General features: G+C 35.3%; 5 protein-coding genes and 1 long non-coding RNA gene across 41 annotated transcripts; 4 read left to right on the top strand and 2 right to left on the bottom strand.

The window, feature by feature from the left end:
• The first annotated feature begins 2,086 nt into the window (after positions 1 to 2,086).
• Positions 2,087 to 6,979, top strand: LOC113732978 (uncharacterized). 5 transcript variants are annotated; one of them, XM_072080968.1, is made up of 10 exons: positions 2,087 to 2,234; positions 2,507 to 2,678; positions 3,962 to 4,489; positions 4,620 to 4,685; positions 4,876 to 5,045; positions 5,146 to 5,302; positions 5,395 to 5,494; positions 5,583 to 5,986; positions 6,187 to 6,291; positions 6,398 to 6,979. In XM_072080968.1, the coding sequence occupies exons 2-10, from the start codon at positions 2,547 to 2,549 to the stop codon at positions 6,677 to 6,679; spliced, it is 1,944 nt and encodes a 647-aa protein (XP_071937069.1). In that variant the 5' UTR covers positions 2,087 to 2,234; positions 2,507 to 2,546; the 3' UTR covers positions 6,680 to 6,979. The 5 variants fall into 5 exon arrangements, with proteins under 5 accessions (XP_071937069.1, XP_027114857.1, XP_027114858.1 ...); XM_027259056.2 differs by lacking the exon at positions 2,087 to 2,234 and having other exon boundaries at positions 2,272 to 2,678; XM_027259057.2 differs by lacking the exon at positions 2,087 to 2,234 and having other exon boundaries at positions 2,273 to 2,678; positions 5,398 to 5,494.
• A 5,773-nt stretch (positions 6,980 to 12,752) lies between these two features.
• On the top strand, positions 12,753 to 18,565 carry LOC113732977 (uncharacterized). Its single transcript, XM_027259055.2, has 8 exons — positions 12,753 to 13,159; positions 13,369 to 13,436; positions 15,963 to 16,029; positions 16,216 to 16,370; positions 16,466 to 16,536; positions 17,070 to 17,138; positions 17,507 to 17,607; positions 18,124 to 18,565. Exons 1-8 carry the CDS (start codon positions 12,782 to 12,784, stop codon positions 18,415 to 18,417), a joined length of 1,203 nt encoding a protein of 400 aa, XP_027114856.1. The 5' UTR covers positions 12,753 to 12,781; the 3' UTR covers positions 18,418 to 18,565.
• A 7,895-nt stretch (positions 18,566 to 26,460) lies between these two features.
• LOC113729460 (F-box/kelch-repeat protein At3g06240-like) lies at positions 26,461 to 27,672 on the top strand. Its single transcript, XM_027253755.1, has 2 exons — positions 26,461 to 26,612; positions 26,769 to 27,672. The coding sequence occupies exons 1-2, from the start codon at positions 26,461 to 26,463 to the stop codon at positions 27,670 to 27,672; spliced, it is 1,056 nt and encodes a 351-aa protein (XP_027109556.1).
• Positions 27,673 to 33,347: 5,675 nt separating this feature from the next.
• On the top strand, positions 33,348 to 42,317 carry LOC113732976 (uncharacterized). 31 transcript variants are annotated; one of them, XR_011840981.1, is made up of 5 exons: positions 33,348 to 33,475; positions 33,673 to 36,164; positions 36,289 to 36,359; positions 36,455 to 39,139; positions 39,845 to 42,317. It is a non-coding gene; the product is annotated as an uncharacterized lncRNA (long non-coding RNA). The 31 variants fall into 31 exon arrangements; XR_011840980.1 differs by having other exon boundaries at positions 33,673 to 35,561; positions 35,655 to 35,704; positions 35,824 to 42,317; XR_011840976.1 differs by lacking the exon at positions 36,289 to 36,359 and having other exon boundaries at positions 33,673 to 35,561; positions 35,655 to 36,288; positions 36,455 to 42,317.
• A 9,493-nt stretch (positions 42,318 to 51,810) lies between these two features.
• LOC113732975 (pentatricopeptide repeat-containing protein At4g01990, mitochondrial) lies at positions 51,811 to 54,443 on the bottom strand. Its single transcript, XM_027259053.2, has 2 exons — positions 54,025 to 54,443; positions 51,811 to 53,151 (listed from the first exon to the last, which is right to left on the bottom strand). Exons 1-2 carry the CDS (start codon positions 54,337 to 54,339, stop codon positions 52,021 to 52,023), a joined length of 1,446 nt encoding a protein of 481 aa, XP_027114854.1. The 5' UTR covers positions 54,340 to 54,443; the 3' UTR covers positions 51,811 to 52,020.
• A 3,011-nt stretch (positions 54,444 to 57,454) lies between these two features.
• Positions 57,455 to 60,932, bottom strand: LOC113732974 (putative F-box protein At3g10430). Of its 2 annotated transcripts, none has more exons than XM_027259052.2 (2): positions 59,485 to 60,932; positions 57,455 to 57,716 (listed from the first exon to the last, which is right to left on the bottom strand). In XM_027259052.2, the coding sequence occupies exon 1, from the start codon at positions 60,746 to 60,748 to the stop codon at positions 59,510 to 59,512; it is 1,239 nt and encodes a 412-aa protein (XP_027114853.1). In that variant the 5' UTR covers positions 60,749 to 60,932; the 3' UTR covers positions 57,455 to 57,716; positions 59,485 to 59,509. The 2 variants fall into 2 exon arrangements, with proteins under 2 accessions (XP_027114853.1, XP_071937067.1); XM_072080966.1 differs by having other exon boundaries at positions 59,489 to 60,926.
• Positions 60,933 to 61,360: the final 428 nt, after the last annotated feature.

Here is a 61,360-nt window from a genome sequence, read left to right as displayed (position 1 = left end):
ACATATTTCAGGAATACGTTATTTATCAATAATAGTTAAGCAGTCCAAACACAACACTTGCCACAAATATCAAATAAAATATTTCAAGTGATAAAGTGCGTACTATTTCTATTGAGGGGGCAAAGTGTCTTTACCCCTATTCTCAGGGGAGCAACGTGTTATTAACCCCCCCGCTCTAAACATTTCCATGGCTTGGTTCTTCACCAACGAACATAGAAAAGGAAGATGGTCGAGGAAAACCTCGTCACCCAGCAAAGATGCAAGGATTCGTGGAGGAAAACTTCCAAGCTTTTTGAAGAAAGCGGCAGTTCATTTTAAAAAAGAAGCTGAAACAGTAGTAGTATTTGAGTTCCCAAAACTCGAATGAATTTTGATTATTGCACAAAGCACATAGTCCCACCAAAGACCTTGAGAATAGACATATTTCGAAATGCACATCTCTAGACCACCTAGAAATTTGAGTTGGATGGATGCATAAACTTCCATCCATCAATCCCTAGATTACCTCACATTGAAAGGAGAAATGAAGAAGTGGTTTGGATTGCCGATTTCCGTCAAAAAATTACATCGTTTTTCGTGATCACATTTCCCTATTACCTTTTTTCCCTCACATACATCAAATAACTACAGTAATTTTTCCATGAAAAATCACGGAAAATGCAATCCAAACACAACCTAAAATCTTGTAACTAAGAATCATAAGTACCATGGAGTGAAGGCAATTTATTTTCCCCTAGTTTCTGTTCCGTATGGAAGGTGATTTGTAATTCTTTTTTGGAATATAAATGTTGACTAAGTCCGTTTAAATTGCTATTTTTTTAAAATTTTTATATAAAAAAATAATATTGTAATTTGATGTACTTGAGATAAAATGATGATCAAGAAATAGATTTACAGAAAACATAAAATTTTTTTGGGAACCCAATTATGAAAAAATTGTCAAAAGAAAAGTTCTTGAAGTTAGGTTTGTTTGGACAGTTTATTTCATGAAAAAAAAGTTTTCAATTCTTTTTTGAATATAAATGTTGACTAGGCCGTTTGGATTGCTATTTTCTAAAATTTTTATAAAAAATATAATATAATAATTTGATGTATGTGAAATAAAAATCCTGTTTGGAAAATGAGTTTTTTGGATGTTTGTTTAAAACTTTACTGTAACTTACCGTAGAAGTTTTTAAAAAAATTTTTGAAGTGTATTTTTTTTTTTAATATTTTGAAATGTATAGTTTAAAAACTTTGAAAAGTTTTTTGAGATTATTGTAATTAAAGTTTTTAAAAAACTTGTAGCAGACAAACTTGGCAAAAAACTTGGCTTCCAATGATCAAGAAATGAGTTTATGGAAACATAAAATTTTTTTTAGGAAAACATGACAATCGAAACATATTGGCCTACCCAATTATGAAAAAATTGTTAAAAATTTGTCAAAAGAAAAATTCTTGAAGTTATTAGGTTTGCTTGGACAGTCTATTTCTTGAAATTAAAAAAACTAGCATTATAGATATGTTTTGTAATTACCTTTCATATTCTCAAGCACTTTGATATTGCATACATATTATATCACAAAAAGTGTTTATATATATACATTATGTATTTATTTATTTATTTCAAATAATTTTCTATCCAAAAACACATGCTTTACGACTATTAAAAAGCAATAGTTTGAAAACAAAGAAAGATAAAATCGGAAAAGTCTATGACTCCATTATACTATACTATTACTAAACTATAACCATGCACTTGCAGATTCTAAAACTTCTTTATCTGAACCTTAATAAAGTGCATCTGATGGAGGTTATGCAATTGTAATCACGAGTGGTCTGGAGACTAAGTCTGTGTATAGAATATAGACACCTACATGTTTGTCATGTGTGTTCGAGTGGTAGACCGATGGTGGCAAAAAACTCAAACATAACTGGTAAGGGATAATACCTTCCCGTCATTTCCCACAACCCAATGCTCCCAAACTTTCATCATTTTCAGTTAGACAAAGTTGGTAAAGTAGAGATATTAATAAACAAACAATAGACTTGACAAACTAGCTACAAAGCAAAAGATAAGGATCATCAGCCCATCACATTTACTCTCTCTTTTACTCCCTCGGAACACTTGCTTTACTTTATCAGCATTGTTTTGAAACTGATTCCAATAGTAGTAGTACATGCATTCATTCGCCTATTGATTACTACTCAATCAACAGTAAGAAAGAAAAGAAGATTGATGTAATTCTGAGCAGGTGATGATAAGAGAAAGTGTAAATGCATGTGTCCTGGTCACCCGAGGTCCTTGTGTTTTTTATTGGTGCCACAGTGATTTGGACTTGAAAGCGCCCATCTTTTCATGTCTATTGACACTGATAGTTGATATGTCACTTGGCTTGTTCATGTCCTCTTTTGACTCTTTATTAGTGGCATTTTATTTCTCTTTTTCTTTTTTTGTTTCTAGTTCTTACTACTTATTTGTATCTTCATCTTGTCAACCCAACCCATGTGCTGTTCTGGCTTTCAGTTTTCTTGAACTAATCTGATCAAAGTGAGGAAAAGAGAATATGGGGTCTCTAGGAGGTGAAATTGCAAGGAAGAAGGCAATGTGGTTATCTCCAAAGGTTATTGGTGTCAGTCCTTCTGAAAGATGGGGGCATTCTGCTTGCTATTCCAATGGTTTAGTCTACATCTTTGGGGTACGTATGATGTTTACTACTAGCAAACCACATTACTTTCTGATTTCTCTGTGATGGTTATGCTATATTTGGTGCTCATTTCTTTGTTCATGTATGCTTGGCTCTGTGATTTCTGGTAGAAATATGTACTTGGTTTGCTTTTTATGCTTCTTGAATCATTCTGACAATGTTTGCCATGCTAAATTAAGCAGTGTTTTCTATTTGTTGTTTGTTTCAAGGTTTTTTTCTTTTTTCCTGGTTCAAGTTTGTTCTAGCTGTCCCTTTTCTCTTTTGGGACTTGGGTTTTCTTGGGGTAAGCAGTGGATGCACTTTCTCCAACGGTTTTATACTTTCCTCTTTTATCATCTTTGTTTGGTATACTGTAGTCTGCATTTGGTGGAGCTTCAAATTCAGCTCCTTGTATGACTTGAAAGCTGAAAGTAACGTGTTAGGCTCTCTTCAAGTTGAACTATCGTTTATGGCATGTGTTCCTTTTGCTCTTGCATTTTAATTTCGTTTTTTCTTCGAAATTAGTCCAGCCATCCTGAGGCAATCTCTTCAATTTGAATTCTCATGATTGGTTTTGTGCCTACATTCTCTTCAATCTGAGGCAATACGAATTCAGTTCAACTAATCTGGTCTTCTATCAATGTGCGGTTTTGTTGTATCCACGTAATACGTGCCTATTTATTTATTGTATTTATTTATTGTTAACGTAGCATTCAACGATCGCTACTTTCTTTCCAGCTTTGACTCAATAACATCTTCAACCCTGATTAGGAGGAGTTATGCTGATTTCTTTTGCTCTATTTCTAGCTTTTTCTTTCCTCCTTTATAATTATCTTCTTGATCATTTGTTATCTTCAACGATCGTATGTTCTTTACCTCTTTTTTTATCATAAATCTGGTATTCGTTTATCCTTGTTACTTTGTGGCGTTCTCACCCAATGCACAATTATGCTTCTGAAAGAATGACCATTTCTTTCTTCCACACTTCAAAAGAATTATGTTCTTTTGGAATAAAGAAAGTTAGATCAGGATGCCTACTTTCATTTTCTTGTAAGGTGGTGTTATTTTACTAATTATGCTGTCAGCAAAAAGGGATTTGAAAGTCAAACTAGTAACCATAGTTGGCCTATGGGATTAGTCCATTTCTTAAGTAGTTTGCTGTACTTGCTAAGTCCAGCTAATTGAGACATGTTATCTTCAAATTAGTCTAGGGACTGTTCTATTTCAAAGGATGCATGAGCAAACATCTTCCTGATTGTGCTGCATTCTAAATATTCTAATTTCCCTCATCTCAGGGATGTTGTGGCGGGATGCATTTTAGTGATGTTCTTGTACTAAATCTGGAGACAATGGATTGGAGCACTCTGGTGACCAAGGGACAGGGCCCGGGACCAAGAGACAGCCACAGTGCTGTAATAGTTGGGTACAAGATGATTGTCTTTGGGGGTACAAATGGTTCAAAAAAAGTTAATGATCTGTATGTACTAGATCTCAGGTCTAAAGAGTGGACATATCCTGAATGCAAAGGAACTCCGCCTTCCCCACGTGAAAGCCATACAGCTACACTTGTTGGTGATGAAAAATTGCTGATATTTGGGGGAAGTGGAGAGGGGGAAGCAAACTATTTGAATGACTTGCATGTTCTAGATCTTAAAACTATGAGGTGGGCTTCCCCAGAGGTAAAGGGAAATGTTCCTGTCCCTAGGGATAGTCACAGTGCTGTTGCCATCAGTAACAGGCTTATCTTGTATGGTGGAGACTCTGGTGATCGATACCAAGGTGATGTCGATGTGCTTGATATGGATACATTAACTTGGTCAAGGGTACAGATTCTATCCTTCTTCATTTTACTTGCTCTATTGTTAGCTTGAAGTCAAGCTGAACGCTAATGAAATTGAAAAGCTTGCATCACATTTGAATATAAGCTAATGGTTTTGTTCGTGGCTATACCAGATGGATACTCAGGGGTCTTCACCTGGTGCTCGAGCAGGTCATTCTTCTGTAAATATAGAAACAAAGGCAAGTCCTTTAATTGATCTTGAAATAAATAGTGGTATCTGAAGAGGAAAACAATTCATTATCCGATGGTTTACTAGTAAATGTTGTTGTTTCTATGGAAACTGGAATGCAGTGCAAGCATTTTTTCTTTAAGCTAGCTGAATCACCATTCCAAACAAAAAACTGGTGGTGATCGTCTTCTGCTTTTCAGGTGTATGTGATTGGCGGGGTAGCGCACAAGCAGTACTACAATGATGTCTGGATTCTTGATATAGTTTCCTGCTCATGGAGTCAACTGGACATATGTGGCCAAAAACCACGAGGAAGATTTTCCCATACAGCTGTTGTGACCAATTTGGACACAGTAACAGTTTTTGGAGGGTGATGCTATAGATTTAAAAAAAAAATCATGTGCAAGTCCTTCTCCCAATTGTGAATGCTTATAATGTGTTACTGATATGCATTTGATTCAATCCTGCAGTTGTGGTGAGGATGAGCATCCGCTCAATGAGCTACTCATCCTGCAGCTTGGAGTAGACTATGCTAATGGACTGTATAAGATGCCGTTCTATAAAACTTCTGGCAACCAATGTAATCAAGAACGTAAGAGGTTTCTCAGAGAAGCAGAGAATGGTTTGGTAGGGGACAGCTACAAAATCAATACTTTTTACTCCATTTCCAATTTTCTTATGTAATCGCTGCTGAATAATAGATTTCTATTATTTGTCAGCAGAAAAGAACAGTGCTGATGGCCACCAGTGAAACTTTGTTCATAAAGGATGCCGAAGAATTGAAACCATTGCCAAAGAAGTCTTTCTGCATGGATACAGGTTGGCTTGTTGTGGGAATATTATTTAGCTCAACATGCGAGGATATTGTAAAAGCATGCCTAACAGAAACTTTTATCCTTTGTTTAAGATGCTTTTCAAATGAAAAAAAGGAGGACAAACAACTTAAAGATGTATGGTATCGCGTCAGATGCTGAAGAGCATTCACTTTCACTCTCCCAAAGTTCATCTCCTTCTCAATCTGATCAGGAACAGACTCCTATCAAGAAATGCACAGAAGTCAGTCCTCAGGTGCTTCCGATATTTAAGCAGTACCGTGCAACTCCAGCGAGTTTGCAGTCAAATCATGTTCCTCTGAACCAGCCAAACCCCAGAATCATCACCCCACGGACTAGACAAGAGTTGCATGTTTTTGGAGAGCATCCAGATCAGTCGAAACTGCACAATCTACAAGCTGTTAATTTTCGTAAACATGAGTTGCATTTTTCAGCAGATGGGCAGAGATCCCTGGAGCCAGGACAGTTTCAAAACTTGGTATGTTGAGGTTATGATCTCCAATAGTTGGAGTATCATTATACTGATTAATCTCTACATGGGTTCTTATTTCATATTTCCTTCCATACTCTCAGTTGAGTTAAGTGCATTGTAATCTGCTTTTAGAAAAACTAGTCTAGGTACTGTTTGAATACCTTTTAGTTCATGAACTTATGCACTGGCAAAATAATGCCCTCTAGATTGGAGCTGAAGTTCGTGGCAATGTTGATGGTGAATTTGATTCTGGTTATCTGATGACTGCCACGGTTAATGGTAGGACTTTCAGAGGCGTCCTGTTTGCCCCGGTAAGTTTCCGGAGTTTAATTCTTCGGTAACTCTCTCTCTCTCTCTCTTTCGGTTCTTGTTCATAAGTGTCTGAACCTTAAGGTGATCCTGCATTTCATGGTAAAGGGACCTTATCTTGTGCCAAGAGGGGTAAATCTTGGTCAGAGGCCTTCATCACTCAGAAACCAAGTAAATTCTAGTGCAAGTCATTCAAGTCTTGGTGCATTAAGGCAATCTCAGCAGCCGACAAAGCAATATGCTCCAGAATTTCAACTAGCCGAAGTTAGAAGGCCAATTTCGGCCGTTAGATCGCATCCATCCTCCAATACAGAGCCAAACCTCAAGAGTGAACTTCATGGGGTTGTTCTATCACTGGGAGGTCCAGGAAGTGGCAATGGCAAATTGTAGATTCACTGTAAGGGAGGAGAGTGGGGAAATGGTGCTGACAGGAATGACGGAATTTTTCTTGCCAATTTCCGCTCGCGTCTGATGTCTTTGTACGTTCAAAGTAGTTTATCTGCAACCCTTTTCTCTTTCTTGTTTATAGGTTCTGAGAGCTGTGTAGGTGGTTAGTTTTTCACCTAGTTAGACTTAGAGCTAGTCTTTCATCATCTGTGCTTTTGTTCATCGCATCACAAACTCCTTGTTTTGAGAAGACATGGCTCAGTCTAACTATTATAGTTTTATGTTCCTTCGTTTGGGAAGACATGTAACTGAGCCTTCGTTTCGACTTCTGTGACCCTGGATATAATATGCTGCAAAAGCCAAAAAAAAAAAAAAGAAACTTTGTTCTTGTGGTTGGTTTTGTTTGTATGATCAAAAATTCAACTGGTGCACCCCTAAAACGGAAGTTATTCATATCATGCTTAATATCATGCATGAATTGTGCTTGCAAATTCATGTTAGTGGGCAACCTCACGCGAGAAAAGGCATAATATCAGCTGAACTGTGTTCATTGTTTTCTTCGCATGCATAGAGCTACTAGGTTGTATCACTTTGGATTGTAGTTTTCTATCAAAAGATTTTTTCGTTTTTCCGAGTATATTTTTAGCTAACTTTTTACCTTATAGATATTAAATCGCTGCAATATATTTTCATATAAAAACTCTAGAAAATAGCAATCCAAACGAGAGCTTTGCTATAGACAGGAATACACTGCTAATTTGTTGCTTGTTCTTGTATTGTTCCCCATGATTCTGTGAATCACCTTATTTGCCTTACCTTGCAGTGCGGTAAATCTGCAATCGACGCAATAACATTTGTCTGTTGGAATCGGATATGGTTGCAGTATGAAATTTTTTCTCATGTCATAAGTTCACATTTCACATGATTCTGTTAGTGCTAATAACAAGTAAGCAGAAGCACAATTCATGCATACTATGAACCACACTGATCATTTTATTATGCATGATAACTAAGAGTCAAATGTCCATACGAATTCATGCACATACTTCTCTGTATCATGTTCCAAACTTTCGAAATCAATCCCAGGTCTAGCAATTACAAGAAGTTAAAATTTGACTTAATGAATGCAATTAAAATTCAAGAATGAAGTTTAAAAAAAAAATGTCCCTTGAGTTGGTCGAAATGGTAGAGTTTGCGTCATGCCTTCTTGCTAACAGGGATTTTAGACATCCGTCTGAAACTCTTACAGGATTTGTTTAGTGCATCTTTCTCCTTCGTGTAATTGGCAAGTTATTGCACGGAGTGGAGTTTGTCCAGTGCACAATTTTGGATATCAGTTGCAGGTTCCCTTATTATAAAAAAAAAAAAAAAGAGAGAGAGAGAGAGAATGTTCTATCGATTTTAAGAAAAACTCTTGCAAAATTTGTACTAGTAATCAAAAGCCTTTTGCTTTTCTTTTCTTTTGTTTTTTAAATCATTTGATAGATGAGGAATTTTTTTTTAAAAAAAAATTACGTACTAGATAAATTGTGAAAGCAACAACTGTAGGGCAGTCAACTGCTAAGGGCGTACCCTCGGCACAAAAGAGCTGGATTAGATTCCCCTGTCACAACAAAATCCCACCCCCACAGTAAAATAAAAAAAAAAACACATCACACCCCCACACACAGAGACGAACACAGAAATCTTCGTACTGCGTGAGTGTGTGAGAGAGAGAGAGAGAGAGACGGTGTGACGTTGGCTGAGCAAAAAAGCCATAATCAAGGAAGGAAGGAAAGAAGAGAAAGGAAAAAAAGAAGGCTCCCGTGCAACCCGCGGGATGCTGTCGTGGGAGTGAGGCTGAGGGGTCAAATTCAGCTGTCCAATCTGTCACCCACGTCATCTACTGCCCTTTGTCGATTATATAACGTAAACAAATACAAGCCATCAAACGTCTTGTCCCCAATTTGCCATGATTTGACCGCCCCTTCTGACTCATCACGTCACCCACGTACTTCTTTTTTTCATGTATTATTAGTTTATTTCTCTCTTTGCTGCAATTTCATTTCATTCATCTCTCCTCCGCCTAGTACTGTTTCTGTTTCACCTTCCATGAAGCAACACTCAGTTGCTGTCCAGTCGAGTTCGAGTTCAAGCAATTCATGTTCTGAATTTGTTGAGTTGAAATTTATTTTACTTTACTCGAGTTCAAACTCGAGTCTGATCGGTTCAAGTCCGATTATTTTACTCCATTTCACTTTTACTCGAGCAAAAATACCTAATCGTTATGTTATTAATACTCTCTCTGTTCCATATATTTAGTCATGTTTGGGAATATATGCTTTTTATATATTATATACTTCACCAAAAAAAATTCCTTTTGTTCCACTTTTACTCTTAATGATGTGCTGATCAAAATAAAAAGTAGAAAGCAATCCCATCATATTTGTCTTTATGCATCATTAATGAAGGATATAAGGAAAATTTCAGAGTATAAAGTAATTAGAAATATCAAATAAAACAAACATTTTTGGACAGCCAAAAAGGAAAGTACGATAATTTCAATGGAACGGATGGAGTACATTAGTGGCTCTATATTTGCGAGCCTTATTGATTTGCCTGTAGATGATGATATATTGGTATGCCCCTAGAAGTTAGGACGCTCTAATCATGGTCCTGGAGTTGGGATTTGGAACCTAAGGAATGCTTGCCTCCATTGGATTTGAGGTTACTGTGGATTAACTAGCCGTTTGAAATACTGTACCATTTGCATTGCTCTACATGTATGACTGATACTGTGTGAGTGTATATCATCACAACATCTGCTCTAGGTTCCCAACTGGGAAACATGGATGGATGTACAGTGTTGTTTAATGCATGGAAATATATTCCTATTTTAATTGTTTGCAATGCACTCTACGTTCTTGACTGATAAACCTCCACGCGCAGAGCATGCGCTATTTAATGGAACCTCTTCTATGCACAAGCGAAAGAATGTACATTTACAAGAGAAGCATATATTCAAGGATTAATTTTTTCTAAATCGATTGTGTAAGCGTTAGATAAATAATAATTATGTAAAATTTGAATTTAAAATTTAATTTTTATACATATTTAATAATTTCAACGGTGATGGTGTATATAATATAACTTGTCAGTGTATATAAGATTTACTCTATTTTCTAAAAAAACTTTAGATTAATCTCAGCCTAAAGGCATGATAAAATCCCATATTCAGGATGTTTCCCTTCCACATGGTGGTCCTCACGACTTTGAATGGTTTCACGTTTGTTTATTTTAGATCGGATTTTATATTTTTCTTTGTAGGAAATTGAAAATTATTAAGTATTACTATTAGGCTGGATACAAAAATTTGGTTATGTGATTCAACTAGCATGATATCTCTCTGGGAATATTTCTAAGTGGAGGGGAACATAAGAAAAGAAAAAGGAGAGAAAAGGGCAAAAGTAAAAGATAAAAAAGGAAAGGCATTCGGTTTGAGGACCATGTGGACTTGTCCAAGTAAAAAGCCTTCTAAATCTAAAAAGAGAAAGGGGAAACTATGAAAAATTTGATAATATCACTTTCCTTTTGGTTTTTTTTTAATATTTATTTTTGTAAATTTACAAAGATCTTCCTCTTGCTCATAATACATTTATATTGCATAACAAATTTGCTTTCATGCAATATTGATATGACTAGGATATTAGTCCCTTCACCTCCCTTCAACTCGTCTCCATTTTTCAAGAAATTTTTGAAAACCAATTAGCAAATTTAAGCTATCATATTCCTTTAAAATGTAGCATAATTGTTTCTATCCTTGTATTCCTTGTAAATTTTGTCTAAATGTCTCGCTTTTTCTTCTTTTTTTTTAAAAAAAAAAAAATTTAAGTGGAAGGCCTTGAATTCATAACTTTCGACCTACAATTCCTCCTACCCTATCTCTCAACCCAACCCTCTCATCTAAATGTCTCGCTGGCATATTTTTACATCTTCATCATGCTGTATATTTTGTTGCAAAGGGCATAACATAAAATAGAGTTTTTTTTAAAGTCTGAGTTTTGCATTTGCAGATGGGATTGACAACCTCTTTTACTTTTTATACTTTCGCAAGAAAATTGATTCAATTCAAAAACAAATTTTATTTTAAGCTAACAAATGACCTAAAGTGCTTAGCAGGCTAGCAGCCCATAGCTTGAATGTGCTATCGTTCGTTATTTGGTTCTTCCAATGTGGGCTCATGTATGCAGTGCCCTTTTGAAGAAAACTACTAAAAGAGGCTAGTTGTAATTAGCTTAGTCCATTTCTCTACATCGTTTCTTTTAGTTGGGGTCCAGTGGTGCATTTGTCCAATGGGACCTAATTGGAAATATTAGTCTCTTTTAAAGGGAAATGGGAATAGGTCAGCCCAATTCCACAGTACGAAGCTAGAAATTAAAATTGGACTTCTTACGTTTTTTCTTTTCCTACGGGCTTTACAATGAACATGCTCCGGGCTTTGAAAGCCCTTTTTTAGCAAGGGGTAAAAAAAAAAGAAACTCTTGACGGGGAAAACCTAGAAGCGGAGAATCTCTTGTTAGGAAATCCTATGATAGAAGAAATTAATTATCTTTCAAACAAAAAAGAAATTAATTATAAATAAAAAAATATGAAAAAGCAAGAAAATTGTCATTCATCTGAAGGCTATATTATTTCTTCAAGAACATGATCTTTGTAATCTGAGTAGTTCATGGATTGATGTCCATATGGCTCCAACACCTTTTGAAGCAAGTCGGTTTAGACTACCAAAATACACTAGGGATATAATCGAGTCGAATCAAGTTTAAATATACTCGACATGCAAGAAGGATGCTCGAGCTCAAGCGAATAGTATTATTAGAGCTCGAGCTTGAGCGAGTAGTATTATTAGAATTCGAGCTCAAATTCAATGCTTGCTCATAGAACTCAAGCTCGATTTGCATGGGTTCAAGTCAAGGGCTCAAGTTAATGCGAGCCTTATCGAACTCGATCGAGTTCAAGTTAGAAAATTTTACTTTCTTGATAATTTTTGAGCGAAAAGATATTATTCCCCTTTAAAATTTTTCATACGACCTGAACCATTTCGTAAATTCAATCACTCTTTTGGGCATAGTGGTAATTTTATAATAATAATAATATACTCAAGAATTAAAATTTAAAAACTCGATAAGACTTAACGAGCTTTCGAGTATTGTTTCTGGATACTCGAACTCGAATTGCTTGGCTTATCAAAGCACTCGAACTCGATTCGAACTCAGTCAACCCGAGTTCGAGTTAAGTTTTTAAACAGCTTCCTAGAGTACACGACACCTTTTTGTAGCTTGTAATAAAATTTTGGGCTCTAAAAGAAAAAAGTTGTGGATGTAATGTTTTTCTTCTTCTTTTCTACTCATTTCTTGATTTTGTTCAAGAGATGTAGGGTAAACTTGCGCATATTTATACAATAATAATGCTTATTTTTTAGTACCAGTTATTTTTCTTGGAAATTGAAGTATTATGGCAAAAGCAAGTTACTTCAACATTGATATTGTCTATGTAGCTAATGCCGATTTACCAAGCAAAAAAACTTCAATGTGAATTTGAGACTATATATTATGTGAAAATATATTGAAGAGATTAAAACTATTCATGCAAGTAGTTTGAAAGCATTCCATTGTTGCAGAAAAGTAATAATTTAAGAGAGTTTAACAGTTAAAAAGAGGTAATTAAATGTTTCACCGAAGTAATAGTTTGAGAGAATTCAACAATTGTTAAAAAAAAAGATCGTGGCATCTATGAGATAAAACTTAATCCACTTGAGTTGGGCCATATAACATGTTATAGTAGTGGCAACTTGTGCTCCTAAACCAATACTTAGATACACTACAATCACTAACCTTAGAAACCAAAAAGAAAGATCACAATGATTGCATAATGAGGCAAATCATAAAAAATCAATCCCAATTATGTCACGTAATTATGACCCAAAACAGATGTACTTATAAACGAACTGATGTAGTACAAAGTACAAACCGAAACATCCAGGGAAAAAACACTTGTACTTTGTCCTAGTCTTACAACCGGCAACCTGTATTTGTATGTATGGTCAATTTAAAACACAAGTCCTAAATGGGCAGGCTACTTTTATGTTCGGGTTCAGACCAACCAAAATCATCTCAACGACTCTTTCTCCTAAAAAAAAACAGTAAAACGTCGCCGTTTCGTAGGATGTCGCTTCTCTATCCGCGTCTTCGTCTTTTCATCTTCTCCCTCGCCGTCTTGGCTTTCACAGGAGTTCAACTGGTGACCTCCCATGAAGAGTCCGGCGAGTGGGACTGCGAGCCCGACTCGGAGGCCCGTGTCCCAGCCCAGTTCAGGCCCGGAGTCGTAACTCTCGACGGCCATGCCGACGATTGGCAGGATGTATATGGGTTTGAATTCTCCCTCCTCCCGGCACTCGACCCGGATGAAGAAAATGCCTACAAAGGTGGAAAGATGACTGTTAAGGTAGTGTCCGTTGACTTTGACTTCTTTTTACGCGCAAACGATTTCAAGAACCGTTTCTTGGATTGGATCGACTTTAAGTTTTTTCTTTTTTCTTTTTTTTGAGAAGGAAAGCGATGGATGGGCATTAGTAAAATTATAGTACGAACAATTATATAGATTAAAGGATGTGTTTTTTCTTTCTTGAGTATGATTCTTGATTGTGAATGTAGGCCTTGCATGATGGGAAGGATATGTACTTCTTGTTGCAAGTGGATGGGAACTATATCTACTCAAAAGGGTTAGTTTTTATTTTAAGTTGGTGGATTTCTGGCAGTCTTTTTTGTTTTAGTATTCCTTTTCTGTATTTTACTTGTGATATACTCTGTTTGTTCTGTTATCGAGTTCAGCTGAGATTGTTCTGTTAATGTTAACTTCAAAGAATTTAGCTTGTTTTAATAGGCGTGCAGCAAAATCTAATGTTGCTGGATTTTGAATAATTGGTTTGAGGTTCATTACACGCGAAATGAAAAGCTAAGGTCAGCTAGGTCTGACCTTTCTAATTATGATGTAGTCAAGTCTTGATAAGATATGAATGAGAGTTAGTCTGACAAGAATTACTAGTGAAAGCGTTAGTAATTTCAAGGACATAATGATAAATGGAAACTGCTAATGAAAACAGATAAGAGGAAAAGCAAGATGCATTAATATTTTTAAAGGGAAAATGGGGAAAAAGAGTTGGTAACTGCCAAGTTTAGAAATGGCTACGATAGGGAAGCAGAGCAATCAAAAAAAAAAAAAAATGCAGAAACAGAAATTTGAATTGGAAAAGCATGTGTTAATAGTACATGAGAACAAGGAAACATGAGAAGACTAACAGGAGAATGCAGAAATTGAGCCAAGAAAGGAAGAAGTGAGGAAGAGGAGAGAGAACAAGAAGCTAGAAGGAATGGTTCTATTGCACTAGGAGGGAGGAGGAGAGTAGAGAGAAATCAGAAAGAGATAAAAACAAAGAGAGATGAAGAAATTAGAGGAGCAGCCTATCTCATCTTAAAGGAGGAGAGCAGAAAAATAGTTGTTCCGGGCAAGAACAGCATCTAGTCCGTTGGACAAATTTGGAATCTCCTGTGCAGTGGCTTAATTCTATTGTTACAAGGTACTTGGACAAATGATAAAATCACCTCAAATGGATTGTATGAAAACAAAATTAGAATAGAACCTAGAAAAGATCAAGAGATACTCCTTTTTTTTGGTGCCCTGTGTTAAGTTTAGAAATCTGAACTCATGAAAAAATCTCCTGATATAGTCAAAGTTGTGGTGCAGTAAAGATGCTTGCTTTTCTCATACATTTTTGCTTAAATTCTGGTTGACAAGGTGGCAGTTTCAGTTTTGCCTAAAGATTAAATTTTAATTGCTTACATATTAAATAATGAAACAATGACCTCCTTCAGTTTTGATGTAAGGCTGTATTTCACAAGTATACCCTTCCAAAAAAGGCTAAAAAAGCTGGCTGTTTTGTGGCCTTTTTTATCACTTAGAATATAAGGTAATATTAAAAAAGTATACCCATCCAAATAAACGATCAAAGAGCTTGCTGTTATCTGAATGCTTTTCAAGTAATTGTAGTAAAACTTGACCTGTTGATGCCTTGGCTTTTCTGGCGATAGGAATGCATGTATCTGTGTTTGAAATCTTTTGGACAGTGCTGCTGCAGCTGTATTCATACATCATGATTTTGACAGGGCTGTTTGGTTCATATAAAGGAGAATGTGGTATCCAAAGAAGCTTTTAAGATTTCTCCTATTCACCAACAATAGAAATTTAGACACATTTTATGAAATCTAAGCAATCTAAGCTCCAATTCAAGAATTCTATTCATCATAAATTGCTAGCTGCCAAATGGTATGAGAATTGGCTTACATTCTAACGTCGTCATGTTTTGGCTTTGGAAGTATTAACCATGACATCCTGCATTTATTTCTTTATTTTTCCTGGTCAACTTAAGGTGTCTTTTGCATGTTTTGCTTTAGTATTGCAACCTCACTGACTGAGGTTATGTTGCATGCCTTGGTTAATGTTTCAAAGTCTCAATTCTAAGCTTGGGAATTGATGTATAATTTAACTTGGAACTATGTTTGACTAGTCAGACATTCAATCATACCTAGTAGTTTTACATACTTTTGACATGGGTGTTTTGCATCTCATCTGATGGTTTTTTTTGCATATCCACTCTATAGTAAGTTGCTGAGGTGTTCTATAGAAGAGGTTAGTAGGCTTTTTAGAGCAGTTAATTAGGTTAAAGCTTTCGAGCCAGAAGAAAGAATTAAATCCATTTAATGGATCTTTTCTAATATCTGATACGATGAGCTACACTAATGCTATCTAAGATCAAATTTCTTGGTGCTATTATGTCAGCTAGGATGACTACTGAGAAATAAATGGTATCTGCCATTTATTGAGTCTCAGTTATTATCCCTGGGACAACTAAGTAAGCTGTAATATCAGTTAGATAGTCTAATGTAAAATCAGACCAATTCTGCTGTGGGTTCAATATTTTGTGATGTATTTTCTTGGGAGGCCGTTGATATGTAAGCAATGGAGCAGCAGTTCAGAATAAGGAATTATAGGATGAGAGCAAATGGATTAGTGAAGTCAATCTTGATCTCTCAGAAAATGGGTGTGAACTATTGTCATCTGAAGCACTGTTAGCTTGCAGTTATGTATAAGCTGTTTCACTGGTATTATGATTTTAGTTGCAGGCACACTGTATGATATGTGGTTTTCAATTTTCATTCCTGAAAATGGCTCTGGATTTCTAATGATGCAGAGATAATCATGGATGCCCATCTGTGGCACTTATGTTTCAAGTTGGTGAGAGTGCTACCTACCACAGAGTAAGTAGCAAAGTGGGATCACTTGAGTGACTTATATTATATATACTGTTGTTATCCTTTATTTGGTACTTTGTTTAGGCTATAATTTCAATTAATACTATTATTTACCCTTTTTATTATTTTTCTCTTATCCAACCTAATTAGTATCTTGTTTCCTAAATGGTTAATTTTTCTTGATGCAACAAGATGGGTGGATGTAAAGAATCACCAAATACGTGCAACAAAACAAGCTGCCGTGGCTATGAAGTTGACATCATGCATTTCTCTATTGGAAATGCTGTTCCAGGACGCTTGTACGGTGGGAACCCAATAGACAGCAGAGAGGGTAATGGAGGTGACAGGTAGATGTCAAACGGGATTTGTGTTGACCTTTTGGTGTATTCAGTTGACATTCCTATGACTGGTCCTTAATAGGAATCTCATTTGTCTAAAACAGATTTGGCCATTTAGTTGATACCTATGCTTGGAATCCACATTGCAGAAACCTTGATGGTATTGGTCCGTCAGGTAATCATGAGATTGGACAGTCCATTATCTCTTTCTTCTGACATCAGTAATGCATGACAAATTCTGTCTTTAATCTTTTACTACCAGGATAATCCCTTCAGTGCACCATGTACTTTATAAAATCAACATTTTGCTTACCTTATGGGTTAGAACTGTGCAGCATCAGATTACGGTGTGTTTAGACAACTTCCAAGAGTTTCATAAAAGACAATTTTGAATGTAAAGTTCTAGTTTTTTTCTGAAACTGCTTGCTCGCTGAGTAGAAATGTTTTTATGCATCATAAACTAGTTGGATAATCATAGGGAATGCTGTAACTTTCATGTATATGATGTTTTTGTCCGTCATTCTCTTCTTACACAATGTCAGGATTTCTGAATGCCCTGATGGACTTTGTGGATGCATTTATTTCACTTCATGGCATAAGAATATTGTTATCTTACATAGCCTCAATAAGGGATTGTGCAAATCTAAATGCTTCTATCGCTATGAGCTAGCAAAGCATTTACCCTTCTCTCATTTTCACTTTTGTCAGGAAATGACTCCACTGCACAGAATGATTGGAGAGGTGCATGGTGGCATAGCAGTTTCACAACCCATACAGGTGAATGTTTTTATGTTTGGAACGTGTTCCATTTAGGAAATAAACATGGAAAAGTCAGCCTAGAATTGACAAAAGGCTGATGCTTGAATTTTATAGGAGTCAATGTCTCAGTATTTGGTGACAGTTTAAGCTATGCGGTTATCAAAGAAATCAAAACTGTCATCGTTGGCTGTTAGCTGAAGCAGCTATTACTTCATACGTGGACAGTTGATGTAGTGATAGCTATTGATCATTTTCAAATTTACGTTGCATTGTTTTCATATTAATTATAAGTTTCCAATTCTATTTCCATATGTGTTGCAGTTGATTTCAATGTGACCGCCAAATTTTCAGTTTCTTCTGAATAAAATTTACCCTTTGCATGACAGGTTTTGTGGCAGAAGATAGTCCTTATGCATCTTCCGGTCAGAAAGGCACATACTACTTTGAATTTTCCAGGCCTCTCCGAAGCATGGATAGTCTACAGCAGGTTGTGCCTGCTTTTTAGCTTTTGTGTTGTCTAATTTAATGGAAGAAGAATCACAAACCACAGTATTTCAGTATGCATGGGACTAAGAGTAATGCAGCCCTTGGACTTTTATTTTCTTGGGTTTGATGCCTGCAGATTTCATATCAGTAATTGTCAAATATTTGTTGTTGTTACGTCTAGCATGAGAGACTTTAGTTAAAACTGTTGAATTAGAGGCTCAAATATGCGTACAATAATTATTGATTGCATGGTTCTGCAATTTGAAGAAGAATGCTATAATGTTACTTCTCTGATGATTGTCTTATGCTTGATGCTTGGTTTATTTAATAATGTTTTCACTTTTTCTAATAGATAACTAATAACAATATTCTGGCTTACCTACCTTTAGAAGGCTTTTTAGTATTGCTTGGCATACGAAAAATGAATTTTGCATAACGAAATTCTCGATTTTGTTTGTAGGATCTATATTTTGTGTTAAATTTTTTTTTTTTTTTTTTTTTTTGATTTTGCATGTAGGATGTACAATTCACCATTGGTCAATCAAGCAAGTTTTCAGCTGCTTTTTGGTACCCCAGTGATGGAAATCCATGGCATGGATCAGCTCATTATTCCGTCAGCTGTGACTGGGTACCCTTAGATGTGTCCCCAGGCTCTTCTTCGCCAGTTAAAGGAAAATCAGGAAGCGCTTGGGGTGCTGCCAGTGGCTTTGCTCTTCTCCTCTCTGTTGTTTCCTTCTGCATTTCAATTTTTGTTGGATACCGCATTTCTATTAATAAAGCCATCCCCTTCACACCCATGGATCGGCTTTAACTTCCTTCTCCATCTCTCATCATGATCGAGTTTTGTTATTCTTTCTTTTTAGTTTCCTTCTTCATTTTCTTGTGTAAAGTGACCTTAGTTATATCACTGGTGAATGCAGAGTTAGTTAGAAATAAAAAAAAAAAAGAAGTTTGGTACAGGTTGATGATACTGGTATAGGATGTGTATTCAAACGCAGGGATCAGTTTATGAGTTACAGACCAGCTAAGCCACCATTAGTGAAGAATGTATTATCGATCATAAATTTTTTTCCACTTCTTTCTCAGATTCCCAGTCGATTAGTATGTACCCCCAGTGAAGAGTAGACAAAAGCATTTTTGTGCATGGTGTGTGTGGTTGTGTTTGTGTGATTTGAACTAGAGAATATGTTTTGGACGTACATTTGAGAGTGGCAATTAATGGCACCCCAGGAGGCTAGGACATATAACAGCTGAAAAATAAACACAGAAGCAATATTTTCTGCTAGTACAAATTTATGTTGCTACTGTCTAAGGTTCATTTTTAGGCAAGATTTTGAAACCCGGCCTGGAGAGTTCAATTTGTCTTTCTACAAAGTTGTGCACTTTGGCTGAGCCTTTTCTTTTCTACTTTTTGCTCGTACCCTACCATGTATACCATTTCTGTAATTAGGATGAGATTATTCTTCAAATGTTACTATTTTATTTGGTCACTCGTGAGCAGTTTTGTTTTTCAACTTGGTGAAAGTAAGAATCAAGAAACTGAGGAAAAGAAGAGACAGGTTGATGATATACATGAACAGGTGACCATAGATCTGTGATTGCGCCTGCTAGGAATTAGAGTTGAAATATGCTCGCATGGCATCATTGCCACCTGCAAATTATATGAAACCCGTACAAACTGTAAGGAACTTCAACAAATTGAGATTCCTCTTATTCTCAAATACTTTGTGTAGTTAAGAAGGAAGAGAATAGCAGTTTGGTTTTTGGTAGAAGAGAACAGCAATTTGGTTTGGGTAAAAGCAAGGAGCGACCATTTTGTTATTCTAAACATAATCGAAAATCTTTGTTCCACCATACCACAGGAGATCTTACTCGTAGCAATATAATTAGGCTAACAGAACTGACATCAAGAACAAAAAGTACAATAAAAATGTTCTTAAGTTGGAAACAAAACGTCCCTGAAATAGCATAAAATTCAAGTAGTTTTGAAATCTAGGCGATCTGTTCTCTCAATCAACAGAAATGCAAAACAGCATTTATGAAACCCTTCTCCTTCTAATGCGCTGAAACATGTCAAGCCTAGCTGCTTCCATGTTTGCTTATCTTCAAGAATGCCACGATTGATAATTCTTTGCCACCCTCCACTCGCCAAGCCAACCTAGAAAGAGAAGAAGAAAAGAATTTCCAAGAACTAGCAATCTTCAATAGCAAATAAATAATCAAATGATGATTGCAACATAAATTTAGGTTATAATGTTGCACGACTGGAGTTCTGTCAACTTTCTAGGACCAAAAATGTTAATGAAGAAGCACATAAAAGCAGACAAATTGGTGGAGGTTGTGCAGTTGGTGTGCCCTCTTCCTTGACTGAAGCTTGGATATCCTCGCATTTAACACCTGAGGGTGACGCTTCTTGATCGATGCAGCAGTTCAATTATTTCATCAATCAAAACCAGATAACATTTGAAGTTGACAAAATTAGTTAAGCCATATATAACCCACAGCCCCAAGATGCACAATGCCATGACTATTAAAATTATGCACAAAAGCATGTGCAGCATCATTAAGAAGTATGATTTTGCTGCGATTAGTAAACTTGACGGACCTACAAATTCTTCTTTCTACTACAATGGAGTACAACCTAGTCCAGGAATTTACCTTCCCATACTCTTTCATGACCCAAAAATTCACAGTGTATGTTGAGCCCTCAGATTATCTTCTATAGGGCAGTAAACAAAAAGAGAAAGGCATTATCTGAACACACCTAAAAACGTCTGAAGTTCAGGACTTCCAAGGTTGTCATAGATAGCAAACCAATTTGTTTAAAGGCCTCTTTTCCAAGATCAAATGATAAGATCACTAAAACCCTTTTGATTTCCCAATCTAAGCATTCATTAAATGATTTATTGCCAAGTTGATAAGTATTCAATCTAGATTTTCATAGTCTATGGAAAAACGAAATTTTATGTTTAAATACTAAAATCACTTATATAAGCAATGGTAATGATCTCAAAAGAAAGATAGGCTTCTGCAACTGTTCTCAACTCTTTTTGATCCTTCCATTTTCTCTGCTGTGTGCATCAGAGTTTGAGGGGGCTATAATAAATTTTCAAGAGAGCCAATTCTTCGTGACAAATTTATATCAATGGAATGGATATAGCCAGGCTTGAGAGAAAGTGCACGAAGTGGCTTTCGCTATTTTTCATGTAAAACAAACTTTTGACATCAAAAAATTCCGAAAGAAATATCCTATAGTACTCTTGAATGAGCTAATATAGATGGTAAGAAGATAAATGCACAAAACAACTTAGATTTTGTGCTATTACGGTTCACGCTTGGTGCAACATGTGCACATCATGATCTGAAAAATACAAACCAGAAATGACGTTTGTAAGTTATTTTCTTCAAAAAATTGAATATGATATCACCATTGTGGAAAAAGGGAGTATGTAATTAAGGCCATTAATTATAGCATTCATTAAATGATTTGTGGCCTACTGGATAAGTAATCAACGCACATTTTCATAATGTATATAGGGAAAAATAAAATTTTATATATGAATGGTAAATCAAATGAAATAAGTAAGGTAAATCTAATTCCTTGAATTTATATATGTGATGTAATGTAATATTACCTAAATCAACTCTACATTATCTTAAATTAACAAAAAATACAACTGTAAGCAAAATCGAATCAAGACAAAACAGCCATTAAAAGAAAATTACAATTTCTGACTCAAACACCACTAAGCAAACTCACATATAGACAAAAATTTATATTCTCAACCCAATCCCACTGTCAGGCAAAGGTAATCTAATCACTTAGACTTTTACGAGTGATGCTATAAGCAATGGTAATGATCTTAAAAGGAAGACATGCTTTTGCAACCGTTCTCGACTCTTTTTGATCCATCCATTTTCTCTCCTGTGTGCATTAGAGTTTGAGAGGGCTATAATAAATTTTCAGGAGATCCAATTCTTCACAGCAAATTAATATCAATGGAATGAATATATATATCTGGTTTTTGGAAAATGGTTCTAGCCTTCCAGGCTAGGTAGGATTTCATTTAAGTGCAACAATTGCGAGAGAGTACATGAAGAGGGTTATAGCATTCATTAAATGATTTATGGCCTCCTGGATAAGTATTCAACCCAGATTTTCATAATGTATATATGGAAAAATAAAATTTTATATATGGATGCTAAATCACATGAAATAAATAAGGTAAATCTAATTCCTTAAACTTATTTATGTGAGGTAATGTAATATTATCAAAATCGACTCTATATTATCTTAAATTAACAAAAAATATGACTGTAAGCAAAATCAAATCAAGACAAAAAAGACAATAAAAGAAAATTATGATATCTGACTCAAACACCATTAAGCAGACTCACAACAAGACAAGAATTCACGTTTGTAACTCAATCACACCATCACAAACTTTTCAAGGCATTACATCGTTTATAACGAAGCCTAACACTTTATTAATTTTCAGTTGAAATTTTAGCTTCTATGAGGCAATTGTCTTGCTCTTGGACTCACCTTTCAGCAGCTTAAGGTTCCAAACATTTATACAGTAGCTCTAGAGATAGATTAAGAGTGAAAGAGAAAGCGACATAGAGTCAGTTTTGATAGTAGCTGCATTAGTGACAATTTCAGCCTACCTGCTCCAAACCTTATAACAACCTTATAGAGTCAGTTTAGATTTTATGCTATTATATTTCATGCTTGGTGCAACATGTGTACACTGCGATCCAAAAAATACAAACCAGAAATGACATTTGTAAGTTTTTTTCTTTATCATAAAAATGAATATAATGTCATCACATTGGAAAAAGGAGTATGTAATTAAGGCCATTATAGCATTCATTAAATGATTTATGGCCAACTGGATAAATATTCAACCCAGATTTTCATAATGTATATATGAAAAAATAAAATTTCATTCATGGATGCTAAATCACATGAAATAGATAAGGTAAATCTAATTCCTTATGCTTACATATGTGACGTAAGGTAATATTATCAGAATTGACTCTATATTATCTTAAATTAACAAAAAATATGATTGTAAGCAAAATCAAATCAAGACAAAAAAGTTAATGAAAGAAAATTATGATATTCGACTTAAAAACCATTAAGCGAACTCACAACAAGACACGAATTTACGTTCGCAACTCAATCCCACCATCACAAATTTTTCAAGGCGTTACATCATTTGTAACGAAACCTAACACTTTACTAATTCTTGGTTGAAACTTGAGCTTCTTTGAGGCAATTGTCTTGCTCTAGAACTCACCCTTCAGTAGCTTAAGGTTCCAGACATTTATACAGTAGCTCTAGAGATAGATTAAGAGTGAAAGAGAAAACGACATAGAGTCAATTTTGATAGTAGCTGCATCAGTGACAATTTCAGTCTACCCGTTCCAAACCTTATAGCAATCTTATAGAGTCAGTTTAGATATTATGCTTGTATATTTCAGGCTTGGTGCAACATGTGCACACCATGATCCAAAAAATATGAACAAGAAATGTCATCTGTAAGTTTTTTTCTTTTCCATAAAAATGAGTATGATGTCATCACACTGGAAAAAGGAGTATGTAATTAAGGCCATTATAGCATTCATTAAATGATTTATGACCAAATGCATAAGTATTCAACCCAGATTTTTATTATGTATATATGGAAAAATAAAATTTTATATATGGATGCTAAATCACATGAAATAAACAAGGTAAATCTAATTCCTTAAACTTACATTTACATATGTGATGTAATGTAATATTATCGAACTCTATATCATCTTAAATTAACAAAAAATTATGACTGTAAGCAACATCAAATCAAGACAAAAAAGCCAATAAAAGAAAATTGTGATATCTGACTCAAACACCATTAAGCAGACTCGCAACAAGACAAGAATTCACGTTCGCAACTCAATCCCACCGTCACAAACTTTTCAAGGCATTACATCATTTATAATGAAGCCTAACACTTTATTAATTTTCAGTTGAAATTTTAGCAACTACAAGGCAATTGTCTTACTCTAGAACTCACCCTTCAGTAGCTTAAGGCTGTTCCAAACATTTATATAGTAGCTCTAGAGACAAATTAAGAGTGAAAGAGAAAGCGATATAGAGTCAGTTTTGATAGTAATTGTATCAGTGACAATTTCAGCCTACTTGTTCCAAACCTTATAGCAACCTTATAGAGTCAGTTTAGATTTTATGCTATTATATTTCATACTTGGTGCGACATGTGCACACCATGATCCACAAAATACGAACCAGAAATGACATCTATAAGTTTTTTTTTTCATTTTCATAAAAATGAATATGTTGTCATCACATTGGAAAAAGGAGTATGCAATTAAGGCCATTATAGCATTCATTAAATAATTTATGGCCAAATGGATAAGTATTCAACCCAATGTTTTGAAAATCGAACCAGATCAGCTGGTTCGACCAGTTGAACCGCGAACCGGCCATGCCTCCGGTCCTGTTCAATTAAAAACCCAAAAAATTAATTGAACCAGTCAAAACCGGTTGAATCGATAAAAACCGGTAAAAACTGGGAGGTTCAATCGGTTTTTATTAAGTATTTATTTTCTAAAATAAATATTTTAGTTTTATTCAAAATTTTTAATACTAAAATGAATAAAAAATTATTTTATGAAAAAATATTTTATTAAACCTTTGAACTGGGGTCGAACCATGAATCGGAAGGTTTTCCGATTCACTCTCCGGTCCGGGTTTAAAAACATTGATGCAACCTAGATTTTTATAATGTATATATGGAAAAATAAAATTTTGTATATGGATGCTAAATCACATGAAATAAATAAGGTAAATCTAATTCCTTAAACATTACATATGTGATGTAATGTAATATTATCGGACTCTATATCATCTTAAATTAACAAAAAAATATGACTGTAAGCAAAATCAAATCAAGACAAAAAAGTCAATAAAAGAAAATTATGATATTCGACTCAAAAACCATTAAGCTAACTCACAACAAGAAAAGAATTCACGTTCACAACTCAATCCCACCATCACAAACTTTTCAAGGCATTACATCGTTTGTAATGAAGCCTAACACTTTACTAATTCTCGGTTGAAACTTTAGCTTTGTGGAGGCAATTGTCTTGCTCTAGAACTCACCCTTCAGCAGTTTAAGGTTCCAGACATTTATATAGTAGCTCTAGAGATAGATTAAGAGTGAAAGAGAAAACGATATAGAGTCAGTTTTGATAGTAGTTGTATCAGTGACAATTTCAACCTACATGTTCCAAACCTTATCGCAACCTTATAGAGTCAGTTTAGATTTATGCTATTATATTTCATGTTTGGTGCAACATGTGCACACCATGATCCAAAAAATACGAACCAGAAATGACATCTGTAAGTTTTTTCTTTTTCATAAAAATGAATATGATGTCATCACACTGGAAAAGGAGTATGCAATTAAGGCCATTATAGCATTCATTAAATGATTTATGACCAAATGGATAAGTATTCGACCCAGATTTTTATAATGTATATATGGAAAAATAAAATTTTATATATGGATGCTAAATCACATGAAATAAATAAGGTAAATGTAATTCCTTAAACTTACATTTACATATGTGATGTAATGTAATATTATTGGACTCTATATCATCTTAAATTAACAAAAAAATATGACTGTAAGCAAAATCAAATCAAGACAAAAAAGCCTATAAAAGAAAATTGTGATATCCGAGTCAAACATCGTTAAGCAGACTCATAACAAGACAAGAATTCACGTTCGCAACTCAATCCTACTGTCACAAACTTTTCAAGGCATTACATCATTTGTAATGAAGCCTAACACTTACTAATTCTCGGTTGAAACTTTAGCTTCTTCGAGGCAACTGTCTTGCTCTAGAACTCACCCTTCAGCAGCTTAAGGCCGTTCCAGGCATTTAAACAGTAGCTCTAGAGATAGATTAAGAGTGAAAGAGAAAGCGATATAGAATCAATTTTGATAGTAATTGTATCAGTGACAATTTCAGCCTACATGTTCCAAATCCGAAATTACATCGGTACGTTTTTTTCTATGTCATAAAAATGAATATGATGTCATCACATTGGAAAAAGGAGTATATATGTAATTAAGGCCATTATAGAATTCATTAAATGATTTATCACCAACTGGATAAGTATTCAACCCAGATTTTCATAATGTATATATGGAAAGATAAAATTTTATATATGGATGCTAAATTATATAAAATAACTAAGGTAAATCTAATTCCTTAAACTTAAATATGTGATGTAATGTAATATTATCGGACTCTGTATCATCTTAAATTAACAAAAAAGATGGCTGTAAGCAAAATCAAATCAAGATAAAAAAGTCAATAAAAGAAATTTATGATATCTGACTCAAACACCATTAAGCAGACTCACAACAAAACAAGAATTCACATTTTCAACTATATCCCACTGTCACAAATTTTTCAAGGCGTTGCATCGTTTGTAATGAAACCTATCACTTTACTAATTTCGATTGAAAATTTAGCTTCTTCGAGGCAATTGTCTTGCTCTATAACTCACCTTTCAGCAGCTTAAGGTTCCAGACATTTATACAGTAGCTCTAGAGATAGATTAAGAGTGAAAGAGAAAATGATATAGAGTCAGTTTTCATGGTAGCTGCATTAGTGACAATTTCAGCCCACCTGTTCCAAAGCTTAACAAACCTCAAACATCAGTCAAAAATCAGTTTTCGTAGTACCCGATTTGTTGAAGGTTTCAGGCTATCTATTTAAAAGCCTAACAACCATAAAAAACCAAACAACCTCATTCGATTCCAATCCAAGAACAATGGCGCAAGAAGATCTTCCTTTTGAGGTGATTGTTACTATACTGTTGCTTCTTCCAGCTGATCCGTCTCATGCGTGTCTCCAAAGCATGGTATGCTTTGATCACCAATGCCGAGTTCATCCAAAATCATCTCCAGATTATGGCTTCAAGGGGTAATGAGTACATTTTATGTGGTCCAATCAAGGTTTTTAGCCCTGCCAAATCTGATTTGCTTTGTGCTAAAGACCCCAATTTTGCCTATAAAATGGGACTTCCATCTACATTTGATTCTCGTCATTGCCTCCATGTTTCTTCATCCTATGGTTTAGTACTTATGAGTGCGCATATAATTTTGGGAAGAACTTGTATTTATGGAATCCTTGTATTAGAAAATACAAGTGCATTTCCTCTTCATGTATTGACATAAAGAAGTCAAATAGGCTAGGTAGTTCCTTGGCTGTTGGATTTGGTTATCTCAACCAAGCAAATGACTATAAGATCGTAAGAATTGTGTACATTGAAAAAGATGATGATCATTTCTTGGATGAGGACAATGACTATATGGATGGTGATGATCATGATGATATTGGTGGTGATGGCAATGAGATAATTGAAATGGAGATTGATGAGGATATTAGTGCTAGTAAGGCTGAGTCAAGTAGTAATGACGATAGAACTACAGAGGTTGAAGTTTATTCATTGACCAGAGATTCTTGGAGAAAAGTTGAAATCCAGTCTTTTCCGTGGTTCTTGTGTGATTACTTTACTAGAGCATTCGTTAACAATTGTGTCCATTGGATGGTGTTCTATAGGCGCGTCAACGAGGATGAATCGATGATTTTGGCCTTTGATCTTGAGAAAGAAGCCTTTCAGCAAATTACAGTGCCTCATTATGAGGACGATGTAGCTGAATATGTAGAGAGTATTGTTCATAAGGAAGCTCTTGGTTTTGTGGTCATTTATCCTCAAGAAACAACTGAACTTTGCTCTCTGTGGGAGATGAAGGAATATGGAGTGGTTGAATCATGGAGTAAAGTATTTAATGTCGAAGTTGGAGGGACAATTTATAGACCATTTACCATAACCAAGAATGATCAAATTATGTTTAAAGGGGAAAATCAAGGTTTAAGTCTTTATAGCTTTCAAAGTCAAGAGATTAAAACTGTCACAGTTAAACTTGATTCAGATGAGCTTGACTTTTTGTCCACAGTGGATAGCCTGATTCTTCTCTAGCCAAAAAAAAAAATTGTTGGAGCAATGAGGATCATCTATGGTAATTGATCAGGTGGAGGACAAAACCTCACTTGAGGAACAAATGTCTCCTGTCAAAGATTCGAGCATGGGCAATGAATTAGATGAAGGTATGTTTCATCCAAGTGGATACATACATATAGACATTTTTTCTTATTATGCTTTTTCAGAATTAATGATATTTTATCAATTCTAATTATCCCTTCTTTCTCTTTTTCCCTCTTCATAAAAGAATAAATGCCATTACACAAATTTTTCTTTGTGTACATGTGTCATTCATAGTGTTCTTTGGCTGTTTTTCTTATTTTTCTAAACAAATGCATATGTCTCATATATTGAATGATGGCCATGAAGCATATAGCATGATCTTTTGAAAAATTTCTTCTTAATGGAACTTTTAGAGTTGGCTACCTAAAATTAACGTATGTCAGAAGATTCCTATTATACATTCGGATATTATTTTCAAATTAATTTGTTTGCAAGCACAAGAATAGGCATACCAACTCATCAAATGCCATAGTACCCTCCATTTGATTTCTTCTTACAGGTTGTTGTCAAGCAAAATCCAGTTGACAGTTTACACTCACAAATTCTGCTTGTGCATTGCATTGTAATTCAGAATTAATAGTAAGTAAACTGTTTAAGAGTAGTCTGATGAGTTGTAAGTATTTTGCTAATGTGCAATAGAAGGCGACTAAAAGAATTGGTACTGTAAATTTCTGATGGCTACCTGGAATAAGAAAGAGGGTTTTGCTTTTGTAGCCTTTAATTCAACATATACTACTTTTACCCGTAGTTTATGGCATGTTCTTCTCTATTATGTTTTCAGTGCTCAAAAAATTATCATTTAATGAAATTTGTGTGCCTAATATTGTTTACTGAGAAACTATGCGGCATTAGAGATTGTCAAGAATAGAAATTGATCTTAAATTTGTTCTTAGTTGTTACAAAAAACATATAAGCCAAGCTAAATCTTCTATTTTCGTGCATCTAGAGGTTTGACACAAAAAAAAACTCCTCTTTCCCCATCACCAAAAAAAAAAAAAAACTCAGTTATAGATTTATTTCTTAAATATGTACTCATAAAAACTGTGAGAGAATGAGAAAGCTAGACTAATAAGAATGATGGGTTTTTAGTGTGAGTGTGAGTAAAAATTGATTTTAGTTTTTTTTTTATATCAATATTGCCCTTAATACTAATAAATGGACATATTACATTGCATTTCTTTAATAATTAATAAGAATTGTGCTAATAGTTATAAAGAAACATTCCTTTAATTGTGGAGATTTTGGTGAATTAAACCAAAAAAAAGAATAACCAATTCATTGCATTTCATCAATAATTAATATCAGTTATTCCAACAATTACAAGAATGAAAAACATTCCCTTGAGTTGTAGTGAATTAAATAAAAAAAGGAAGAACAAATTTTATTTCTAACTTATAAAAAAAAATATGGTGAATCTTAGTGGTTAATAATGTAAGCAAAAAAATGATATTAGTTTTTGTGATGCCAAAATTACCCTCCTCTCTAATAAATGGACAGATTGCATTGTATTTCATTATTAATAAATAATATCAAACATGCTAGTAGTTACAAAAATGGAAGATTCCTTACTTTTTATTTGCCGAAAGGAAAACGAACAAATTTTATTTACAAAATTCAAGCTTAGAGAGTTCTTCAAACATGAAACAAGATATAATAAATTGGTACTATGAGTCTTAAAAGTACCACGAGTCTTTTTATTTTGTGGATACAAGTAAATTAAGCCTTAAAAGCACCTTTTTAATATGCGTATATTAGTATTGAGTAAAAAAACTTTAATACAAAACATAATAGAAAATGGAGTACCAACATAGGCAAAGATTTTTATGTTCGGAATTATTTATTCAAATTGCAATAAAGATTGAATTTAATGTAATTCACTACTGATTTATGATCTTTTGTGTTTTTGTTGGTTCTTGTGAGTTTTTTTTTTCTTACCATCATAGTTCTTTTCAATAAGAAAAAAATGCAGGTTTCCAATTCTATAGCAGTTATCTCTTTGGGATATATTGACCAAAGTTTATTATCCAATTCAATTTTGTCCATTAATATATTTTTAAGATAATTCAATGGGGATCCGTAGAATTAGTACTTAGTCCATAGATACTTGGAGAGGAAAAGTTATTGGAGTAAAAGAATTTAATTGAGATTGAAGTTCTAGTCAATTATGTCAACAAAATTGTTTCATTACTTGGATAAGGAAGGAAAACGGGATAATGGGAGAAAGGAAAATCAGATGATAGGAGACTGGGAGTTCAAGTTAAAGTGAATCCAACATCTAGATCATAAATTTATGATGAAAATTTTTACCAAAAAGAATAATAAATAGATAAAAATTTTAAACACTAACTCTTTTTTTGGGGTATCAACCGGAGGCCTAACTGCCAATTACATAATAATAGCACAATCAAGGAAACATTCATAAAATTTACTGATAATAGAGGCTTAGGAAGTAAAGCGCCCCCAAGTGCAAATTCAAACTCATCTTTTCTAGGAGATCAACACGTGAATTGCCTTTCCGCCAACATTGAGACCGCTTGCATTGCCACTCACGACTAAAAAGTTCCCAATTTTACATCAGCTTGAAAACTTATGATGAGCATCCACATGATTGACAAGTTGAACGTTGAAGTGAGAGTTCGACCAACTTCAATATATCAAAATAGAACTTTTAATGAGTCGAATTAAACTTAGTGTGTAAACTCTGTTCATATAATATATGAACAAAGCTTGAGCTAAATTCGATTATTATACGATTGAACATTTTTATAACTCAAACGAATCGACTCAAACAAACTGAAAACAAACCTGTATGTGAAAAATCCGATCCATTAAAAGTTCTATGTTGAAGAAATCAATTGCCAAGCTGGATGCATACCCTGTGCTTAAGAGCAAAACCCATTAGCCAGCGTCCTTGATCATTTCGCAGAATGCCCCACCACTGGCTACACTGAGCCAAGGTGTCCCAACCTAGTTGAGGAAAATTCCACCCTGAATAGAGCTATTAAACGAACCGAACTGTTCGGTAGTTCGGCTCTTTTTCGACACGTTCATGTTCGTGAAAGACTCGTTCGAAACTTTAAACGAACCGAGTTCGAACGAATTTTTTTTGTTCGATTAATAATCGAGCGAATACGAGCATGTTCGCGAGTTTTAACGAACGTTTTCGAACATGGACATAATTATCATTTGACAAATATTAGGGTTAATTTTATGGCTAGACTTTTATATTTGGAGGGTTTTATTTGTTGTTTTTATGTTAATGTTAGTTATATAGTTAATGAATAATAGAATTTAGTCACTCAGTGCTTTAATTAATTTTTAGAATGATTAAAGATTTGTATGACATATTTAAGGTTTAAAATAATTTGGATTCGAACATTTCGAACATATTCGCAAACAACTCGTTTATGTTAAACGAGTCGAACACGAACATGAACTTTACTTAACGAGTCGAACACGAACACAAGTTTGGAGTTCGAAAATTAACGAACGAACACGAACGTTGTTCGAATCGCTTAATGAACAGAGTTTAAACATAAGATACTCGATTCGATTCGGTTCGTTTACAGCTCTAACCCTAAGAGAGCATCTTTCTTTCTGGAAACAGTTGACTGCCTACGAGCTTAAACTTTGAAGGCTGATGCCCAATCTCCTAGATATTTACACGAACATAGTACAGGCAATTGTCAGGCTCAACTCCGTAATGATGCAATTCAAATTTGAGATGGGCGTAAATGAAACTTCAGCGGAACCTGGAACCTTCTTGAAGTACTGAAAAATATCCAGCCAGATATCCTCTACCAGAGGAATCTAGAATCTACTTGTGCTTTCATTTCGGCCATTTGATTTTCTCACTCGGTCCATATTCATTGGAAAAAAAAAAGAAAAAAAATTCTCCATATTCATGTTTTTTGTCCACTAGAAAATTGTTATTGGCACTCAATTATTTATCAATGTTCCCTTTTTTAATACTTATCTACCACGTCAATTAGGTAACAACACCCCTATTCAATCTTGCTACCTATTATTGCATTTCAACCACCATATTATTTTGAGATTGTAATTGAAATTAAAATTTTTAAGTATTTTGTTTATTCACACAAATAAAAAAAATCAAGGAGTTATGATGTCAAGTACGAGTATTTATAATGTAATTACAAACATTTTTTAAAATTCTTGACGAGTATTTATAATGTAATTACAAACATTTTTTAAAATAATAATTATTTATCAAAATTTTTTCCTAAATACTTGTCTACAATGTCAATTGAGCAACAATATCCCTACTCAATCTTGGCATCTGTTATTGCATTTCAACAACTATTTTATTGTGAAATTGTAACTGAAATTAAAAGTTTGAGTATTTTATTTATTTTCACAAATTAAAAAATCAAGGGGATTACATTAATAATCATAGATATACCAACAATGTATTTATGATGTAAAACACAGAGTATTTTTGATGTAATTAAAATTTTTTAAAATAATAATCTATCTAAAACAAATCAATTTATTTACCAAATTTGGCCTTGTTTGGATTGTCATTTTTTTTTAAATTTTTTTTATTTTTTCATAAATATATTTCTCGATTATCTTTTTATCCTACATACATTAAATCGTTGTCGTACATTTTCCTACAAAAATTGAAAAAAAAAAAACAATTTGAATAGGCTATTTCATTAAAGAATTTTTTCTAACGAGTGCAGTTATATTCACCTAATTTAGCAGATATACACATACTAACAATTATTACCCTTTTTGTTTGGATTCTCCGTTTTTTGAATGAAAAACAAAATTTTCATATATAATATTATAGGATATATATAAACAAAAATAACTCAAAAAATATCATATCCATACAATATATCAAAAAGAACTCCAAATATATAAAAAAAATTAAAAAGTATAAAAAAAATCTATACCACCTTCTTTTATTATCTATTACCACCACTTACTACTGCTACCATCCCCTCCTTCCTCCTCTTTCCTTTCCCTCCTCCCCTTTTCTTCTCCTACCCTTTCCTACCACACCCATCGAGGTCATGTATTAGAAGAACGGAGGGGGTGGGGTGTGGAGAGAAATAGGATGGAACGGGAGGAGAGGAGTGTAAGGGAAGGGAAGAAGGGGAAAGAGGGAGAAGGACGAGGAAAGGGAGTAAGGAGGAGAAGGGAGGGGGTGGCAGCAGTGATTGGTGATGGAAATGGGTGTTTGTATTAAATTTTTAAAATATTTTTAAATTTTATATTCCAAAAAAACCTTAAAATACGTGTACCTTCCCTTACATTTATTTATTTATTGCCTCTAATTAATTTTTTATTTTTAAAAATATGATATTTGAAATATATTTTAATTACCGGCACCTGTTATGAAGACCAGCTGTCAACTATTCAACGGGGAAGTGTTGAGAAAGTTCCCACGCCTGCGAGGTTTGACCGCCTTCAGCTCCCATGATTTTTTAAAATTAAATTCTGGTAAAAGAATGATTTCTATCCTACCAAAAAAAAAAAATCCATAAATCGGGTGGTGGCCAATTTTCCTAAATTAAATAAACAACCGACTCTTGGGCAACACGCGTAAGAGAATCTTAGTCCGAGTCCAACAAGGATAAGACTTGTTTTCAACCGTCCAGATCACGGATGGCCGCCTCATCCTAGCCGTTCATTCTCTTCCCAAGCATCTATAAATACCCCGCAATCCCGGCTGTTTTAACCGTCTTGGCCCACGTCTCTGTATGTGGTAAGAAATTATGTGCTTATCGTCAGGGGGGAGTTTTCCGTAAATTAGATTTATGGTGTGTTTTTTTTTTTTGTCTCGGTAGAAGGTTAGGATCTTCAATTGATGATCATCGCTGGGTTCGATCGTTGCTTCTATGGTTTGATGATTTGATTATTTTGAAGCTTATTATCGCTATTTTTTTTATGGCGATTTTTTAGGTTTAATCATGGTTGTTTTTTGGGCGGTGGCTCTAGTATTTCGAAGGATTAGACGGGAAGGATACGAGTTTTTGCGCTATTTTGGGTTTGTTTATGTGGTAATTTCTGGATCATTCCAATTATCGGACAAACTTGACATCAAATTTCCTTAAAAATTAGCCCTGTTCTGGTTCTTCTTTCTGGTTTTCTTGCTGTGCTTCTTGTAGAATGATGGATTTCGGGCATATGGAGTGGGAAGGAACTCTCTCTTGGATGGATGTGAGCGTAATCTGAATCTGGAGTTTTTATTTCATCCATATCTGTGGTTGTTATTATTGTTGTGATTGCTGTAGGCGGTGCTCTGGACTTTTCAGTAGTTTTGGTGTTGTGTTGATCGAGGATTGATGAGAAAGATTGAGTTTTTACTATTGTTGGGTTTGTTGATTAGTAATTTCTCGATCGTTCTTTTTTATCAAGATTTTTCGCCTTTTCTTTTTCTTGTCTTTCCTTTTTTGGTTCTTTTGATGTCCTCGTTGTGGTGTGGCAGAATCCTAGTCTTCGGTGGAGCTAAAAAAGACTCTTTCTGGACACGAATATCATACGATATCGGGAGTTTTTTCCTCGTCCCTCTTTTTGGTTTCCTTTTTTATTTCCTGAAAAAAATTAACCGGGGATTCAATTAGTAACTGGCCCTATCTGTTGTATTGATATAGGGGATCTTGGATGCAGGAGGGTCTGGTCATGTTTGTTACCCTGCTATACTGGTTTTCGAGATTCCAGAGAAGTTTTCTCTGTCCTTACTTGTTTTCTGTTGTTTGACTGGGAGTTTTGTGGCTATAGATGCTGATTTCCTCTGTGAGACAGCTGTGTTCGTTTTCTGATTTCCTGCATTATTTTTGGGTTGTGCAATATAGGGTTTCAGTAATTCGGAATTGTGGTGATAACTGAGCCTTCCTTCCTCGGATGGTAAACTGTTTTGGAGGGAGTTATCTTCTTACGAACAATCTTGTTCTTGAGGAATTTATGCTTTTGGCACCTTTTGATATCTCAGACTGTTTTACCGAGTTTTTTTTTTTTTTAGAAGTCCAGGACAAACACAGTTGAAATAGCTTTAAACCTCTCCATTCAATTTGCCTGCACCTTTTTTTTTTGCTTGTTCTTCATCAGAGTTATCTTTGCCTATTTGTTCTCTTTAGGCTTTTGAATTTATTTTGGTTCCATGCCTTCTCTATTTTTGGGAATGGTTCTCAGATGCTTAGGATCGTATCAATATGGCAATATTGATGTTGGCAAGTATTTCTTAGCTTTTAAATTCTGCCATCAAACATGTTTTTCTAGGTATTTCCCAGTGTTATGGTGGTTCTTCATGATCGGAACAAGAATCAAGTTTATGCTTGTTATATGGATAGGTTTATTGTAGATGAACGATGAACTGAATTTGTCAAAAATTGGTATTATTGAATGGTTTCATTTGTCAGTTCCCATCTTTGCGTCAAATTTCAGTTTTTGTTGGCTTTTTGCGTCGCTTGCAGAACTCTAGTGATAGGGAGGTCTCTTGTATGTGAGACCGTGTGAATTAATTGAACGGATTTGAACATAATCTCTTATTTTGGGCTCAACGTTGGTGTTTTTGTGGTTGCTTTAGGTGGTGTTGCTATAGGTCGTGGCTCTGGGTTTCAGCAGTTTCTCTGTGGTGGTGATTGAGAATTGATCTTGAGGTTTTGCAGTTCATTGATCTAGTCATTCTTGAATGGTTCTTGTTGATGTTTCAAGGTTGTCTTTTCTTCTCTGGTTCTTTTAACGAGGCATTAGAATGACGGAGTTCTGCGTATGCAAGCAAAACGAGCTCTTCTTGGATGGATGGAAGCAAAAAGAGCTCTTCTTGGAAGGATGAATGTGATAAATCGGGAGTTCTCTTCTGCCTACCAATTCTGTGTTTGTGTTCTTTGCCTAAAAATCACTGGTGTTCGTTGGTAATGGCTTGTCCATTGTCTTCATTTTAGGGAAGCTTGGATCGGAGCACTCTCGTCATGCTTGTTACCCCGCTATTCTGGTTTACAAGATTTTGGATGAGCTCTCTCTTTCCCTACTTGTTTTCTGCTGTTTCCTTGATATTGATTGGGAAATTTGTGGATTTGCTCCGGCTTATTCTCTAATTTCCTATGTTACTAGGATGTTGCAACATAGGGTTTCAGTGAAGTGATTCGTGATTCAAACTTGCCTTTTCATCCTCAGATCAAGGGCTAGTAAAATCTTTTGGAGGGAGTTATTTTCTCACCTACACTAATTGTTCTTTTTGTGTTCGGGGAATTTAGGGGTTTCGACACCTTATTTATAATTTAAGTTTCCCATGTATCTTTTTGGTCTGGCAGCATGTTTTGCAGAGTCAACTTTCCTGATCCACGAGGAATAGAACGGGTTATAACCAAGTGCATGTCTCTGCTTATTCAACAGTTTCTTTCTGGAAAAAATGTCTATGAATGCTTTCAACCTATGCATTCAATTCACCTAAGGTTCGCTTTCTTTTGGCTTTTGGATTTGATGGACTAGCTTAATTCAGGGCTTCTCTTTGGGGATGGTTCTGCACTGCTTAGTATCTAAGAGGAATTAAATTCCATCATCAAGCATTTTGTATAGGTGGGTTCCTGGTATTTTGCTCATTCTGCTTGATTTGAAGAAGAATTAAGGCTATGCATATTGGTTTGATGGTATGGTAAATTATGGACAAATTTTATTTTAGGATTATTCTCAGTCTTTGTGCCAAGTCTTTGTTGGCCATTCATGTTTTCATACTCCCTTGCAGAACTCTACTGAGGGTGGTGATAGAACATGGGCTTTTGGATGCCATTCTTCTTTAGAATTATGGGATTCCCTTCTAGAATTGTGGAATGGATGTGATGCTTTGTTTTTGCATTGCTGGTGGCAGTTGTTCTGGGTTTTCAGCAGTTTCCCTATGTTCATTGGTAAAAAGGACTTCACGTTAATTGCTGTGTGTGTGTGGTTCTTGGTGATATTGCAAGATTTGTCTTTTCTTCTCTGGTTCTTTTGATGTCATCTTTACAAGAATAGTCAATTTCTGGTGTGGAGGCGAGGAGCTCTCTTGGATGGATGTGAATAAAATCGGGAGATTTTCTTTTGAACCTGGTTTTTCTTTGTTCTCTTTGCCTGAAAAAATCATTGGGGATGGATGGTGATGGCTTCTGTCTGTTGTCTTGATTTTAGGGAAGCTTGTTCCAGGAGCGCTGGTGTGTTTGGTACCCTAGCCAGTTTTGTAACAAGATTTTGGATGAGCTCTCTCTTTCCCTACTCTCTTTTTTTATTGGCTGTTTTCTTCAAAAATGATTTTCTTTACTTGTTATCTAATTTGCTATATTATTTTGTGTTGAACCTAGGGTTTCAGTGATTTGGAGGTGTGGTTGAAACTTAGGTCTCTGTCCTCAGATCAAAGGCTACTATATTATTTTGGAGGGGTTTATCTTCTTACCTATGCTTATCATTCCTTTTTGCTTGAGCATTGTACTGGTTTTGGTACTTTTTGATGTCCGTACAGTATTATGTAATCTAAATTTTTTGTGAATCTTTTCTGTTTGTAGAAATACCTCATGCATTATTTGTTTTGTCAGTAATTGCTTAGAATTCTGTTCTTGATCCTCTAGGAAAAGGTTTCACTGCTTAATCCCAATCATTAAGTGTTGGACACCTCCGACCAGCCCATTCAATTCACATGCACCTATTTTGCGGCTTCTCCATTAATTTCTGGCTAGCTTAATCCCATGGCTTCTCTACGTGTGGGGAGCAGTTCTCAGATGCTTAGGATCTTACCAGTATGGCGATTTTGATGTTCTGAAGTATTTCTTAGTGTTCAAATTCTGCCATTAAACCTGTTTTTTCAGGTCGTTCCTGGTGTTTTGGTGGTTCATGATGATCTGAACTAGAATCAAGTTTATGCTTGTTATATGAATAGGTTTGGTGTTATGATAGACGATTTAAATTTGTAAAAAGTTGGTATTGTTGGTTCGTTCCATTGTCAGTTCTCATCTTTGCGTCAAATTTCAAATTTTTGTTGGCTTCGTGTAGCTTGCCGAACTCAATCGTCAGGGGGAGGTCTCTGGGATGTGACTGTGTGTGAATTAATTGGATGGGGTCTGAATTTAATGTAAAATGTGGAGCTTTTATTTGGACCTATGGGTGGTTTTTTTTTTTTGTCTAGCTGGAGTTGCTATAGGTGGTCTCTCTGAGTTTCAGAAGTTTCTCTGTGGTGTTGAGAATTGATCATGAAGGCCTGCACTTTGCGGTTTTGTAGTATGTTGAGTACTTCTTGAATGTTCCTTGTTGATTTTTCAAGGTTGTCTTTTCCCCTCTGGTTCTTTTGGTGTGGTGGTCTTAGAATGGTGGAGTTCTACATATGGAGGCAAAAAGAGCTATGGATTGACGTGGTAGACCAGGAGTTTTCTTGTTTGTTCCTTTTGCCTAAAAATCACTGGTGTTTGTTGGTAATGGCATCTCGCTGTTGTCTTCATTTTAGGATAGCTTGGATCAAAACATTCTTGTCATGTTTGTTACCCTGCTATTCTGGTCTACAAGATTTCGGAGAAAGCTGCTCCCCTACTTGTTCTCTGTTGTTTCCTTCAAATCAATGAGAGATCTCTGGATGGTAGATTTGCTCTGTCTGTATCGTTTGTGCATGAGGAATTAGGGGTTTTGACATCTTATTTGTAATATTTCTGATTTTCTTATTCTGTCCGTTATTTGGTCTGGCAGTAATTTCTGCAGAGTTGACTTTCCTGATTCATGAGAAATAGACGGGGGCATAATCAAGCGTATATCTCTGCTAATTCTCAACTTTGTTTAGTTCTGGACTGTATGAATCACTTTTAATCTGCCCAGTCAATTCACCTAAAGTTATCATACCCAGTTGTTCTTTTCCTGGCTCTTGATGGATTAGCTTAGTCCAGGACCTCTCTTTGGGTGATGGCTCTGCGGTGCTTGGTATCTAACGGGAATTAAATTCTTTTATCTAACATGTTTGTATAGGCAGGGTTTTTGTGTCGCTGATTCATCATGGTCTGAAGAATAAATGCTACATATATTGGTTTGGTTTTGATAATATGGTAGATGATCTACAATTTTTATTTCAGCTTTGTGCCAAGTTCAGTCTCTGTTGGTTGTTTATGTTTTCACACACTTGCAGAATTCTACTGAGGGTGGTGACTGAATATGGGCTTTTGGATGTGATGATTCTTAAGACTGATTGGATGGCTGTGAACGTGATCCATTATCTGGAGTTTTGCTTCTGTATCACTGTTGCATTGCTGTAGGCAGTTGATTGCTGTTTGTTTCGATCATGGTGATGTTTCAAGATCTGTGTTTCCTCTCTGGTTCTTTTGATGTCGTCTTTCAAGAATAGTGGACTTCTGGTGTGTGGAGGCAAGAAGAGCTTCCTTTTGGATAGATGTGAATTAAATTGGGGGCTTTTCTTGGCAACATGGTCTTTCTTTGCTCTCTTTCCTTGAAAAATTCACTGGGGATATTTGGTGAACTTTTATCTGTTGTCTTGATTTTAGGGAAGCTTGAACTGGGAGTATCATCCTGCTTCTCGGTTGTGATAAGATTTTGGATTTGCTCTTTCTTTCCCTACTCTTTTTTAATTTTTTTTTGGGTTCATTTTCTTGAAAAATGATTTTCTCTACTTGTTCTTAATTTGGTATATTATTGTGTTGAGTCTAGGATTCCAGTGATTTGGAGGTGTGAAAACTTTAAGGTCTCTATCCTCAGATCAAAGGCTAGTACATTGTTTTGGAGGGCGTTTGTCTTCTTACCTACTCTTACCATTTGAGGGAGGGAGCTTGAATTTAAGAATCTCTGGTCATTTTGTTACCTGGTATTGTGGTCTGCATGATTCCAAAGGAGTTTCTTCTCTCATCGGCGTGTGGTTTTCTTTGTACAGCACTACGTAGTTTTTAAAATTAAATTACGGCATTCAATTTCAGGAAGGGCTGGGAGTTGAAGTCAGATCTGTGTTTTCAAGCCTGAATTTCTGCATTACTAACCCATTCTACCTAGCTTGTGCACAGTCATCCTAGTTGCATACTACCAATCAACATGAAATCAAAACAGATGCAGAGGTTTCTTATCCTGATCATGTGTAATGGATATGTCTGAGCTTAACCGTAGTGTCATTTTGTTTGTCCAGGTTTATTCATGATGGTGGTGTTAATATACTATGAAGTTTGCAGATTCTGCTTTGACAGTATGAGCGTTATCTGGAGTTATGGTTGTATTTAGCAGAGTATTGTATATTCTGTAGCGAGCATGCTTATTCCAGTGAATTTAAGATCTTTACCTCAACCAGTTCTTGAGTTCAATGTCCAGAAATTGGGATTTCTGTTTCTGTTTCTCCTTTTAAGTGATGGATGGAAAAGATGAAGCGCTTTCTAGTCTACATGGAATTTGATTTGATGACTTTGATGTTTGAATGTGGAAAGAAACTTCTGATATACTATGGGGTGCGGCCTAAGATGTAACTCAGTATGGATTATCAAGTTCATGGTCATGGTCAAGTTGGGGGTGTATTTCTTGCCTCCTATCCTTTCTTGGGCTTTTTGTATGTTTGAACTGGTTTGTCCGTTATTATGCAGCAACTTTAACTGTTCTCCATCACCATTGAGTACTCGCTGCTGGCCTTCGTTATCTGCAATTGAGTGGAAGAAAACTGTGTCGTGGTTATTCTCACTTCATAAGCGGATGCTGGTTCAGTCATGTTAGAACAGATGCATGCAATATCTGTTTTCACAGTCGTTGACTTGCATACAACTGGTACCAGTTCTGGTATTGTGCAGTCGTGTAAGAACAGATGCGTGCAATATCTGTCTTCGTAATCATCAACTTACATACCACTGGTACTGGTATTGTTTGTGAATTTCATTTCATACTTGAATTTTGTGATCCTCTGGTACATAGGTTTAGTATGCAACTTTAAAGTGCATGTAATTGAATTTTGTTATCCTTGGGTTTATTGGACAATATTTGCTTGTGGCCTTTTAACAGTTATGGTGTGGCATCAAGAGGTCCAATCTAAGATCTGCAATAGTTGTATGCGTTGTGGTTTCGGGAAGGTGGTTGCATCTTAACAGGCCCTGGCACAGGTGTATTGTGTTCATAGAACCAATCATAAATGATTGACAGATTGAGAGGAATCCAAATGCCCTTGTGTACAAGTCTTGAAAATCATTAATTTATTTGAAGTGCGTACTACTTTTGAGGTTGATTTCGGTGGATTTAAGAAATGAAAGAGTTCCTGTTTTCTAGGGCAACTTGTCATTTTCTGTATGATTTACCTGTGTAGCTTAAGCCCCTGTGATTTGTGTGACTTTTTAAGTCCCATAAGTAGGGTCTATTTGTTGGATACTTGCACTATATAATATTTGATCTTTTATCAGCCTTTAGCATCATAATTTTTTTCAAAATTTTCAAAATTTTTATTTTTATTTTTTTGTATGTAAATCTGTTTTGATATCCGATTCTCTTCACCGGAGCTTTTCTTTAGACCTTTCCTAATTCTTTTTGGTACCTTGAATGCTATAGAAAATTAACTGTAGCATCACATTTGTTTCACACAGTGGTTGAGCCCCCTAACTTGATGAAAATTTAGTTGATTTATAGGTTAAGTATGCAGAAGGTGAGCCTTGGTATAAAAACAAGTAAACAAAGTAAGTGTGGTAATTTTGGTAATATGTTTGGTGTGCTATTCGTAGAGTTCTCTTGTACTCTGGTGCAGATTGTTGCAAGTTTATTTTGCTATTTGTGAGACGTTTGTAGCTTGCCTTTTGGTGGGGATAACTTGAAGATTCCCTCTGCCTGTTGCTTTTTTGGACACTGCTGCGTATGAGTTGGATTTTTTTTGTTTTTTTTGGTTTTATTGGAGATGCATCTGTCCTCTATTGTTCTCTATTGGAGATTCCCCCTGTCTGTATGCTTGTGCTGTTTTGTTTGGTAGGATGCTTTGTAACTCCGCCTGTCTCCACAGACAGCCGGTCCCAAGCCCGGGCAAGAGGAGGAGGGAAAGCTGATCTTATGTGATGGTATTGGTCATTATTAAATATGGTTCTTCTCCAGGTCTTCCTATAGTAAATCACAATATATTATGTCTTAATGTTTTGTGATCTGGGAAATCACATCATCTGTTGCTCTTCCGCTTGTTTCTTTTGGTGGATTTGTGGGTGGATGGGGCTCCATTCATGCGCACAATTTCTGCCTTTTTAAGAGTTGGGGATTCAGCTAATGGCTTTTATTTTATCGGGTCCCTTGCCTCGTTAGATGGGTTACTTTTGAAAAGCTTAGGCGAGGCAAGAACTTGCAAAGCCTGACAGCCATAACCCGTGCGAGTGTGGAAAAAGGCAAAGGGACATCAGAGTAAGCAATCCCGTGCGTGCAAGAAGGCGGCAACGGGACATCGGAGTACGCAATGGCCTGTGTTGTTTTCGTTCGAGGAAGTGATTGGCCTAACAGCCTTGTTACTAGCTTCATGGGATCATATAGTTGTAATACTTCATGCACTTCTATTAAGCTAGTTTCTTAGGCACTTAAAGATTGCATTATTCCTGTGTATAATGAAGGCTTGACACTTCACTCAAGTTTTAAAGTATGAAATTGGGACTAGTTTTGTATCTCTTTTGCTCTTGTATTATGTAATCAATTACCTGGTGGTTCTGCTTCTGTTTGTTAATATTTCTGTTTGTTAATATTTCGTGTACGTGGAATAGAGTTAAACCTATTCTAATTGCATTCTTTTACTTTCTCTAATTTGTTTTATTTCATTGTTAATAATTCCTCACCAATATTATAATACAACATATGATATGTCTTTTAATTATATGTTCAAGCATTATATAATCTAGCATTCAATTATTTAAATATATAGAATATTATAACTTACAATAAAGCATATATGAGTAGTAAAAGTGTTAATAGTGATAAAAAATAATTTCAATCAATTAGTCGTATTAAAAAGTATAAAGTAAACAAAATTTTTTAGCTAATCTATTTCAATGTACAATTTATTATCTAAAATTCATAATACAAGGAATATAAAATATTATTCTATTTATGACGTATTTCTAAGAAGCTTAAGAAGTGTGTGTGTGTGTGAAAATACATTTATGTATGTGAAAATATGTTTATGTGTGGAAAAAAAATCTTTTTACGTGTTAAAATGTATGTAAAAAAGTTTATATATCAAAATGTATTAATTAATATGTTAGATCATGAGTTTGAGATGATCCAATATAATTCAACCCAAAATCAACCCAATTTAAAGTTGGACGGGTTGAGTGTAGCCCATTTAAGTGAAAATCCAATATCAACCCGTCCAACCTGCCCAATTCCTAGGTATAACGATACGTTAAGCAACGTATAATTGATACTGAAATCTGTTAAAATTTATAAGGTTTGAATAATTTTTAAGCTGGTTAGGTATGGTGGATTTCACAGTTGGTGCAAGTTGATCCTATTGTTTTAAACGATAAGTCCGTCCTTGATAGACTAGTCTCCAGTTAAAGAAATTTGACAGATATTTGGTTAATGGGAAAAAGAAAAACACTCTCTACATATAAGAAGGATTGCTGATATCATATTATTTTCCATAAATGAGCTATTGCCCAGAATTCATTTCAATCAAACCTTGGCCTAGATAGCAGGCAAACCTTAGTAGAACAAAATATTAGACCTATAGATTAAAACGACGAGTAAACCCTTGATAGAGTAGTCTCATCTTAAATTTTTATTTTTCCAAATATTTGTCTAATGGCAAAATCACTCTATAAATATAATGATGTTTTCTTAGATGACATTAATTAGCTACCAAAAAAGAGTTAATCAGAAATTGAACTTTGGCCTAGATTCTTAACACGATATTCATAATGCAAAATTAAGAGTTCATCTAAAAGCAGTAATCCAGGTTAGATGATCCTTTCGACAGATAGAGATGGTAAGAAGATTAATGCACATATTACCTTGTGTCAAAGTGAAAACTCAATGCTATACCAGTATAGCGCCAGGCATGGTGCAACATGTGTGCACCTCACAATCCCAGGATTACAAACCTAAAAACCATTATTCGCAAGTTCTTCTTTTGTAGAAGTTGAATTTGATGTCATAGATAGTGCAAAAAGGAATTTAGTGAAATCCAAAAAGACATTGATTACAATATTTATAGCCCAATTGGACAACAGTTCAGTCTAGACTTTCATAATCTAAACCAAGCAAGTCCAAATCAAGTCAATAAATTTAACACGAGGAAATTACAATTTCGGCTTCTGGGGTGGCTGGAATTTTTAGGTACTGATACTACTACTATCAGCTCTCAAGGTTTCAGAGAAGGACCTTCTGGGATGGGATGTATTCAGCTAGACATATTCGTGGACTCTTGAGTGTGTAATGTTTACATTGTCATATAAAAATGTACATGCAAATATGGACTTTAATGGTGTATTTACTTTCTTAACATATCATATATTGAAATACATGCCATATTAGCTAGTTAAACATCCATTTTGGGGTGCATTGTGAATGCACTAGTCTATAGTCTAAGTAAAAATTTTTAATTTCTGTTTTGGAAATAACTAGGCCATGGATTTTTTTTTTTACTTTTTCTTTTAGAATAATTAAATTGAATCTATATTTTTCACGAAGGTTGCACATTTCATCATCTAGAGCTTAGAAGTGCCCTAAATTGTTGAGATTTGCACATTTCATCATCTAGAGCTTAGAAGTGCCCTAAATTGCTTAGAAGTGCACATTTCATCACTTTGACGAATGAAAGTGAGATGTTTAGACAACACAATCTTGAATATTCAGTTTTCAATATTGGAGCTTGAATTCTAAGAGAGCATTCACTTCAGATCTTGAACTAAATTCATCTACTCTCCGCCCTTAATCTCGGCTAGAATTTCTTGTTGAGAGAAATTGAAACCAAATATATTACAACTAAACAATAGTTCTGTATACTAAAATGAACTAGGTTCAAAGTGTAGAGAAATTAAGATGAAGAAAAATTTTCTGGTTCGCTGCCTTTTAAGTTTCATGATGAAGTATTAATGCATTGCAGTCGCCAGGTAATATAGAGGGAAAAAGAGGCGGCAGCTGCTCTATGTTAAGCTCCACATGATCAGCAGAAGTAGTGCAGTCTATGCCCTGATTGAACACCGATGGCTCTGGTCCAGCTAGGTTCAGCTCCTGGCGAGGAGCCCAATATGGTCCTCCTCGATCTACTGGCTAAAACAACTTCCATCAATGGAGATGGCGGATTGCCCCCATGCAAAATGGGGTACGTCGCCAGACTTGGATGAAAATGAGAGTTCTCGTGGCCACCAAGTCGGCCAACAGAAGCAGCAGACCTTACAAATATATAATCAATTTTCTTCATAGTTATATGCTTAATTATATCAAAATACTAGTTGTAATTAGAGATATGCATATGTTGATGTATGAATATTTAGTAGCAGTATTGGATAACACTCAACAGTAGGAATTAAATACGCAGAATTCATTAATTAAAAAAAACATGTTTATATTTGGGTAGCTAAAAAACAAGTTTTTTTTTTTTTCAGTTTCTGATAGGGAAATGTCTTAGAAAATGAGGGAAACTGATGTAACAACAGGCTTAACAAAATTGTTCAAGAATTAGAATTGACAACTACGCATCGCATCTCTATATTCTTAAATTAAGATTTATAAAGATTAATTAAAATGCTCAAGAATACATTTATCATGTTAAGACCATTATAGCTCAGGCAAGGTGCAACATCTGTGCACCTCATGATAATCCGCAGATTACAGACCAAAACCTTTCCCACCATGCAATACTTGTTGGAGCATAGGTTACACTGTTTGTAAAGAAGATTAATGTTTGCTTAAGAAAACCTATCTTTTTAATATTTTCTTCTCGAAAAAGAGAGATAAAAATACTTGAGGGTGAGCTACTCATCCGAGAAGTACAGTCGAGAAAAGGGGATAAGATTCTGGTTGCTGACTAGTGTCTGTAAATTCATTAAAGCCTCGGATAGCTTCTCATCTTTATCGCTATTAAAATTTTTTTTGGCTCCTGACTATTGTCATTAAATCTATGAAAGCCTCATTTCACATATTTGTTAATTGGTCCGGCTAACGGATGTTCAATGGGCACTCGTTAATGTGAATAACGTTACTATAATTAATGAATTTTAGTATTTAAGAGGTGGTGTCTTTAGGTTTGGGAAACTTCTGGTAAGAAAAGAATTTTGCAAATGATAAAAAAGACCATTTCAAATAGATCAACAAATGTGGAATGAGAGTTTGACTATTTGCGTTTCAGCTTCATCTCTATTTTTCTCATTACATTTTTTTTACAACATAAGTTTAAAAATCTAATAATTCATTTGTGTAAAACTAAGAACAAAAGTGTGCCCAACTTTGTGCCATTGTTTTTCCCTTTTTTTTTATTTAAAAGAAGCATAATACTATCAAGACTCATATGTTTTTTTCAACAAATGTTAATATCTACTGTCAAGGCTCATAAAGTGACTTAGTTTTATACTCTTTTTTAACTATAAAAAGATAGTAGGTTCCCAAATTCTGAACCAAATCAAAACAAGGCCGTTAGGGCTTATAAAAAAAGAAAAAGAAAAAAGAGACCATTATGAATTTGGAACTTTTTATCCCCATAAAATGACAAATTGAAAAGAAAATTACAATTTATTTTGGAAAAAGACATAGAACAATATATTTTTAAGACTTGTAAAGAAAAAAGAATATACAGAAAGTTGTATACCTACGTAATTCTTCAATTAAGAAATACACAGTCAGCCATTCATCAAAATGTCGAAATAGTGACTAAAGGCACTGTCTCCATTTCTTTAGTAAGTTGTAGCCGCTGCATTTTGATAGACTCCATTTTTCGTTTTGTGCTTTCTTGCTTGATAAATTATTTTTGTTGTTTGATATTTATGGGCCCATAAAAGTGATAACAGAGCTCCCTGGTTCTTCCTAGTTATTGTCGTAGTTATCATCAGAATCATCATTACCCTCTTCAGAGCTAGAGGATTCTGAGGTAAGAGCATGCATATATCAGGATGATCATCAAGATTGAGGCAAGAACATGCATGTATCAGGAGGATCAACAAGATTCTCAGTCACCACTCCCTTTAATTCCCTTCTCCTGTGCTGCATTCCCTGGATGTCCCAATCTTTATATTGCTCCTGTTTCAGTCACTTCCACCCTTCTTTCCGCAGAAAAGAAAATGCTTCCTACCCCTTAGATCGTTATATATCTCAAGCTTGGAAGGACACAGCTTTGAATCAAAATGATAATTAATGTCACTTTCACTTTCACTTCCCTCAACGCTCATCATCATCACAATCGCTTTGATCATTTTAAGTGGCAAAATGAAAATATGATAAACCGTCATATTCTAGCCTATAACTAGCTGACTAGTAGCATGCCAAGTATCAAACGTCTTAATTTGTGTGATTATTTGAGAATCTAATATCGTTTACAAGTGCGAAGTGCAAAATCTTTCGAAATTGACCCCAGTATACATGTTCAATTGGTTTAATAAATCAAATCATCGCTAAGCAGAGAATTTTGTTTTTCTACTCTATCATGTATACTTTTCTATGAGTGATAAGATATCCAAAAGCAATGAATGAGGTTTCTCCATTTATGCATAAAGCACCAAGAATAACTGCAATCGTTTAAAAATCTGATTAAATAAAACCCGTCATCTAATTGCATTTAAGCATCACTAGCACTCTAGGCGTACTCCTACTCTAAGTTGGCAAGGATTTCAGAGCCCTATGTATTATGTTAATTAGTTTTCCCACTTGAGAAGGCTAATTAATCACACCAGTGTGCATAAACAGGTGTTTAGGTGTGAAAGATTCATGCTATACACCCGTTTATGCATACATGTAAGATTATAACGGATTATACACTATACACTGGCCTCCACATCGTTGCATGATTTGCATCCATTTAATTGATTGGGGCCATAAAGACAACGAAAGATGCAAAGTTCAAGTCTGATGCAATATCAGAGGATGTGGCAAAATCCGTGTTTTATGTTGCAGACCAGCTTTACTATTCTCTAGTTACTTAATTCCTCCTAAACTTCTCGTCCAATTCTCGTTTTCATCTTAAGTGTGGAGAATTTGGTCATTCCCCAAGCATTGTAGACCAAAATTCAATGTATTTAGATTCAGAAGATTCGGTTTCATCTTGTATATATATACGTCAAGGGATCGCAAAGAGAACGTTACTCTCGATTTGAGGAGCTCAAATCGTATAGTTATTACTTGACTGTTCATCCGTTCACAACTCTGTATGCCTCTGCGCAGGTCATGCTTGATGGTTTGGTGACATTGAAAGATGATGGATCTACAAGGGATCCCCTGACAAGACAAGATGGCTACTTAAGAGGAATTCAATCAGTTGCTGAGTTTGGGTTCCAGGATAGGAGCGATCTCAAACTTGAAACATGGTGCGTGCAAATCATGATGTTTCTTGGCATGGCTATTGAGTTTGTGCAAAACATAGAAAGGTTTCAAGAAAGTGCCACAGTACTTCTATATTTGAAAGTTTGTGTCAAAATTTTTGTAGAGTTGAAGGGATTTTTTATTATGATGTTTCATTGGAGACATTTTCACTGTTTGGTGTTGCAACATTCCTTCCCTGTGATGTGATAGACCCATGACAGGTTATAAGTTCAGTTTACTGCTTTTTTCTTTTAAGAAAATGAATATGTCTTTCAATCTAATTCACGACAGATTATTTGAAGAAGATTCAAGATTCAAAATCCCAATTTATATCTCAATCCGCAGGTAAGATGGAATTTGGTTGTGACCTTGTCAGGCTTGACCATGTGACTTCGAAAACCATATACAGTTGAGATCATACCCTAAAGAATATGGGTGCTTATTTTTTAGATGTGTAAATGATGCTGTTCCCAAAAAAATCCCTAGATAAGTTGATGTATGTCTATTAATTCACGATGGCACTCATTTGACTGATTGAAGATTATTTGCTTTTACTATGACCGTTAACTAAATATGTAACTTGTTATAGTAACACGGATATTAAATTTTAGGCCAAGAGATCACAGGATCACAAGATTAGGCAACATTTTGGTACTCATTGAAGCTTCCCTATCTATTGTCATGACTTTATCACGTTGTATTTTACTTGTAGCATAAGGTCCTTTCACGATAAAGAGAATAGCATTTCTATTATTTTCAATCATAGTTTACTTGTTTAAGTAAGTTTTTAATGTAATGATTATCTTATGAGAAGGGCTAAAATGGCAGAAGCTTTTGCATTTTAGGAATAAGATATCCCAATCTAAAGTTTAAGGACAATTTTGAAGTTCATGAAGCAATTTGGACAACTAAAGAATTAGAAGACGAAGATATCCCAATCTAAAGTTTAAATTTGTTTGGCAAATGCTCCTTTTGTTTTTTATTTATGAAATGCAGCATGATTGATGAAGCAAATATTTCTTTCCATTGACATGACAGATCATTTGAAATTCTCAATATGATTAGACATTGCCAATACCATTTCTTTCCTAGTATAGGAGTAATTACTAGGTTCTTTCAAGAATCAGCTGTATATTACGGAAAGAGACTGCTTTAGTTTCACTAATTACCTCTTAGGAAATATAAGATCATCCATTTTTTTGACTTGAAAAAGTCTGCAATTGAGGTTTCAATTAAGTTAAAGCGATTGTCTTTTCAACTTGCATGGAAGGAATTTCAAGGATTTAACTTAAACATGTTAATTTAAACAAGTTCATGAACTAAGTTAAATATTTTTAGACACTGGTTAAGAAGAAGGAAGAAGGACAGAAAGTAAATAAGATCGTGCAGATTGTGGGTAACTTTCGGGCGAAGTCCTTGTCAAGATAGAAAACAGGTGAGATTAAAGAAGTGAGGAAGGAAAAAGAGGAGTGGACCAAAAAAAATGGCATTCTTAAATCTAAACAAATATCGGAATGATCTATCGTCAATCAACTTGAAAGTCCCCGGGTTATAACTCCGTAGTCAAATACAAGAGATATCCATTACCTTTTGCTGAGAATATTTCAAATTGTGCCGCAGAGAACTAGGGTCTCCGATCAAGTTCTTCTGTGATCTTGAAAGATGCATGAGCTTCATCAAGACCTTAGGAGGTAGCTGGATCAATAACGGAGTGATGATTTCTATAGGAAAAACAGGACGTTTCTGGTCAGCCATTTTGTTCACAATCGATAAAAGTTCCAAAGTATCAAAATTGGATGGGTTTTGTATCTTCTTTTTTTGTGTATAGTAGCAGCAACTTTTTAGGTATAACTATAGGTTCAAAAATTCTCTATTTTCATAACACCTCACAATCTGAAAAACCCAAGCGAACTATTTAGATTCCAGTCCAAGAAACAGGAAACAATTCCAGACTTTCCTTTCGAGGTGATTGTTACAATACTGTTGTAGCTTCCAGCTGAAAGCTTGATCCGTCTCACGTGTGTATCCAAAAGGATGGTATGCTTTGATTACCAGTAGCAGGTTTATCCAAAAGCATCTCCAGGTTATGGCTTCAGCCATTTGCCTTGAGCTTGGGATGCGAGGATTCCCTCTTGTAGCTGCCGCTGCTGCAACCACCATACACTGAATTGTTAATGCACTGCTGTGGTTTCTTCTTAGTCCTTGCATTCCCAGAAGAAATGAGCTTCATCTCCTCTGGCGGCGTAGGCATACCAGCTATATATAGTTCCATGCCTTCTCTTCCACTGTTGATGATTTACTTGCTTCAGTAGGTGACTCAGGCACGGGACTTGTTTGATCTGGCTTCCTTACCATGGTGAACTTGAACTCCAACTTTTCAGATTCATGTCTTACCCTAGAGCAACCAACTGGTACATTTTATGTGGTTTACAGCCCTCCCTGTCAAAGCCTCCAATTTCCTTTGTGCTAAAAACCAAAGTTTTGCCAATAAAAAAGAAATACCATCTACTACATTGGGTAAACCATATTTATGGAATCATTGTATTAGAAAATATAAGTGCATTTCCTCTTCAAGCATTAACATAAAGCATTCAAATAGGCATAGTAGTTTCTTGGCTCTTGGATTTGGTTATCTCAGCCAAACAGATGAATAGAAGATTGTAAGAATTCCATATACTCAAAGAGATAGATATACCAAAGTTTTGGAGTTTCAAGCATTTCAATTAAACAGATCAATTAAGACAAGTTCAAGAACCGACCTAAATAGCTTTGGACACTGGTTATGAAATCGGATAAGCCCTGGGACTTAGGAGGACATCCTGATCGTGCACATTGAGGGTAATTTTCGTGCGAAATCCTTATCAGGGTATAAAACAGGTACTTGGGGCGAAATACTTGCTAAGCTCAATAGTTGGCTTTTGACAAAAGTAATACAGTCAAATGGACATAAAAGGGTCCTTCATGAACTGTTGTCAATCAAGTTAATGAATTCCACTGATCTTATTTGAGCATTTTATCTGTTCAAGTGAAATAGGTCTGTCAATTGGATTTTATAAGTTTGAGTTTTGATATGCTTGAGCTCGACTCACATAACAAATCATATTCTTGAATTCAAACTCAATTCTTGGTTTATGAAGAAATTGGACTTATGACTGATATTCAAGTTGACCCATATTCAAATTCTATATCATTCATGTTAACATATAGTAAAATACACGGAATGCAATATGTGGAAAATTCATTCAGTCCTGAAATTAGTTTGAATATCTTCATCTACTAAAATTACAAGTAAGCAATTTTTTTCTAGTTGGACAAAGAAAATGCATTATATACAGTTAATGAAGATTAGATTCATATATAGTCATCCAAGGAAAAAAGCAACCTACCTCTTATTCTATTTTATTTTTGTTATGTGTGTTACATGCATGTAATAGAGTGTGTATGTGTACACTGATCAATCCTACCTTTAAGTGGGTTGAATTTAGTGTAACTTAAATTTGATCCCAAATTCACTTAGTACCCATTTTATAACCCTATTATCAAGTGGTTGGTCTAGAGGCTAAGGAATGATAGGATACAATTGAGGCATGTCTAGGAGAAGGTCAAAAAGCCACAATGACTAGAGTGTGTGACCATCTTGTGACGACATAATGAATTAATGGCAAAATTGATTTTCACCACCATAGTTTAGGTTTCAGTACAGGCCAGCTTTGCTTCGCACAATAGCATTTGTGAACATAAACTCGAATTCCTTGCAAGACTTGAATTAGGCCAGTATAAAATATCAAATTGTCAAGGCCTCTTCTCACTGCCATATTTAAATCAGAAACACCTCTATACTTCGATGCAGTGATCTAGTCATCAACTTTTGGAAAGCAGAGATGCATAAACGGTAGAATCAAGACGACCAATCTTCTTCATGCTGTTACAAAACTTCTCAGCTCTAGTCGCATCATTTTTCTTCTCAAAATATTCTAAAAACAATTTGATAGTCTCATCTGTAGGAAACCACCTATGTTCCTCTGGGATTGTCTTGCATGCACCCATCTCCAGATACTTCAGAGCCGAATCAATCTGATCATTCTTAATGTGGTAGATTGTGAAAATATTCAGTGTCGCTAAGGTGGGATCAATTCCTTTGGTCACCATACTTTCATAGAGAGCATTAGCTTCCCCAATCATGTTCCTATTAAGATAAGATTCCAAGACCACATTGAATAGTCTGACATCGTACAATGAGCATTGAGATTCCCACTCTCTAAAATACTTCTCCAGGTTTTCCAGGTCACCCAATTTAAACAGAGCCAACAGCATGATGAGATAGCTAGTGTTACTGGGGGAGGGGAAAACTGACTTGAGGGAGTTCCACACATGATGAACCCCAGCCAAGTCAGACATAAGCTCATACAAGTTGATTAGCATATGGAAAAACTCACGATCACGCACATTTTCAAATTTCTCCATCTCTCCTATCATTTCTTTGGCCTTGGGAAGAAGTCCAGCATTGACGTAAATAGTTGCTAGGTTCCCATAAGTGAACCAATCATACTTTACCTTATCTTTCTTCATCTTTTCAAGAACTTTCTCCGCTGCGTTTATATCATTTGAGGAAGCATAGCTGTTAATCAACAGATTGCAAGTATATTTATCTGCTTTAAGTTTATTCTGCTCCAATTCTTGCACAAGCAGAGGGACTTGTTCGGGCTGGTTACTGCTCAAGTATAAAGACATCACATTGTTATAGTTCAGAGTGGAAGTAAAATTCAGCTCCTTCATCTTGGCAAAGAGTTGGACAGCCTTATCCAACATTTTCTCCTTACAGTAACAGTTAAGAAGTGCTCCATAAGTTTTGTTTGTTTTTGCAGATCCCTGAAGACCATCAAAATAAACTTCAGCTGAAGCAATACCCTTAGCTTTTGCAAGAAGGTCAATCTGCACAGCTCGGTCAGCATTGTTCATCTCAATCTTGCTGCTCTCCAGCCATTCTGATAGCTGCATTAGTAACAAGATAAGGAAAACAATTACAAAGTCCAAACCAAACTATCCAGTTTGAGAACAAACAGAAGCAAATAAAATGCCATCTAAGGAAGGAAAAGATATTATTAATTCAACAGATGTCCATGCAAAGTCTATATATTTCCTGAAGTTGATAGATAACTACAATTTAATCTACAATTCAACTTGTTCCTTCCTCATCAATCCCCATTGTTGGTATACAGGTACAATTTCCTATACAACCCACGCTTGATCCTTTACCTATTTTCAACAAGCATATTAAAAGAATACATCCCAGATTTTGTTTCCATAAGGGTAAAAAGCTTCCTACAAAAACTGAGCATCTAATGTTCAATAAACATATCATCTGCTACCCAAATTCTATGCCTCCCCTGTTTTACAAATAGTTGTCAATGCTAACAAACAGCACATCTATGCTGTTTCCAACCCGACCATATTACCCAAATAAACAATCACTTCTTGCATACCCAACAAATGACTTTTCTTCCTATGATAAAGTAATGCTCTTTTCCACAATCACATTCGCTATCTGTCTAAGAATAATAAGCATTCGAAAAGGAATAAAACAATCAAAGTTTTTTTTATTCAAATCGAAACAAAAGATTAGAATGCATACTAATATCAATTACAAAGAAAATTTCACCACATGACAACAATTTAGCACCCAATAAGAATACAGCAACTTGATTTGAATAAATACACTCCACAAGCACAATAAACCATCTAAAGCATAAATCTCACGTGTCGCATATTCATTCATCCACAAATCTAGGAATGCCTAAAGAAACAATTTTTACAAAAAAAAAAAAAGAAGAAGAAAGAAGAAAATAACCAAATTCAAGAAATTACCTGGAGGGCTAGATGGTAATGTTTGCGGAATCGGAGAAAATTGATTTGTCTAGCAACATCGAATCGTTTAGCCTGACTTTCATTGGCCCATTCATCTAGAACCACTGAAACATTAGCGTCTGAGCCTGGTCCAATATTCAGCTCCTTCAGTTTCCTGAACAGAGAGATATTAGGCTTGTCTTTGGTCACAGCCGTTGCTGTATCTTGGGTCACAGCCGTTGTCGCTGTCGTTGCCGTTGCCGTTGCCGTTTCTGTTGCTGTAGACAGCCACCGAAGTCTCGCCGTCGGTCGGAAATGAACGAGACGGCTCGCCATTTTTAACTTCCTTCTTCTAAACCCTTGTTGGGGCTATTTCTTGAAATTGGACACAGAAGAGGGTTTTAGTAGGGTTCAACGGGAGAACGGAAATGAAATGTATGAATAATCCGACGTCGTAACGTTCCAGTCGGATTTTACTTTTTCGTTTTGTTTTTTATTCTTTCAGGGTTTTTAATTTTTTTTTTCCCCTAACGATAACAATCTTTCAGGGTTTTTAATTGACTACCCCAACATTTCCTCCTAAACGATATAGAAAAATATCGCATATTCCTCAATTACTTTTTGATTTTCTTGTTTCCTAGATCAATAATCAATTGTCCCTTGAAATGAAAAGCATAAAAGTCTTGAGAAATATTCAGCTGGCTAGTTTTATTTATTGTGACATACATACACTGAAAACGTGAATTTTGATAGGTCCTCCTATATTATGTCCCTTCAAGAAAAAGGTAAATTCACACTGAAACACTTTAAGGAGATAGAAAAGAAGCCCACCGGAAAATTTTCAAATTCTCTCTTCAAAAAATAAAAAAATAAAAGAAAGGACTACAAATTCAGATTATTTTTATTTTTAAGGAAAAATCGTTTAAAATATAATTTGTTTTTTACATTTCGCCAAACGAATTTTTTCGTTCTTCACTTTTAAATGCTAACTTTGTATCCCCTACAAAATTAAGTCGATAAAATTTATCCTTAATCCATCAAGTGACCACATATGATCTTTTTTTTTTTTAACAAAAAGGTTAAATCTCATTTATAGTTAAACAAATGATTCAATCCATATTTATTTTTGTTCCTAAAACGTAGAATCTGACTCAAACCATATTCATTTTTTTTCCCAAAAAAATGTGAAATTTGACCTAATCCATATTCATTTTTTACACTAAAAAAAAGTTGAATTTGACCTATTTATACATAAAAGAAAATGACTACATGTTGATTGTGTGGCGATTTCATATTAAAAAGGGTTATTATCACTTTACCTCCTTAACGTTTGGTACTACTATCAATTTCCCCCTTAACGTTATCTTTTAGTCATTTTATCCCCAAAACTAATGGTCAAACTTAATGGAGTTTATTAATTAAAGTGAAAAGACATGTTTAACCCTTAAAATTATTATCACTTTACCCCCATAAAATATAGTCTCATTATCAATTTACACCCTAGAATTATTTTTTAGACAATTTATCCTACCATTAAACCAACTTAGCAAATTAAAAACTTTAGAAGAAAATACCCTCTCTTTGCATAATCAAAATAATAAAAAATTTAGAGTGACTCTTCTTCTTTTTAGTATCAAGAAAAAAAGTCAAAATATTAATTTTTTTCATTGGCAATCTTATTAATATTGAAAAAAAATAGAAATATGGAGAGGGGGAGGGGGAGAGAGAGAGCTCAATTCTTTTTTTAAAAATTACAAATAAGAAAGAATTAAATACTTTTATTATTTTAAAATTATTTCACTTTTTTGTTTACCACCAAATTTCAATTCTAATCCCGATAACCTTAAAGTAATACGATAATGTTAGACTTTTCTTTATTTTCTTTTTTTGCAAAATCTAATTTTTTGTCTCCTTCTTTCCTATCTCTTTTTCTTTTCCTAGTAGTAATAAGTATGAAAAAAAAAGAATTTTTCTATCTCTTAAAGTGAAAAAAGGAAGAATAATCATTCCAACCTTTTTTATTTTTAATTATATATAAAAAGGGTAAATATATTTAAAATTTTTTGACCATACTAGTTAGATTAATAATAAGGTAAAATGTCTAGAAAATAGTGTTAGGAACTAAAGCGATTGTATCACTATAATCCAAACGAAGAAAGCGATAATAACAATGTAGTAATACTATAAAATAAAAGGGTATTTTGTCCAAAATTTCTTAACATGTTGAGTTGAATTACTTATGGGGGTAAAGTGATTAAAAAATAACGTTATGGGGTAAACTGATAGTAGTGATATAGTTTAAGGGGGTAAAGTGATAATAACCCTATTAAAAATTAGTTGAAAACTTAAGTTGAGGCCAAATTTTGCAAATTTAAATCTACAAGAGGTGTAAGATTAACATTTCAAAAGTGAATGACATGTTGAACGATTTTTCATATTTTTAATGCTGCGCAGTACCCAATTAACATTTCATTGTGGCCCACTTCTTTTGCTGCTTTAAGCCGATCCTCTTCACGACACTCATGATTATGCAGTTACAACTTACAACTAGTGATTAGCCTTAGTCAAGGTATGCAGTGATCCGAAAAAAAATGTAATGATCTCATTCCAGCGAGACGGTTTAGGCAGGCAACCAAGGCTGTTTGCGTCTTGATAAAGAAGCTCATTTGCAAAATACACTTGAGAACTTACCGGAAATCATCTGGTACTTCTTTCTCATGGGGAATTCAGTTCAGCGCAATAACCTTGTCCCCAGAGCTGGTTGGAAAATAGGAGATGAATATGAGAATTTGGTTAGAGACTAAGCCAACGAAAGGCATAATGCTGGGAAAGATGGAAAGCTGGCTTCGCAGTGAATATTGGGCTAACAGACAATACGACAGTAGAGCGATGGGGAGTACTCAAAAGGGATGGAAATGGCGTGGAGCTCAGGAGAAAGGAGAGTGATCCTGGAAACGGATTCGAAGGCAGCACTGGACCTAATCCAAGGAGCAGGACAGGATTCACCTTTCCACAATCTGATATGTCAGATTAGGAATTATGGAAACAGGGATTGGGAGTGCCGGCTACAACACATTTGGAGAGAAGGAAATAAATGTGCAGATTGGCTGGCCAAAACCAGTGTCAACAAGGATCCTGGGATGCAGATCATCACAGAACCGCCACATGAGCTCAGGGAATTGCTTAGAGCAGATATTATAGGGGCTGCAACTCCATGTTTTGTTTCTGTTTAAGAGGTTCGACCTCTCCCCCTTGTTTAAGGCATAATGCCAACAACTGCTGGGCTTTGGACGACTCTGGATGACTGAGAAACGCTGGTCATTTCTCCCTGTAATACATCAGGAACGACATCCTGAGTGATGGGTGCTGAACAAATGTAGACCTTGGCCATTCTCATGTTATCAAGTTTTGTTTGTGGGTGATTACGTGTAGACAAAAGATTAGAACAAGATTTAACGCCTGATAATCTAGAGCAGCATAATCGATAAACCACCAAATAAGTTAGCTGTGGCCATCTGATCAGGAAGATACACCTCCTCAACAATTCATCCTAGTAAGTCAGATGTAAACATCTGATCATGCAGCAAATATCTTAATCAGCAGTCACAAGACAGTCACTCTACTCACTTTACATACTTCAACTACACAGTTTGGGATCAGTCTGGAAATTCCATAATCATCAGCAAGCAAAGATCACTTAATCTTGTCCTTGCCTGTACAAAGTACCAAAAGAACACAAAGCAAGTTAGTTTACTTCGAGCAAAACAGACTACGGCTCCAATACATAGGCAACTGAAGATCTTCAGTAAGAGATGCATTTCAGTATTCCACCAAATGATTGCAAATTTTAAGTACCATGACTCAAGAAACAGACATTCAGATGACTAAATCCCATTGAGGATGTCCACCACTTGTTTTCCAAAATGGATACAAGCAAAGCCTGCTATATCTCACAACAAGTTGACTATATTACACCTATATTCACAATTAACGATCTGACATGTACTCTGGGGAACCAAGCATCAGAAAAGCAGGTCCAGTTGTTAAGCTAGTTCAGAGAATGGGAAAGGAAAAAAGACCTGAGCAAGAATACAACCAACTATTTCTTGAGAAAAACTATGATTATAACATACAGTTGACTCTCAATTTCTAGCAAAACTATAAATAAATGTGTAAGATCTAAAACAATCCATGAGCTTTGCTTCAATCAAATTCCCTGTCAAATCATGACGGACAATCCACAGATTCAAAGTGCAGTATTGAAGCATTACGGTTAATGAAAGTGCAGTGGTGAAGCACTGCTGTCAACGAAGAGCAAATTTTGTGGCACATAAAAAAGTCAACCATGCCAGAAAAACAATTGGTCTATGTGACTTATACTCTGATTTAAAAGGGGAACAAAGCTCTTAAAAATTTCGATCCATGATTCTTTGCTAAGAATCATATGTGCTGCAGGAGACAAAAGACCTGCCAAAAAGGCAACAATATGGAGAAACCAAAACTTTAATGACCAAGTTTTCAATCCTTTCCACATTTAGCATTTTTAACATGTCATTTCAGCTTTCTGTGAATGCAAAGTTTTAGAAATAAAGGCAGATTGCATAATCTGAATAAAAGAGGGGAACAAAGAACATATAATTCTGATCCATGAATCTTTTTGCTAAGAACCGTATGTGCTGCAGGAGAGAAATGACCAGCCAAAAGGGCAATGATATGAGAAAACCCAATTTTTAATGACCAAGTTTTTAATCCTTTCCACATTTTGCGTTTTTAACAGGACACTACTGCTTTCTGCGAATGCAAACTTTTAGAAAGAAAATCAGATTGCATAAGCTGCTAGTTCACAATCATCCTGAGGATTTCAAGCACTCTCAAGCATACAAACCCCTCTCAAGTAAAAAAATATCTCCCCATTGTTAATACAATAAAAGTAAGACAGGTATCTCCACAAAATCAACATGTGACATGGCGACTAGTGATCCAATTATGGATGCTTAGACAGTTGAAAATGTCAAGCTCCAGAGCTAGAAAAAATCCTTCAGAACCCACATATGAATTAGGTTGTCCATTCGATTCAGTGCAAACAACCACAGGACTACTAATTGAGCTGAACCCGACAATCAATTTTTTATATATCCAACCATAAATTGGTTGAATTATTTGTACCAAAATAGTTTAACAGAACCTGGAATACATATAGCATGCACGACTGTACATTGCACTGTGCCTACAAGAGTAAATTCAATCGATCCTCATTCAAGAACACGTTTTCGTGTTTTGGGTAATCGAAAACAAAGCTCTTGTTTTTACAAACTTCCCAAAATGCTACCAGTGTAGTAACCATGAGAAACACACATCTGCATCGACGTATAGGATAAAATTTTCAACTAACAATCAAGATTCATTGTGCAGGTGCTTAATCAGAAACTTCGTATGATAATGGAGTATCAGGAAAAAATCAAGGTTTGATGATAAAAATACCTACAGGGGAGGCAAGAGGATAACTTTAGTCCAAGAACAGAACAAGGCTTTCCTCGAAACAAGTAGCCACTGTGTGAGGCCCATCCACTGCAAGATCCTTGAATTTCATGTCATTGAGGTCAAGTGCAACTGTCTTGGTAAGTGCAGCATTCGCCTTTCTACGTGAATGGTCTTCTCTATCAAGAGCATCAATCACAACTTTCCCACACCAAGTAAATCCAACTGGAATCCCGCACAGTGCATCCTTCAAAACTAGCTTAAACTTCCTCTCCCAAAGCAACTCCCCACCATCATCCTTCTTCAAAACCCAAAAGCCACATTTGACATAATTCCCTGTCCCACCTGGTTCAATAGCACCTATGGCAACCTCACCATTCCATCGCATGATATTAACTGGCAAATTATCGTCCCAAGTATCCTTGTCATAGTTCTCTGGCATTTCCACGTCATGAAACACCTCATCCTCCAAATCAAACCACATCACCCACGACAATCGACCATGAGCCTTCTCAGCAGCAAGCCAATATATACACCCATCAACAAAAGCATTACAACCCCGAAATACCATATGATCAATTTTAGCCCTAACACTCCTCCATTTCCCACTCTTCAAACTATAAACCTCCACCCTAGGCCTCAATTTCTCCCCAACATGATGAGCTGAATAAAGAATCCTGACAACCCTGAAATCATTGTCTCGCTCACAAAACCCGAATCCTAAAACAGGATAAGTTGAAAAATTCTTTTCCATCCAATCACAATAACAAGAAAACTCAGATTTCAGGATCTTATACTTCCTAAGAACAGGATTAAACAAGTAAACATCCCCGCCATAAGCACAATCAACCTCATCAGTCAAACAGACAAGCCCATTACAGGAACCCACAATTTGTACCGTTTTCGACCAGGTCTGAAATGGGATTTTAACTTTACAGCACAAGTCATAATTTTCGTTGTCGGCGAAAATCGACAAAGTGGGTTCATCAGAAAATTCCTTAGGAGTGACTAAAATGCAGTGGTCAGTACTAGTAGCAGCTAGCTGAGAAATTGAACGAGTGAAGTGGGCTCGGACAAAAATAGGGTTCTTGATCAGAGAATACCAGTGTTGGGAGACGGCTGTTGACTGGGCTAGGGTTTTGACGGGGAGTCTTGAGAGGATGTTGATGGCTAGGTCTCGAGGGAGGTCATCAAACGACGCCGTTGGTGGGCTGATGAATACAAGTGGGAGCTCCTTCCACCAAGATGTAGTTGCTTGATCGGCCATTTGCTTTTGAATGAACAAGAGAGGGACACGTGGAGCTGTGGGATTTTTCTTTTAAGAGAAAGCGTGGTTTTGAGAAACACGCTCGCCGGAGAGATTTTACCGCCGGCAGTTCCGGGACTTTAGGGGTTTAGGGTTTTAGGGTTGTGAAAAGATGAAGCTACTCGGAGTACAATTTCTAAGTTGGGCCTCTTTCTCCCTTTTTGGGCATATGAATCTTATATTCTTTGTTTGCATTGTGGCTTCTGTTAAAAAAAAATTTACGTTTTTCGTGATCATATTTTTCATTCATCTTTTTACTTTACCTACATCAAATCATTACGGTACATTTTTCTATACAAATTCTTAAAAAAATGGATTTTTATTTTGGTCGTGTATGGATTATCTATTTTATTTTTTTTATTTGTGTTATGGATTATGAATAATTGGTTAATGCAGTTTTTGTTAATAATGATATTATAAACTGCAATAATATGCAAGTCTATGAATTTTGGATGAGTTATTCCATCTAAGACACCATTAGTAGGATTTTATTGTGTAAACTCATGTTGTTAGAAATTTTATGAATTTACTCCACAATTGTTTGCAGATGGGGCAATCAAGTATTTTTAAGGG

This window comes from Coffea arabica, chromosome 2e, assembly GCF_036785885.1.
Source record: "Coffea arabica cultivar ET-39 chromosome 2e, Coffea Arabica ET-39 HiFi, whole genome shotgun sequence".
Taxonomy (NCBI): Eukaryota; Viridiplantae; Streptophyta; class Magnoliopsida; order Gentianales; family Rubiaceae; genus Coffea; species Coffea arabica.
Note: the sequence above shows the minus strand (reverse complement) of the source record. Positions and strands in the feature narration are given on the sequence as shown.

Coding starts and splice junctions, on each gene's coding strand:
- LOC113732978 (XM_072080968.1), top strand. CDS start 2,547: ATGGGGTCTCTAGGAGGTGAAATTGCAAGGAAGAAGGCAATGTGGTTA. Junction 2,679..3,961: donor GTTTAGTCTACATCTTTGGG/GTACGTATGATG, acceptor CCCTCATCTCAG/GGATGTTGTGGCGGGATGCA. Junction 5,987..6,186: donor CAGGACAGTTTCAAAACTTG/GTATGTTGAGGT, acceptor AATGCCCTCTAG/ATTGGAGCTGAAGTTCGTGG.
- LOC113732977 (XM_027259055.2), top strand. CDS start 12,782: ATGGGCAGGCTACTTTTATGTTCGGGTTCAGACCAACCAAAATCATCT. Junction 13,160..13,368: donor GTGGAAAGATGACTGTTAAG/GTAGTGTCCGTT, acceptor TTGTGAATGTAG/GCCTTGCATGATGGGAAGGA. Junction 16,030..16,215: donor AGAGTGCTACCTACCACAGA/GTAAGTAGCAAA, acceptor TGATGCAACAAG/ATGGGTGGATGTAAAGAATC.
- LOC113729460 (XM_027253755.1), top strand. CDS start 26,461: ATGGCGCAAGAAGATCTTCCTTTTGAGGTGATTGTTACTATACTGTTG. Junction 26,613..26,768: donor CCAGATTATGGCTTCAAGGG/GTAATGAGTACA, acceptor CCTATGGTTTAG/TACTTATGAGTGCGCATATA.
- LOC113732975 (XM_027259053.2), bottom strand. CDS start 54,339: ATGGCGAGCCGTCTCGTTCATTTCCGACCGACGGCGAGACTTCGGTGG. Junction 53,152..54,024: donor ATTACCATCTAGCCCTCCAG/GTAATTTCTTGA, acceptor TTACTAATGCAG/CTATCAGAATGGCTGGAGAG.
- LOC113732974 (XM_027259052.2), bottom strand. CDS start 60,748: ATGGCCGATCAAGCAACTACATCTTGGTGGAAGGAGCTCCCACTTGTA.